The sequence below is a fragment of the Tasmannia lanceolata genome, unplaced genomic scaffold (assembly GCF_043159265.1).
Source record: "Tasmannia lanceolata isolate RefF3 unplaced genomic scaffold, GAP_Taslan_0.1 ptg000006l, whole genome shotgun sequence".
NCBI classification, from domain to species: domain Eukaryota; kingdom Viridiplantae; phylum Streptophyta; class Magnoliopsida; order Canellales; family Winteraceae; genus Tasmannia; species Tasmannia lanceolata.
The window spans coordinates 17,893,844-17,964,960 of record NW_027518683.1 but is presented as its reverse complement, the minus strand read 5'-3'; the positions used below and the strand labels follow the sequence as shown (position 1 = coordinate 17,964,960).

At 39.8% G+C, this 71,117-nt stretch overlaps 5 protein-coding genes and 2 non-coding genes across 16 annotated transcripts in view; 2 read left to right on the top strand and 5 right to left on the bottom strand.

Moving 5' to 3' along the window:
• Positions 1-2,116, top strand: part of HCEF1 (high cyclic electron flow 1) — a 5,554-nt gene extending 3,438 nt beyond the window's left edge. Inside the window, exons 3-5 of one of the 2 annotated variants that reach the window (XR_013251467.1) lie at positions 293-799; positions 1,422-1,564; positions 1,899-2,116. Coding sequence is in view for 1 of the 2 variants with exons in the window: in XM_077382722.1 (XP_077238837.1) it covers positions 293-799; positions 1,899-1,970 (579 nt within the window). In the remaining variant the exon portion in view is untranslated. The remainder of the gene's footprint in view (positions 1-292; positions 800-1,421; positions 1,565-1,898) is intronic. The other variant, XM_077382722.1, reaches the window with a different exon arrangement.
• A 2,337-nt stretch (positions 2,117-4,453) lies between these two features.
• On the bottom strand, positions 4,454-8,151 carry LOC143878451 (myosin-M heavy protein). Its single transcript, XM_077380741.1, has 7 exons — positions 7,837-8,151; positions 7,468-7,720; positions 5,897-6,094; positions 5,112-5,796; positions 4,879-4,988; positions 4,704-4,763; positions 4,454-4,596 (listed from the first exon to the last, which is right to left on the bottom strand). The coding sequence occupies exons 1-7, from the start codon at positions 8,011-8,013 to the stop codon at positions 4,541-4,543; spliced, it is 1,539 nt and encodes a 512-aa protein (XP_077236856.1). The 5' UTR covers positions 8,014-8,151; the 3' UTR covers positions 4,454-4,540.
• A 2,289-nt stretch (positions 8,152-10,440) lies between these two features.
• Positions 10,441-11,801, top strand: LOC143878450 (L-type lectin-domain containing receptor kinase VIII.2-like). The gene has a single exon (XM_077380740.1). The coding sequence runs from the start codon at positions 10,580-10,582 to the stop codon at positions 11,633-11,635; it is 1,056 nt and encodes a 351-aa protein (XP_077236855.1). The 5' UTR covers positions 10,441-10,579; the 3' UTR covers positions 11,636-11,801.
• A 13,750-nt stretch (positions 11,802-25,551) lies between these two features.
• LOC143879981 (tubulin beta-2 chain-like) lies at positions 25,552-27,429 on the bottom strand. Its single transcript, XM_077382721.1, has 3 exons — positions 26,872-27,429; positions 26,512-26,781; positions 25,552-26,416 (listed from the first exon to the last, which is right to left on the bottom strand). Exons 1-3 carry the CDS (start codon positions 27,263-27,265, stop codon positions 25,734-25,736), a joined length of 1,347 nt encoding a protein of 448 aa, XP_077238836.1. The 5' UTR covers positions 27,266-27,429; the 3' UTR covers positions 25,552-25,733.
• Positions 27,430-30,882: 3,453 nt separating this feature from the next.
• Positions 30,883-66,604, bottom strand: LOC143879979 (uncharacterized). Of its 9 annotated transcripts, none has more exons than XR_013251463.1 (8): positions 66,476-66,604; positions 64,253-64,537; positions 63,946-64,161; positions 58,949-63,844; positions 58,638-58,837; positions 58,311-58,496; positions 49,154-49,214; positions 30,883-42,555 (listed from the first exon to the last, which is right to left on the bottom strand). XR_013251463.1 is itself a non-coding variant. In XM_077382719.1 (7 exons), exons 2-7 carry the CDS (start codon positions 64,457-64,459, stop codon positions 58,415-58,417), a joined length of 5,511 nt encoding a protein of 1,836 aa, XP_077238834.1. In that variant the 5' UTR covers positions 64,460-64,537; positions 66,476-66,604; the 3' UTR covers positions 58,138-58,414. The 9 variants fall into 9 exon arrangements, 3 of the variants coding, with proteins under 3 accessions (XP_077238834.1, XP_077238832.1, XP_077238833.1); XR_013251465.1 differs by lacking the exon at positions 30,883-42,555 and adding an exon at positions 46,873-47,521 and having other exon boundaries at positions 49,154-49,334; XR_013251464.1 differs by lacking the exon at positions 30,883-42,555 and adding an exon at positions 46,873-47,521 and having other exon boundaries at positions 49,117-49,214.
• LOC143880537 (small nucleolar RNA snoR27) lies at positions 35,878-35,967 on the bottom strand. The gene has a single exon (XR_013251757.1). It is a non-coding gene; the product is annotated as a small nucleolar RNA snoR27 (small nucleolar RNA).
• LOC143880536 (small nucleolar RNA snoR26) lies at positions 36,042-36,133 on the bottom strand. Its single transcript, XR_013251756.1, has one exon. It is a non-coding gene; the product is annotated as a small nucleolar RNA snoR26 (small nucleolar RNA).
• Positions 66,605-71,117: the final 4,513 nt, after the last annotated feature.

The window sequence follows — 71,117 nt, the reverse complement described above, 5'->3', positions numbered from 1 at the left end:
GTCGAAGTGGTTATCCGGGACCAAGTCCTGACCCCCTTCATCTGTGATTGTAGGTATCAAGCGGGGATTCTCTATCGACCGCACAATCACAGATCTGGATTTTGGCATCATCACTATCCAAGTATAAAATAAACCCCAGCATGCTATCAGCATGGAGAACATTCATCTTAGAAACAAAGACAAACATTTTCTGAATTTTTCTAACATTTGCCTCCCCAAACTATTACCAAATCCGAAATTTGTAACTATTGATGCAAATAATGTAACCCATTTTACACGTGGCGTAATGCAGCTCGACCAAATGAAACAGAAGTGCGTAGTCAGCGTATGCCAACCTGGCAGCAATCTATTGGCTGCGGGCTACTGCATGTACTCCAGCTCAGTAATCTTTGTTCTCTCCATAGGGAAAGGGGTCTTCTCTTTTACACTGGACCCCATGTATGGGGAGTTCGTTTTAACCCAAGAGAACATACAGATACCCAAATCAGGAAAGATCTACTCTTTTAACGAAGGTAATTACCAAATGTGGGACGAGAAGCTAAGGAAATACATGGACGACCTCAAGGACCCGGGGCCCACCGGAAAGCCCTATTCGGCCCGATATATCGGTAGCTTGGTGGGCGATTTTCATCGGACTTTATTATATGGTGGCATTTACGGGTACCCCAGAGATAAAAAGAGCAAAAATGGGAAGCTAAGACTCTTGTATGAGTGTGCACCAATGAGCTATTTGGTTGAGCAAGCTGGTGGAAAAGGGTCCGATGGGCTCGGGAGAATACTCGATATCCAGCCCGAAGAGGTAAGAAAATCATTAATATGTGCCAGTATTGTGTATGGAAAGTGATATATTCGTGCCCTTTTCTTCCCCGAGCCACCCTCTTCTACTGTATTTTTTACTACTTTTTCCACTAAAGGGGGTGGTCGGGGGAAGAGAAGGGAGCAAATATATCATCTTCAATTTTGTACATAGACATCAAGTAACTCCCCAAATCAACTCACCAGAATACACTCTCTTTTAGCCTGACTAAGTTCTCACATAGTTAGCAAATCTCTTTTACAACGAATAAAACTCCCTTTTTTTTAAGCAAACGTTTTAACACGTTTTTTTGGCCAAATTTCCAATTTTAGCCTGCCATATTTTGTAAATGACAAAATTCTAGACTCATTTTCTTGTGTTTACTATGTTTTTTTGAACCAGTACCGTATTTTTGCCGAATCACGTTTTGCTAACTATGAGTTCTCGTGAGTATGAGTTTTGTTCTGCTAATCCAATCGGAAACTCTTTTGGCATACTGGGGTTAACAAAAAGTTGTCTGCATCAATCATTGACTCATCTGAGTCAACTCATTCTTTACTTTGGCCGAGCTCTCCTCTGATATCAGCAGTCTTCTATCTTGATATTAACACTTCTCATTGGCTAGTGCAATCTCTAAATAGCTATGAACAGCTGAGAAGAGTAAGTTTAAAATAAGGAGACCAGTGTTGATATCAGAACAAGGGAGTGCAGATATCATCTCCCCAGAGAATTTATGTCATGCACCTGCGGCACATGATGGAGTGGAGGGTAATATTTATCTACATTGCTTTTGCATATCATATAATTTTTCACATGGGAAATGATGCCCGCACTCCCTTATTTCAGTAATTGTACTATTCTCTTCATTTCAAACTGTCTAAGTCAAATCTTAAGAGGCAATTACAATTCTCAAAAAGCTCTTCAGCAGCCCATCAAAAAAGTGTTTAATAAAGTGAAGTATCATTATCATTTCCGTTCTACCTTGCTAATTAGGAAAGGGAGATCATCAAACTCTTAACTTTCTTTTTAAACTTGTAAACCAGTGTAGAAATAATATACCTTTGCTCCATAAATACACATTTTTCCTGTTTTTCTTTTGCAGATTCATCAACGCGTTCCTCTCTTCATTGGAAGCTTGGAAGAAGTGGAGAAATTAGAGAAGTATTTGGCATGATATTTCCAAAATCCAAGAGATTTAATTGGGTTCATTAAGATATATTTGTAATAGCATTCCTTTGGAAATATTTTGCAATTTGAGTTCATACATAGCTTGGGATTGGATTATTTACCACTACCCCAAATAAGGATTGGATTTAACCATTGGTGATTTTTTTTCAAAATTTTGTTAACCTTATTTCAAGAGGATTTATATGGTGCCCAAAAGTGGGAACCCCAATTTAGTGATTCAAATCTTTAATCTGTTAAGCACTATGTGAGATCTCAATGTTGGATTGGATTGAGATCACACCGTTCAATCATCTTGATAGTAGGCTATGCAAATAGGTTAGATAAGGTTACCTAGATAGATTAGGAAACTAGGTTGAATTACGATAGTTTTCTTTCATAATTATCTAGATTTCATTCACGCCAAGTGCTCTATATAAGCACACTTTGGGGTTGATTGTAATCAACTAAGATTAGTAAAAAATCTTTTCTTGTCATGGTATCAGAGCTGGTCGATCCGGCCAGTCAGCTCTGACAGTCTGACCACAACCCTAGAAGCTTCACTCTCCAGCCGATTTAGCCTTCTGCCCAGCCACCATCTATCCCATTATCTAGGGGTGCCCGACCCGCATCGACCCGACCCGAAAATAGCATGGGTCGGGTTTAGAAATCATGGGTCTTGGGTAGGGTCGGGTTTTAGTTTAAAAACCCGGCTCAATCTTGGGTAGGGTCGGGTTTAAAGAAAAAAAACCCGAAACCCGACCCAACTTATGCGGGTGTACTATGACATTTTTAATTATCTCTTGAATTACATAGCAAATTATTTTTCAATATAATGATATAATTGTTTTCATTGAGGTGATCATGTTTGTAATGTGGAAATATAGTTTCCTGCTCAAATTTATACACTTGATTAAATAAATTTAGAGATTTTTGGTGTGAAGATTTGTTTTTTTTGTCTGCAACGCGTCAATGTGAAAAAATCCAACCCGACTCAACCCGACCCGAGAATTATCATGGGTAGGGCCGGGTTTAGGAATCGTGGGTTTTCCAGAAAAAAACCCGACCCGAGATATTTCTCAGGTAGGGTAGGGTTCTTCAAAACCCAACCCGCCCAACCCGAGTTGCACCCCTACCATTATCCATTGTTGCTACAAAAAAGAATCACCCGGCCACCATTGCTACCCACCACAGCAAACCTCCAAAAAGACCCTCCTAACATCCAACAACAGCTGAACCTATTGCCACGCAAAATCCACTGCCTGATCAACCCCGTCGAACTTATCAACATGAGGATGAACTGTCTCTGGATTTTGAAGTGAAGTAGGCAGGTGAGAAGTTTGGTAGAAGCACCAATTGGATTGCAAGACTTGGGGGGGCATTTGGTAATGGTTTGTGGTTTTATGACACGCCTTGCCTACTTATAAAACTATTCAAGTGTCATCTGGTACTTTTCAACCAAAAAATTGCTTGTTTTTTTATTAATTTGATGTCCATGTAGCTCTTAGTGGCACCTAAAAAACATGCGGTCCTAAATGATAAGGAATGCAGCATTGGAAATTGCAGTAATCATCAACCTCCAAGCTGAACAAAAGAGTAACTATTAAGGAAATTCAATGATCTTAACTTCTGCCACAGCCATCTTTAGCTTTCATGAATAATTGATACAAAATATGTTATATCATCTCTTGAACATAGGCATTACAATTGTCCAATAACTAAGAATCAAGAATTCAAAGCTCAACTAGAACCAGCTGAGGGACAAGGCAATTGGGAAAACTCAGTCAAGTACTCAAGTTTTTCAAGTTCAAAAGCCACATCATAGCCCCCAACATGTAGTTTTGAGGTCTGGGGTTCAACCTTCATTCTTATCTGGAAATAAACACTCAATAATGAGGCCTAATTTTATCAAATTTTGGCACCTGATCAAGATTTCTAGTTTTCCAAGAATTTGGTTGAATTCTTCTGTTATTCTGAAGTAACCAAGTTACCCAACTGAAGCAGCCTTTCAGAATAATTGGTTTAATTTTGAATGCTATCAATCATCCATTTTTTGCAGAATTATTTACTTTTGTAACAGATCTAGGATTTTTCACCGTGCAACAATGAAAGAATAAGTCAACTAACAAATCTAGGATCTTTCATTGTGAAGCAGTCTTATTTTTTAACTCGTTTTAATATTATCCCGTTAGTCAACTAACAAATCTAGGATCTTTCATTGTGAAGCAGTCTTATTTTTTAACTCGTTTTAATATTATCCCGTTAGTTGCGTTCACTAGTTTGCAAGACTATCTACCTCAATTGAACCCAAGCATCTGCAAGATTTTGTAGGTTCTAGAACTTAAAAAAGAAACCAAGGTTCCAAACAATCATTGTGAAACAGTTTGCTGGCATTAGATAAAACTGTATATCTGAAAAGGTTACAAAAAAATTAAGACAATAGGAAAACTAGAACTAACAAAGGTTTCCAAGGGTAAAGCAATTTGATTAGAATTATGAACAGATAGGTAACATCTCCTGTTGTTAAGTAATTGCAGATGAACAAGGTCAGCCTGAGAAGTAATATCGATTGACAAGTAGCTAGTCTCTTGCATATGAATTCTCTTGTTCCAGTGAACAGCTCCTTAGATTTTTAACTGTTATCATATCAAATCCAAAACACATTTCAGTGACTCAAGAATATCAGAAGAATCATGAGCCGAACAAGGGTAAGGGAAAGAGAAAATCAAGATATTAGAATTACCAGGGCTAACAATTTGTATGCATTTTGTTATCGATTTCACTGACATCAGAGAATCTGTTCCTGTTAATGAACAGTCAAACAAAAAGTTTAGATTTACAAATTAAAGAATTTGTTACAAAATATAAATGTGCCCTTATAAATGGAAAACACTAAACAAATAAATGAGGTTTGTTACCTTGTCTATTCATGTCCTTCTCAGAAAGAATTGTTGTTAAAGTTGAGTGAGGAGGCTCAAACAAAGCTTGATTTGCCTCCAATATTCCAATTCCTGATTCATGTCCAAGCCTGTGGTTGATTCATGATAAAAGGTATTACAAAATGATGAAAACAAAAGTGGGTTGCAAAGAGATTAGTATAGGAGAAAGAAAATTCCAGAATGGCCAATACAAAATCAAAGGGAACTCATACCCATTGATAATGTCAGCAGGAGGATCCATGTTATGTAGAGATTGGGAACTTAGTCCTTCATTCTCGAGATCAAAATCAACTAATAGTTCAGATAATGAGAAGTCTGCACCGAAAATATCAAAATTAGGAATATCGATGTCGAACATGTCTCCTATTTCGGTAACATCTCCAGAGGTAGAATTATCAGAAGCAACTGGTTTTTCCGAGCTAATCAGCGCATTAGAATCATCAAAGTCTAATCTTCCTTTTATATGATCCCTTTTACTCAACCTTCTTGGATTTGATTTTAAGGGAGATGTAGAAACGCAATGGCTCCTCTCCACAGAATAGCAACCCTTATGTTTGAGAGGGCTTATAACAACTGTCTCCGAAGAAATTACATGACAGTTGGTCGGAGTTATATCCATAAAGTTGTTACTATTAGTAGAATTAACAAGAGATGAATCCCCCATTGGAGAGACTGATTTATCAGCTTGAGAAGGGAATGGCTGAGGAGGTGTCTTGGGACCAGAAGAGTCAGTTTGTGACTGAGGGGACTGTTTGAATAGGCTCTTTGAAACAGACGATCCTTGAACTGAAGACCCATTTGGAGGATAATTACAACTTGTTGATTGAACAACAGAAAACTGCATTACAGTTTTGCAAGCACCATTTATGTTAGTTGCTGGTAAGGGCGTCTTAGTACCTGCAAGGAATAACAATGGCACAAAAAAAATATTAGAATTCAGATGAGCAAGAAATATGCTTATACTGAATATGTAGCAGAAAATATAATGATTGCTTACCTCCATTGATTGGTTGGTTGGTGGGTAATTGAGTGTGCGATTTCTTAACCGATGGCAACACATCAGGAACAAGCTTGGAGCCTTTTCTCTTCTTAGACGGAACGTTAGTGATTGGAGTCAAGAAATTGGAAGGCTCAGAAACAGCCAAAGGGTGCATAGGCATAGAATTTGCAATAGGTGTGTTGTACATGGGATAAACTGCCAATGCAACATTGCAAACCAAACACATTTAGCCCTAAGGAAATTGGACATTTGGAACTGATTTTGGACTGTTTAAAAATTGTATAACATGTGCAAGCAAGACATTGTTTATAAAACCCTGAAGCTGTTTGTGGATAAATTGTTTATAAAACCCTGAAATTACTCATTCAAAAAGACTCAAAGAACCACAATGTGGTTTGTCACATGTGTGTTGTACATGGGATAGACTGCCAAAGCAACATAGGAAACCATTCAGGCCTAAGAAAATTGGACATTTGGATCTGATTTTGGACTGTCTACAATTTCTATAACATGTGCAAACAGAATCTTGTTTATAAAACCCTGAAATTGTTTGTGGATAAATTGTTTATAAATTACCCATTCAAAAATAATTAAAGAACCATAACGTGGTGTCTGTGGCCTTGATATACCTTCACTTAATATGAATCTGTTTACGCACCATTATTTGTTTTTCTACATTTTAAGCTAAGCTCAATCTTGGGTTTCGAATTATCTCTTTGCATAATCAAAATCATTTAACAGTTTACAAAAGTTACAGGGGAAAAACTTCCAGATCGCACCTTTCAATGATGAAAACCAAACAAGAACAAAAAAAAAAATTACAATAATAATAAAAGTAAGGTTGCAACTTGGGTTGGGTTAAACCCAACCCAAAAATAACCAGTCAGGTTCAGAAATCATGGGTCTTAGGTTGGGTTGGGTTGGGTCGTAGGTTAAAAAAAAACCTGACCCAATCTTGGGTAGGGTTGGGTTTAAAGGGGGGAAAAAATGCAAATCCAAAACGCAACCCGACTCTTATAGGTGTACTATAACTTTCTTAAATATCTCTTGAATAACATGGCAAATTATTTTCCAATATATTGATATAATTGTTTTAAATGAGGTGATCAGGTTTGCGATGAGAAAAAATAATTTCCTTCCTTAATTTATGCACTTGATCACATAAAATTAGAGATTTTTGGTGTCAAGATTTGTTGTTTGTTACAATATTTGAAATTAGTCACTATCTTAAGCTAAACAACAAAAACCCAACTTGACCCAACCTGAGAAAGGGTAGGGTCAGGCTTATGAATCTCAGGTTTTCCCCAAAATAACTAGACCAAGGTAAATTACTAGCGCAGCGTAGGGTAGGGTTCCTGAAAAACCCGACCCGCCCAACACAAATTGCAACCCTAAATAAAAGCAACCAATTTCTTGATTGTGGGTGAACCACAAAATCATGTTTCCAGTAACGAATCACATCTCAAAATTTCTCTCAATATGAAAGAAATCACTGTATAATCTTTCAGCACACAATTAGAGTCACAAATGCACAAAAACACAAAAACAAGTCATCTAGAATAGTATACCTGCTGGAGGCCCCTTTCTCATATCAATCTGAGAAATTGGAGTTTGCAATGCTGGAACAGTACAAGGTGGTGATCCATCCATTTTGGGCATCTGAGAAACATTTCCAGCCAAATTATAAGCTTCCATCACATTCTGCATACCTTGCAAAAGCACTTCCACCCTATACTTCTCTTGATCCACCATCAGCTTTTGCTCTTTCAACCTTATGTACTCTTCCAAAATAGCCCCCAAACTCAACAAATTTTTGGGCGCCTGTATGTTGAAAACCAGAAAACTAATTAGACAGAAAAATGGGAAAAACCCCACACAAAAAAAAAAAAAAAAAAAAAAAAAAAAAAAAACATAAGAGAGAGAATCACAAGACATACCTCTTTCCCCTTTGTTTTAGAGATGAGGGTTGAGGCTTCAGTTCTGAAAACAGAAAGGGTTTTTGTGTAATTGTTTTCGGATAGATATCGGTCGACTATGAAGGCTATCTGAATGGGTGTGACCTTTCCCGCCGAGAAATCCTCTGGTTTTGTGGGTTTGTTGTATTGTCTCCCCATTTTTGCAGAGAATGGGAGGGAAAGGGAGAGATGAATGTAGAATGTAGATCCAGAGAAAGAAAAAAGAAGAGGGTTAAAAAGAAGGTGAAGAGAGGAGAGAAAGCGGGAGTTTTTGAAATTTCAGGGGGAGAAAACGTGGAGGAAGGCGCGGGTTAAAATGGCAAGATTTGGAGAAGTTTTGACTACTCCCTCGTGCTTTTTTAACTTTCCCTCCTTTGAAAGGTGAAGTTGATGGGTGTAAATGGAGCCAGGCTGTCCGATGGATCTCAAGGATCCGAACATTAATAGATAGGAATCATGGGATTTGGGTAGGCAAATGTATGAAAATGGGGATTTGCTGCGGACCATCGGCCAGCAGATGAATTAAATCAATACGACAAGATGTGTGGAGAAGTGTGCTTATGTGGCTGCTCTCTCATTCAATAGTGGGCCTGCTGAATGGCTTCTACGATGGTCCCTAGCAAATCCCTTTATTTAGGCCTATTTATGAGGGGTGTTTTTTAAATATTAAAAAATCCTTTCTATCTCTCTCTCCCCCCTTAACTCAAAGCACTAATTATGTAGAACTTAAGTAGACATAGGAATATACGATACACGGATGGATAGTTCGATTCGAAATAAACCATGAACTAGACTTAAAAAGTAGGGATTTGCGAGCGTAAATCACAAGGCATTTCGCGGATGGTCTGTTGCATGTCAGAGCAGTCACTTCGTTAGCGAGGACAAAATCTATGAAAAGTGAGCCTATGTGGCTACTCTGACATGCAACAAACCATTTGTGAAATGCCTCCTTTTGCGATGGACGCTAGCAAATCTCTACAGAGTTTGATCCGAAAAGCACTTCGAAAAGGATCTTATCGACAAGGGGTCCAAACCGATAGTTACTAAGACATAGGTGGATTTGGTCTGAAGTGAACCTGAAGACATCTCGAGTGAAGTTGACTGGGTTTGGACATTGGAACCCCTGCACAAAGCACTAAAACACACAATTAGCAGGGGGTGTGGCAAAATCAATTCCATGGTCTTATATTTCCACAGCCCCTGTTTGATATTTCCACACCCCCTGTTTTCTATTGATATTAGTGATTTGCAGAGGAACCTCCTGCGCAACGTTGCGGAGCCAAGTTTTGTTCCAGACATTGTTGAGTTTTCTTTCTTCCATGTTCAAATTTATAACAATCCACGACCAAAGGGTTCATCGTAACTATCATCCTAAAGACCAACAATGGGTTCCACATAGAATATATATGTGTAGTCTAGATGGTTGATGGCTATTTGTAGGGCAATCCATGTGGTCCTATTCTCACGTCTAATGAGCATCATATCTATAAGATTAGAGCAACAAAAATCAATGGTTTAGCTTCACTGGGGCATCCCAACCTGAAGCTACAAAAAATCGATGCTTTAACTTTTCTTGATAATCAGAGCAGTTTATGTGGCAATCAGAGCCGTTGAATCCTTCTCACGCGAAGCGCATCAGCTCCTCTGCAGTCATAGATACACTGAAGCTGGCTGTCCCAAGTTAAAAAAGGGGGAAACCTATACCAATTCTAATCAATAAGATATACGAGAATATAAATTTATGGAGCATTAATTAGTAATTAGTAGAACCTAATTGTATTCGAAAAAATCCTTCCACACAAGAAAAGTATTCCAATGCATGACCCAACTGTATTTTGATGGGTAAGAGCTTTTTGAGAATTGAAATAATCTTCTAACAGCCCTTTAAATACTAAACGATAAGATGCTTCGCTCCTCTTATCAAACCATGGTAGTGCTGAAATCATGTCCCTAAACTTTATAGTGTTTGGAAAACTTATTTTCCATATAAATTTTTTCCCAAATCAAACTTTTTTCTTGTTTTCATGAAAAGCTGGAAACTATTTTTACTCTGCAATTTTATTTTTCATTAAATATTTCTACCACGAAAAAAATAGGGCGGTGATAAATCGACTCCCCAAATGGATAAATTAACTCCCCATGTTTCAATCTCTCTACTCTTTCTCTCTCTAACCTAGAGGAGAGAGAAAGACACACGGGGAGTCGATTTTTCACTCCCCAAAAAATATTAATTTCCATAATTTTCTTTTCCCTAGATCTCTCCAAATATGTTTGATAGATCAAGAGAATTGGTCATTACATGATCAACGGCCTATTCACGTCCACGTGGCATATGTGGTCCGCAAGAGTGGGGAAAAGCCTAACACAGCCACTTTTTTTTTTAGCAGTTTCCAAGAAAAAACACAAAGCATGCGCATCTTACTTTTACCGAAGTGTTACTTTCTATATTGCGCACAGAGCGCAACAAAGAACCTTGCTAGATTGCGCAACAAAGAACCAGGCACAAAGGACAAGAGACAGTGGGGTGCGTTTGTCGCACCATGCGCAAGTTAGGCTCCCTCTTGCCTCTTTTTCTTCCATCAAATGCCCCTTTATATAATCAACCTTCTATCCAGACAGAGATTGCGAACTTGCAGAAGAAACACTAGTTAAAGCACTCAGAAAACCCTAGCCCTAACCCTAGCACTAATCTACAAACCAGATCGAGCACTCTCCCCGTTCGGAAATGGCGATATTCTCACTCTCCAGATACTCCTTTTCCTTCATCTTTCTCGTTTTCTACTTCCTCATCCCCTTAACTGCAAAACACATATCCTCATTCTCGTTTACAAAGTTCGAGAAAAACCCTAACTTTGATTCTAAGCTCGCTCTCTTCGGTGACGCCGAGATTTCTGGTCAAGATTCATCTGTTAAAATCACTCGACCTTCGAGTTCAAGCTCAGGGCGGATCATGTACAGAAACCCTATCAAAATTTTCGATTCAAACCCTAGAAAGCTGGTATCTTTTTCGACATACTTCTCGTTCTCTATCTCGCCTGGAAATGGCGATGGCCTTGCTTTCATCATTCTTCCTGGTAATTTTCATTCGGAATTACTCAAGGGGCGCTCGTTTGGGCTTTCGCCTGGACTAGGGTTTTTCGCAGTTGAGTTTGATACGTTGATGGATGTGAAATTCGAGGACCCAAATGGAAATCATGTCGGTATTGATATTGGTAGCTTTGTTTCTGCTAAGACTAGAGATGTTTCCACTGTCAATTTGATGTTAAACAGTGGAGAGAAATTGCATTCTTGGATTGATTATAATGCGAATTTGAAAGCGTTGGAAGTTCGGTTGAGTAAGTCTGGTGTTGTTAGGCCGTTTGATCCGTTGGTTAGTTATCGGATCGATTTATCAAAACTGTTGAAGGATGAGGTGTTTGTGGGTATAAGCTCTTCGAGCACGAATTCTACTCATACTAGTAACTTGTATTCATGGAGTTTTCTGTTAAAAGATTATCTTAATGTGATGCATTCGGAGCCATTAGATCCTCGGGCATTTTTAGAGCACAAAAAGCCTCAGTCAGGTCATTGGAGAAGTGATGCTTTCTTGAGAATTCTCGGCGCTATACTATTTGGCTCTGGATGTGGGGCCATGGTTGCGGTTCTTGTGTTGTTCATATGGTCGGTCTTTGTTGACAGGCGCCCACTGGTACCAACAGAATGTCCTGTGCATCCTGTGGATTTTGGGTATGAAAAGATCATAGCCATTGGAGAGAAAGGCACGCAAGTCGGTAAGAAGTAGCGGGCGTTGGGCATGCTTTCACTGTTGTAAATTTGTGTTCTTCGAAACTACGTTTTGTAATTTATAGCATTGTTGTAATTTGACGAGTAATGTTGTTATCAATGCATATTCTCTAAAATGGCAGTAAAATTGTGAATACAAATTTGCTGCTTTTGCATTTCCTTCTCATTTATTTATTCGAAGCTAAGAAGTGGGGAGGACATAGATGGTAGTGTTCTTTGTTGGACCGAACTTCAAAATTTATACGAAATCAAGTTAGAAACGACTCGTTATACTACTTTGGCATTCGATGTAAATGTTATCTTGCATGTTCCTTTCTAGATGCAGGTATAATTGCCTTTTTAATTTACCATTTGACCCTGCCTATCATTCTTTTGCTCCTTTCTAGCTGCAGGTGTAATTGCCTTCTAATTTACCATATGATGCTCCCCATCATTCTTTGATTTTGTATTGATGTACATCAACACCAAAATCATTCTTTGATTTGGTAAGAAACAAGACACAATTCTTCGCCACCATTGTCATTTCCTACCCATCCAGAATGGAAATACTTGTTTTCAATGTTTTTGAATAATAACAGAGGGCATTCTTATGGTGGATAAAGAGGTACTAGTTGGTTTTTCTACTCATTTGGGGTAAAAGATGTGGCTGAAGCTGAAGATCTTGCTCTTCTCCAACGTGTTATGGCTTATGAAGATCATTTTGATATCCCCATGTGATTGAAGGAGAGGCAGTTAGTATAATTAGATGGATGAAGAATGAGGGATTCGTAACAACTTTAGGATTCAATGTTCCGAACTGATCAAGCGAAGAATTGAGAACACTACGCTACAAAATAAATAGTTGTAGACCGATACTAAAGATAAGAAATAGATAATCAACAATAAAATAATAGGAAATAAAAATTAATTAGCTCAAGTGAAGATGAACGAGATTAGCATCTTTGGACCAGCCTGTGCGTGATTGCCTAACAAGAGTGATCGAAGGATTCACTCACTCTAATTAGATGGATGAAGAATGGGGCAATCTTTTTGTGATGACATGCAGACACTGTCAGAAGTGATTATTTAGAAGTGCAAAGTTATTCATGTTTCATTCAGTCATGACCACAATGAAGGAACTCGGAGGCAGATTGCTTAGGCCGGAGAGAGGGGGGCACTGTGGAAGGAGCTCGTTGTTTGTTTTCTTTTTTCTGTTACCTTATGTATCTGTTCATTTGGGGATTTGCAGTGTTGGCCTATTATTCTTGTTGTCTCTCTCTTCAATAAAGCTCGACATGGTTAAAACAAGAAACTATGGAAGAGTTAATTGACTTTAAAACAAGCAAGAATTAGGTCTTTGTTTGTAACTATGCAACATCTCCTTGAGGGTGTGATCGAGATGAGAATGTCCAACTGAAATTTTCATGCAGAGTTTATTCATTTCTACTTCGTTGGGAAGGTCATTACCCCTAATTTATTAATTCAGAGGGGAAAGAGTAAGGACAAGCAAATCTTGATTTTTTTTTAAAAAAAAAGAGAGAACCACAGCTTGAATATTCACTGTCTACAGTTACTATCTACTAAAAAGGCTCATCTGATACAAAGTACATTCATTTTCATATAAAGGCTTTATTTGTTAATTTCTTTGGGAGACTGTTATCCTGTAAATTCCTTAGAACAGTTCTTTAAACTATAAGGAAAGAATGAGGACAAGCCAGGCCACATATTGCATTATTACTTTCTCCAGTTCTGATCTACTTCAAAAGCTAATCTTGTATCTAATGTATTCATTCTGCCTGCTGTTCCGATCCAACTTGAAAAACACATTGTGCATGAAATAGTCATAGCTGCATTCTAGTGGTTGTTTCTCTTTATTGGATGGAAAAACAATGAAGAGAAGTGATCCTTGTTCATAACAGATACGGCATTAGGTCGGAGTTACCCGATGCATGTGGTTTAAGGGTGATTGTGTGCATCCATAGGGATTAGTCCCGCCTTAAAATGGGGTGAGGATACCGTATGTTGTAAAAAAAACAGATACGGCATTAGGTGATTAAGATAATATTATTGGAGTGGCATTCATAGAGCTAGCCAGCTAGGTATTCACATTCATAGTGATGACCCTATTTCTGGGATGGGGAAACAACAAAGCATAGCCATTTACAAGCATATGAGATAAGTGTCTGAGGATCAGAGAATCAGCCCATCCTCAACAACAAAAAGCATACGAGGAACTGAAATCGGCTAGTAGGATACGATAATGATGAAGAATGGAGAGATTGTGGCATGTGCCAGGGAATGTGTGATGAAGTCTTCTCATTTTTAGCATGATTCAGATACCATATGGTTCTCAGGAGGCGTAGTGCCTGTGTGCATTAGCCATATATGGTTTCTTTCTTTTTTTTGGGTAGGTAAGCTAGGATTGAACCTCCAACCTCTAGGTGGAAGAACAAAGCCTTGACCATTGAGCTAGGGGCTCAATCCCCTAGCTGTTAGCCGTATGGTTTCTATTGAGACTGTGTCGTACATTCAAGACAGGTGGGTTTTAATCTATAAAATGAACCCAGATTGCACAGGGGAGGCGAAGATGGGAAGGAGTTACTTGCTCCCTCGAAAATAGAATGTGAAAGTACGACTGACAGAGGACTGCAACAGTCACAACAGGCTCTCTCTCTGTCTGTCTGTGTGTGCCCCAATTGAATTCCACTCACTGGAAAAAGGAAGTGCCTCTTACAGGAAAAACTCAATCTTCTGTGTGTGTGTGTGTGTGTGTGTGTGTGTGTATGTGTGTGTGTGTGTTACTGTGTTTGTTACTGTGTGTGTGTGTGTGTGTGTGTGTGAAAGCTCAAGCTTCTGTATGCGTGTGAAAGAACCCCAATTGAAGCCCGCACATCGCTTGAAAAGGAAGCTGTGCTTACTGTGAAAGCTTAAACTTTTGTATGTGTGTGAAAGAAACCTAATTGAAGCCCGGCCCGCACATCACCAGAAAAGGATGTGGTTCTTACTATGAAAGGTCAAGCTTCTCTCTCCCTCATCAAGGAGAAATCCTCTCTCCATCAAACACCCTCACACACTCTATATGTATGTGTGTGTGTGTATATATTGATGTCTTGAATTGAACAACTATTACTGATTTATTTTTTCTGATCCTTTTTTTTTTCCAGTGATTCTAGCATAGAACCATAACAAGAGCAAGAACCAGTACTTTGAAAATCAGCTTCAACACGTGGTTTTGTGTTTCTTAAAGAGTGGTATCTACTCTCTATTTCAGAGTATTATAGTGCTTGTCACTTCATCTCTACTTTTCCATATTTTATTCTAGTTGAAAATCTTGAGTCTTTCACCTTTATTTTAATAGCTAATGTTTTTTTTTTGTTCCTTTTAGTGTGCGATATATTGTGATTTCAATCTTTGATGCTTCCTCTTTCCTCTGGTACTAGTATTATTCTTTCTGTGCTTAATAGGTAAATCTCTCTTTTCATATAGCTAGTGATCATTGATACCACTGAACTATTTTAGAAGTTTATATATATATATATATATATATATATATATATATATATATATATATATATATATATATATATATTGTCATAGGTAAGTTGGTGTGAACCCATAACCTCGTGGTTCAACACTGCACCTTCCAACTGAGATATGGGCTCAAGTCCTTTTGTGGAAGTTTCTTGAGCTCCTACTTTTGTTGTACGCAAAACCCTATTTTTGTCTTCTCGTATTTCTTTGTGGTATTAGCACACATTCGGCCGTACTTCCTGTTTAATTTCACTCTTGAGGTTTGTCAATATCCACAGCATAGTTCCAAACTGTTCACAACTTCTAGTTGATGCAATGGAATTTGATGTGTGAAATGTGTAGTCTTCCGTCTTGAGTTAAAACCGCCATTTTAAAGTTGACTTGGGAATATCTAGCAGAATTTATAGATTTTAGAATATCTATTAGCTGTTCCACATGTTCTGTTTCAGCGCTCAATGGTGTTAGAAATGATCTAGAAATTTTAAATCATTTTAATTGGTTTTATTTTTTCCTTAACTTTACTTATTTTTAGAAAGTGGTAGTGTGAAATTTTTTGACTAGCGAGAGATTTATTAGGTGATATTGAAGACGTGTTAGAGAGATTTTAGGTAGTGGGAGACGTTTCCAAACTTTAACCCCTACTTTCTCTATTCTTATTCCTCTTATAAAAACAAAAACTAAAAACGTCTTCTACTCACTGTCTTCCCCCAAACAACTTTTCTTCTTCACTGTAAAAACCCCTACATCAATTTTTGTTTTTGATTTACACATTTTATCATTCTTTATATTTTATTGTGTTTGCAATACGGGCGATAAGGGTTCGTGGGTAGCGTTTCACTACACAGAAACAACCCTGGAGGATTGTTGAATCCTGGGAGATAACCTGGCCAAAGAAAGATGATGGAGATTGTTGAATCTTGGGAGATGAACGCTGGCAAACCCTGTGCAGATGGGGGCGCATCGTCTCTAAAAAGAGAGCTATTTCCGGCGTGCCTCAATCCCAAAATACAGGCTATTTCTAAACCTTTCTATTGAATTACTTTTATTAGTTTGAGTTATTTTAATTGATTATATAATAATTAATATTGACAGAATTTCCTTATAGATTTTTGACAAAATCTCTCCAACAATTTTAGAGACGATACCCTTGGAAAATTTTGTTGATATTAATTTCTAAAAAATAAAAAAGCAATTCTAGGGTTACGCATGCAAGAGTTATGTTTTGATATGTTGGAATTTCCTACGAAATTTAGTTGATTTGTTTTGCTGGATTTATATATTTGTGGTTGAATTCTATGCTGAGTTCCCAAGTTGAAGTAGCAATTTTTTGTTCTCTCTTTGTGGGATTCTATCTGCATTTACTGTTCTTGAAGAACCCAATTAAAAGTCATAAGTATTACTCTCATTCCGTAAATTTTTTCTTTGTTTTAACTCAAGGGCTTATCACTTCATCTCTACTTTTCCATCTTATGTTGTAGTTGACAATCTTGAGTCTTTCACCTTTATTTTAGTATCTAATGCTACTTTATAATTTACAATATGTTGTGATTTCAATCTTTGATGCTTCTCTTTCCTCTGATACTACTATTCTTCGTTCTCTGCTTAATAGGCAAATCTCTATTTTCTTCAAATAGCTAGTGATTATTGATACCACTGAACTATTCTAGAAGTTTGTGTGTGTGTGTGTGTGTGTGTGTGTATTTGTTGTTGTACGTAGGCTATTGTGAACCCATAACCTTGGGGTTTCAACACTGCACCATGTAACTGGGATACGAGCTAAAGCCACTTTTCTAGAAGTTCCTTGAGATCCTACTTTTGTTGGTCGCAAAACCCTATTTTTGCCTTCTCGTATTTATTTGTGGTCTTAGCACACAACGCATGTCACTAGCTGTTCTATATTGTTAAACCATTATGGATGGCTATATTACTTATGTGATAGTTTAGAAGTGTGTGTATTTATGTTTATTCTATCATTTCCTGCAGTTTCATCTTAAAATTCTATCATTTGCATATGTTTCCATATATTTCCACGATTTTACATGATTTCTATTGAAAATTTCAACCAAAACTGAAATGTTTTTGTTTCCGTGTTGAAAAAAATCGAAACCGAAACCGACATGTAAAACCTTGATTAGGAGCATGAGTGATGAATAACAATTTATTTGCAAAGTGGTTATGAAGGTTTGATTTTGAGCTTGACTCCTTATGGAGGGAGGTTGTTGCCATGAATTATGGTATGGGGATTGCGGGGGTTGGTTCCCTGGTCCCATCATTGGGTACCTGGGCTGGAGTGCATGGAGGGAGATATACTGGTTGTTTGAGGAGTCTCTGTAAGGGTCTGTTCAAGTCTAGTTTAAATCCATCCAGGGACAGGCAAAGTTCAGGGAAGGGAAAGGAATTGGGAATCCCCAGGGCTTAACCGGGGTTTCCTCTGTTTGGTTATGAGTAAAAGTGGAATGCAGAGAATAAAAAAACTTAAAAGACAAAAAGGGTTAAATTAAGTTTGAAAATGACATTCTCGTGTCCCTTCCCCTTTGTTTTATGATTTGCTACAGTAAGCCTTTTGTCTTCTTCCTGGGTTGGTGGAGGGGGCGGGGTCAACAGGGGAAGGGGTGGTGGGAGTGGGTAAAACGAGGCGGGGGAGTGGGCGGCGGGGAGGTCTGGGTGGCAGGATGCTGGCTGGGGGCTGGGTTGATTTGCAGCGATTTTGCGGAGAGAGAGAGAGAGAGAGAGAGAGAGAGAGAGAGAGAGAGAGAGAGAGAGGTCTCCAAGGCAAATTCTCCAATATTTGGAGAACTCTTCCGGGAGTTGCATGGGCTGCCACCTCAGCCGGCAGGGAGCCGACACCCTCGGGACACACCACCGCCCGGGTTTTCATATTTGCGTCCAAACGAATCATTTGCTGATGTGGAAGCCTCAAAACCTATGGATATCCCTTAGCTTACCGGGATCGTGGCATACAGACAGAGCCTAATGTTTCCACATATTGTAGACATTTATTTTCTTCCTGCCTAATGTAACACTAGCCACCCCTATGATCTTGTATTCTGATGATGATCGGTATTGTTTTGAGTGCATCTCTTGAATGGAGTTACGGTCAAAAGGATCAACACTTTAAAAAATCATTGCCATTGAAAATTTCTATTGAAAAGAAGACACTTTAAAAGATCATCCCTTTTCCGTGAATTTCGAAAATATCCCTAGAGGAGCAAACTAAATGTTCTTTTAATTGTCCCATATATCAAACATAAGTCATACATAATTTCGAAGTACCCTTGAAACCCTTTCAAATGATGTAATTTCCCTTTGGTTTCATATATTTTCAAGAAAACCGCTAAATAAAGCCAAGATTAAACCAACACTGCCAATTGGTAGTAATATCCTGCCAAATCAGCCATAAAATAGGTCTATCGCACTGTAAAACAGGCCAATTCGAGCGTCGATCAGCACTGGCAGTTTGTCTACAGAAATTGAGTTTGAAAACTTTCCAATCTGGTTCCAAACTGATTTGTTTAAATCAAGTCTTTAAAAACGTTAAAAAGAGTGAAAGACAAATGTCTCAAGCTTTAATCCCAAACTTTAGTCCCAAGGTCCTGACACAAATTTGGATTGTCCTAGAGGCTATTATAGTAAACATCTCAAGCTTTAATTTCAAGGTTCTGACACGAATTTGGATTGTCCTAGAGGTTATTAAAGTCTTTTCTTGGCCATTCAAACTCGCACAACTCTTTATAAAAATATCCCAGATGCCTCCTAGATGAATTCCTACCCAAATTTCCCACATTGCCTCCTAAATGTTTTCCCCAACCCCTACAGTCTTTAAAAAAGAGGCTTTAATACACTTCGAAGGACGAACATTCTCCAAGAAAGAGAGCATAAGAACTCCAAGAAGAATCAAATGGTTCCAGTTGAGATCTAAAAGTCCCCCAAGCAAGAGAGGCTCGAGGAATGCACAACCTCATTCCCTTCCTTTTTTTCTCAGTATTTTCAGTTTTTGTAGTTTAGGTTTCCTTGTAGTTTGCATGCTTTAATTTTCTTAGTTTGGCTGAATTAGTGCAAGATGCAAGGTCTAGTGTCTCTCTATTTTTTTTAAAGCAATTATTTTTCCTAGATTTGAATGTTGTAGTTAATATTGTTTAGTCTTTAATCTTAAATCAATTATTTACAACATAATTGCTTTCACAAAAACTAATTTGATTTTGAAGCCTTTCTTGTTTAAGATCAACTTCGTTTTATGTTTCAAAGTTCTTCCTGCCTTCTCTCCATCAAACCAAATGTCAATCCAGTAAGTCTATTTTGTGAACGATCAACTGATCGACAGTTTGACCAGCCAATCAGTCGTATTCGAGCTGATTAGCTGGAATTTGGCCAATTGGATTGAAGGTGCGGAAAAGTTTCCAACAGTTTGGCTTTGTCCCTTCTGTTTTTCAACAGATTCTTGTTGGCTTTCCTTGTTTCCATTTAGATGCATACTAGTATGCTTTTGGCTAACTATTTCATATCATGTTAAAATAGTTGTTAGCATCAGTTATATGTTCTTGTTAACTTGTTTCTTACCTTTTCTTTAGAAGTCACATGCGTGTTCGATCAAATTTATATCAGCTTATTATTTTAGTCTCTGTTACGTCATGTATATTGGCAAGCAAGTTAAATTATGATAGAAACCTTGCAGGTATTAGAGACCGATTTCGGCTTGGCAGGGTTGCTGCCTAGCAGTGATTGCATGATGATGAACTTCAGCTACAGGAAATTTTGTGTGAGATGTTGCCCCCATTTGAACCTCTCAAATCAAACTCCTCCAAAGGTTGAGAACGAGTGGTGATATTCAGAAAGGAAAAGGCTGGACTGGAAATGTAGCAGATGCTATAATACTCACTGTTGGCCGATAAGGCTTCACGGCTCGACCACTTTCCTCTGCATTAACTCCTTTCCTCAATGCTGCCCTCGCTGGAGGCTTCAAGTGGTCTAGTGCCAATAGAGCACACAGCTCCTCTTCCTGCAGTCGAGGATGTTGCAGCTAAGGCGAGAGTATCCAATTCTGCAGAACAGCATAATAGGTTAGGTGACAGATGGTTATTCACATACTGAAACAAAGTCGGGAAATCTACGGGTTGGTTGACATGAAGAGAGTGGAGGAGGATTTTTTTCATCTTGTAGTGTTTAGATTTGTGGAGGAGGTGGAGGAGCTCTGAAACTCTACGAAAGGGAAGCTTTAATGGACTTCTGGGGTTTAATGAAGTGGAAACCAGAGCTGCATTTTGTTTCTCTGAAAGTCTGGATCAGGTTCTTCAAGATCCCTCCTCTCTGTGCTTGGGGATAGGAAACTTTCAGGAGGCTTGGGAATTGCTTGGTTTAAGTATTGAAGGTCGAACCGTTGAACCTAGCTCTATTAAGGCGGAGTCCATGGAATATGCCGGAGTTCACATTGTGGAGAAGACAGGGTGGCCATAACGCCTCACCTGTGGATCGAGCTGGAAAACTGCAGGTCTCAAGTGGCAGTGGAACCTGAGGAAGTCCCTGTTTCAAACCAGCAAGAAAGGGAACATAAAAGGTTTAGTGATCTAATTTCCATGACTGAAACATATGGGGGTTTGGGAACTAGCTCTAAGGTTAAATCAGTCAAGAATTTAAGGGTTTCAAAAAGGGTGGTGTCTCCTTGTCTGCAAAGAGACAAAGAAGAGATCTTTTCTGGCTTGATCAGTGCTAGCTCTATGGGGGAATTTTTGTTTTGAAAATTGACATATTTCATTAATATTAAGATAGCAATCGGGACCAGTAGTCATATCCTGCATTACAAAATATTAAGGTGGATTGGACCGACATGCTGGCACCAGTCCAAAATAAACAAAACATTGACGTTGGTTTATATTCATCCATGTACTACACAAAAGACTGTAATCTTTACATCATCTTTCAACCACAAAATATGTACCACCTAAGCGTGATTAGGCCACCACTCACTCCTGGCCAACAACCTAGAACCTTAAAAACTTCATCTTGCGAGACTGGGGAAACAGATAATAATGCCCCCTTTGAACTCAACACTTCCAAACTCCCTCTCCCCCAGGAAGGACCTAGCTAGAATGAGCGGACAAAGCAAAGCGAAAGAACGAATCTCTCAAGCTACTGCAATAGAAAGTGAATTCTGGTTATGTAACAATCGGCAGGCTACTAGTCCGCAAATCCTGGGGAAGATCATTCTTCAAATTCTGAAGTCTGAAAGTTGAACCTTTGGCTAGCATAGCCTCTCCACAAACCATTGAATTCAACCTAAACTAACCTCAAATCAGTCCTTTAGACTTACTGAACTAAAAACATATTACCCCTATTTCTCTTCTCCTAACTTCCCTTATCATTTTCCTGCTCTCCATTCCTCTTTTCACTTTTTCCTACTGCTTTTTCTCTAATCCTTCCCTTATTTCTCTTCTTTTTTCTTTTTCCTCTTCTTTTTTCCTTCTTTTTTTTTTCTTCCTCGGGGCCTTCAGGGTTATTGCCCTCGGCCCCCTTTTTCTCCTTCTCCTTACCAGGTTCTCTGTGCTCCTTCGAAGTCCTAATAGCCATAGCACGAAACAGGTTTTTTGTTGCTTCCAAATTGTCATCAAAACCAATTCCAAAAACATCTATTGCCAAGAGCTCGTCCATTTCCTCACGAGGGACAACAGCATCCTCTTCCGATTCCAATAAGTCTATTAGACTAGAATCCATCTCCTGCCTATTCTCTACCTCACCTATCCGCTTGCGAATCTCAAGCTAACTTCCCTATTAAGGGAGTCTCGAGACACCTGGGAGACTTCATTTGAGGGAGTCTCGAGCTCTATGGGGGAATTTCGATTTCATCTTTCTTCCATCATTAAAGTAAGAGGAAGAATGATTATCATTTGGGACATTGATATTTTGGTTATGAAAGAAAGTAGGGTGCACAGGTTCTTTCTCTCTATCAGCTATAGAATTATGCAGGATGGGGAGTGGGAGGATCATTTTTCAGAATCTGTTTCAGGAGGCATATCGCGTGGCTTCAAGCCACTTCAAGTTGTAAAGGCCATGGATGAGGTGGCGAAAAATAGGCAAATTGAAGAAGCTCTCTTAACTAGTCTTGTTAATTTGTGTGCCGAGTGTGGCGTGGGATAAGGCTTATTTGGGAATAAGTAAGTTGAGACAATGGTCCAAAGCCTTGTGGTGCAAAGGAAATAGAAATACCTCTTTTTTCATAAGATGGCTTTGGCTAGACATCAGTGGAATTTGGGGAAACAACCAATTGGTTGAGGATGAGAATAGAATAGAGAAGCTATTTACAAGTTTCTATAAAAGGTTGTATCATAGTGACCGTGGATAGTGCACCAAATTAGATGGTCTCCCTTTTAGAAACTTTTTTTTAGGAGCGAATTGGCCTTAAAAAGAGTGATGACAACGAAGATGGAAGAGTGGTGTTCTCTATGGATAGAAACAAGGCACCAGACCGGAACGTTTTTACAATGGCTTTCTTTTAGGATTTGTGGGATCTCATTAAGGATGACATAATGGTGATGGGTTAGTCTCATTGTAGGGATAAGCTCAATAAATGTCTAAAAACTACTTCTCCTTGCTAAGATAGATGGGGCTAAGGAGGTGAAAGACTTCTGATCTTGTTAATAGTATCTATAAAATCAAAGACAAAACTTAGGAAATCACCCAAGGGGACAGGTTTGATTGTTTCACCTTTGTTGAAGGTAGATAGATTCTTGATTGTGTGCTCATTGCCAATGAATGGTTGGAATAACGGAACAGGTAAAGAAATTCTGGTGTAGTGGGCAAATTTGACGTGGAGAATGCTTTGTAGTGGCATTTTGTGGACTCATTGCTTGGGAAGATGGATTTTGGGGAACAGTGGAGAAGTTGGATGAAGGAATATTTGTCCAATCCCTGTTTTTCCGTGATGATTAACAGGGGCCCTAAGGATTTCTTTCAAATCTCTAGGGCCTTGGGCACGGATATCCCCTTTCTCCTTTCCTTTTCCACCTTGGTGGGTGAAACTTTTGGTCAACTATTGTCTAGCAATGATAGAGGTTGGGATTCTTTGAGGGTGTTCCACTCATGGTGACCTGGTGAAATTGGGAAAAGCAGTAGGTGACAGAGGGATCGTACCATTCGAGCCTTTATTTTCATGCTTTTCCTGGAGGTTTGGAGAAAGCATGAACAGCAATCACCTCGTTGTATCCTCCTTTGAGGTGTGAACAGCAATCACCTCTTCGTATCTTCCTTCAAAGATCGTTGCCCCATCCAATTTATTCATGGTTTGCGACTCTTTTCCCCTTAACCCCTTAAGGGCCTGTTTGGTTGCCACATGCTTGGCATCCTCAAGGATGTCCCAAGTAGAAAAATGCTTTTTTGGCAACTTTTATGTTGTTTGGTAGTCAATTTAGTACCACAATCCTTAGTGTTTACTAGACAAGATTCAAAGATAATTAATGCTTGTTTGGTGACATGGCACCCATGTTCCGTACTTATACCTTCCATGCCATCCTCCACAAAAAAAGAAAAAAATCTTGAAGTAAAATTTTGCTCTCTCTCTCTCTCTCTCTCTCTCTCTCTCTCTCTCTCTCTATATATATATATATATATATATATATATATATATATATATATATATATATATATATATATATTGGGAATGACACCCCCTTCCATTACTCTTACAAGATTGGCAACCAAACACTACTTATCACTAGTCTCCTCCCTAATGACTACTTATACCGCCAATCTACAAGTTAACTATCTGCATCCAAACGGGGCCTTAGGGGGAGAGACTCCAAACGATTGAGAGTGCAAAACTGATTATTGGACTAAAAAACAGGAATATATTTCTAATCACTATTTTTCTATGATGATTAACATGAGACCTAAAGGTTTATTTCAAATCTATAGGGTCTCCCACACTGATTCACAAACCCTGTTTCTAATCCCTGTTTTTTTTTTTTTTTGGTCGTGAGTAACATGAGACCTAAAGGTTTCTTTCAAATCCCCTTTCTCTTTTCCTTTTCACCTTGGCGGGTGAAGCTCGTAAACCTTTAGGTCTCCCCCCGTTACTCACAAGCAAAAAACAGGGTTTGTGACCTAGTTCATTCACGGTTTGTGACTCTTTTCTTATCAGCCTATCCTCCCCCCCCCCCCCCCGTGAGTAACATGATACCTAAAGGTTTCTTTCAAATCCCCTTTCTCTTTTCCTTTTCACCTTGGCGGGTGAAGCTCGTAAACCTTTAGGTCTCCCCCCGTTACTCACAAGCAAAAAACAGGGTTTGTGACCTAGTTCATTCACGGTTTGTGACTCTTTTCTTATCAGCCTATCCTCCCCCCCCCCCCGTGAGTAACATGATACCTAAAGGTTTCTTTCAAATCCCCTTTCTCTTTTCCTTTTCACCTTGGCGGGTGAAGCTCGTAAACCTTTAGGTCTCCCCCGTTAGTCACAAGCAAAAAACAGGGTTTGTGACCTAGTTCATTCACGGTTTGTGACTCTTTTCTTATCAGCCTATCCTTCCCCCCCCCCCCCCCCCCCCCCCCCCCCCTCCCTCCTTTTGACCTTTTTTTGGGCTCGGTGGAGAAAGAGAGTTTGAAGAAAACCGTCTGTCCCAACCACAGTAGATTTTTCCATATCTATGTGCATGTCTACTCAAGACAAGTTGGCATCTACATCTTTCAAAATCTCATATGACTAGTGTGTTTGTGAGGTTTTGGGCAAGCATTTTCCCTCTTCAGAGTTTCTATTTTATTGACTAGTGTTTGGGGGCAGGGTTTTCCTTTTCAGAGTTTCTATTTTATTGACTAGTGTTTGTGAGGTTTGGGCATCATCAGTATTTTTCAAATCTCATATGTAAAACTGAGAGGAAAGCTAGGTCTCCTCGTTTAAAATTATACTTTTGATTATACTGGACTCGTTTAAAATGGATTACTGGACTCGTTTAGAATTAAACTTTTGATGACAACATAGTGTGGTGTTCAAGATTTCAGGTGAAGAATAGACTTAAAATTTGCATGACACACTTCTGCAATTTTGCATGATTATACTGGACTCGTTTAAAATGGATTACTGGACTCGTTTAGAATTAAACTTTTGATGACAACATAGTGTGGTGTTCAAGATTTCAGGTGAAGAATAGACTTAAAATTTGCATGACACACTTCTGCAATTTTGCATGATTCAGTACTACAACTGAGTGATAACTGGAAAATATAGTCAGCTAATGCGTAAACCTGAATTCTAGGGATGATTGCATAGGGTCCAGACGTAGAGGCTCGGGTCTTGGTTTGATGACATAGTGTGTTCTAACCATGCCACTTCAAAATTCAAATCATGTAATAAAAAAAAACATCCAATTGATGCGACACGCATCTGATGTTCACTTATTTAGAGAGAGAGAGAGTCTTGATGACTTGCCAAATTCCTGCTACGAAGAAGATATCCTATTAAATAGTTCAAGAACTACAGCTACCATTACAAGAACTACTACTAATTGCTAAAACCACCAGAAAAAAAAAATGCAGAGGACAGTAAGTTTTCTCTATCACAGAAGCTGGCAACCGGAAGTTGCAGCGTACACCAGTCTTATAATTCATCACATCTCCCTCATGTCTTCCTCCTCCTCCTCCTCCTCATAATCCCCTTCCTCATCAGCAGTCGCATCTTGGTACTGCTGATACTCCGAAACAAGATCATTCATGTTACTCTCCGCCTCAGTAAATTCCATCTCGTCCATCCCTTCCCCAGTATACCAATGCAAGAAAGCCTTTCTCCTAAACATAGCAGTGAATTGCTCGCTCACCCTTCGGAACATCTCCTGTATCGACGTTGAATTCCCAATAAACGTCGACGCCATCTTTAAACCCGTCGGAGGGATATCACAGACAGTGGACTTCACATTGTTGGGAATCCATTCCACAAAGTAGGAAGAGTTTTTGTTCTGCACATTGATCATTTGCTCGTCAACTTCTTTCGTGCTCATTTTACCACGGAACATGGCTGAGGCTGTTAGGTAACGACCGTGTCGTGGGTCCGCGGCACACATCATGTTCTTGGAATCCCACATTTGTTGGGTGAGTTCTGGTACTGTTAGTGCTCTGTATTGCTGAGAACCTCTAGATGTTAGAGGAGCAAAACCCACCATGAAAAAGTGGAGACGAGGGAAGGGGATGAGATTGACTGCGAGCTTTCGAAGGTCGGAGTTTAGCTGTCCTGGGAACCTCAGGCAGCAAGTAACTCCAGACATTGTTGCAGAAATCAGATGGTTAAGATCCCCAACTGTAATTATACAAGAGATAAAATAGATCAGTATAGAAAGAAACCCAAAATCATCAGAAAAAAAAATACTAGGAGAGAAGGTTCAGAGGATTTACAGCTGGGTGTGGTAAGTTTCAGAGTTCTAAAGCAAATGTCGTAGAGAGCTTCGTTGTCTAGGACCATGCATTCATCTGCATTCTCGACCAGCTGATGCACAGATAGGGTTGCATTGTAAGGCTCCACGACTGTATCAGAGACCTTAGGAGAGGGGAAAACAGAGAAGGTAAGCATCATTCTATCTGGGTATTCTTCCCTGATCTTTGATATCAAAAGCGTCCCCATGCCAGACCCAGTTCCTCCTCCCAATGAATGACAAACTTGAAAACCTGCAAATCAAATAAAGAAACCCAAAACTATAAGACCCTAAAAACGAAAAGACAGCAGGAAAAAAAAACACCAACTAGAGAGTGACATACCCTGCAAGCAGTCACAGTTTTCAGCCTCTTTTCGGACGACATCAAGTACAGAATCAATCAACTCTGCGCCTTCGGTGTAATGGCCTTTAGCCCAGTTATTACCGGCGCCCGACTGACCAAAAACAAAGTTATCGGGTCGGAAGATCTGTCCATACTGACCAGATCTAACGCTGTCCATGGTACCAGGCTCGAGATCCATGAGAACGGCTCGAGGAACAAATCTCCCACAACTTGCCTCGTTGTAGTACACATTTATCCTTTCAAGCTGAAGCTCTGAATCTCCTTGATATCTCCCAGTTGCATCTATGCCGTGTTCGGCACAGACCACTTCCCAGAACTTGGCTCCGATTTGGTTGCCACATTGGCCTCCTTGGATGTGAAGAATCTCACGCATTTTCACTTGAGTTTTGGAAGAAAAAGAGGGAGTGAAAATGAGAAAGAATGTAAAAAGAGAGAAAAAGGAAAACCAGAGAGAGAGAGGACTCAGAGAGTGAGGAAATGAGGAGGAGGAGGAGGAAATGTGGGGTACTTGTAAAGGAAAACCTAACGGCTACTTTTTTGGAAAGTGAGCTGGATTTATTTGTTTAAGATTTGGTGGGGAGTGGACGGTTGAGATGAGTTTTGATCTCAAACGGATATAAGCTAACGGTCTAGAGATAAGTCATTTTGAATTTCAAATTTTTAACACAGCTGGCGATGAGGTTTGAACGGCAGAGAGAAACATCTATAGGGACAATGACCAAAATACCCTTTACACTTTCAATTTAATAATCGGATGCGCGTACTCCAAAACTACTTAGAATTTGTTCAGTTCCGAATTTTTAGGCTTTTTAGCCCCTCAAATTCAAATTGTCAGGAAAAGACGAATTTAGACTTGCGTTTGAGACCCTTTTGCCTTTTGAAATTCTCCTGTTAGGCTCTTTCCTGACAGTCACTTTGATTTGAATCTAAGATGGTTGACCGATGATCGGATGGTCCAAATGACTTGATATTTCTGAGCCTTGACCCAAGGCCTTTTTGTAAGATGGGACCTTCTAAAAAGACGTTGCTATCATCCTAACCCTCTATTGTTAGGATTCAAGATTGTTGATCTGGTGGGCCATCATGAGGTGACCCATATGGTAGTATGGTAGTAGTAGATGCCAAATTGACATCCTATCCATAAGCATAGCCCTTAAAAAATCAGTGATTGGTCACATGGTAATCAACTGGTTAATATGATCTAATCAAGGTGGAACCAACGGTAATGTGATGGACATGTGGTGACTCACCAAATCAACGGACCTGATCACATAGCACCTGAGGTGTGATTGCTACGAAAAAAGATTCTAAAACAACAAGAATTAGGGCTGCAACAGGGTCGGGTTTTTCAAAACCCTAGCCCAACCCTAGATCCCATTATCTCGGCCCTGACCCTGAGTCAGGGCCGAAAAACCTCAACCCATTGCCCGCCCTACACGGCTCAGTACTGGCCCTGGCCCGCCCTGATTGGCCTTGATTGGGCAGGACCGGCCCTAATTGACCCTAGTGCAAATACCTGTTAAGAGTGCCAAAAATAAAGCAACCACTTATCATATAGAACAAAATGATCAATAAACAGAGAAAGGGAACAAAATAAGACAATATGAATTCAACAACATGACAGGCAACAGAGACAATTAATAATAATAATCTAAAGAAACATCAATCAAAGATAATAGAAAACATTAGCAAAAGAAACATGCACAGATGGTTCAATTCTATAATAGAAAACTTAGGGTCGGACCGACTCAGGGTACCCGAGGCATTAACCCAGAACCCGACTCGACCCGAGTTAGGGTCAAAAAATGAACCCCGACTCGCCCTCAGGGTTGGAAAATCCAGCCCTGACCCTGTTCGGGCTCAGGGCTGACAGGGCCAAACTTGCACCCCTAACAAGAATGATATGAGGAGGGCACATCCATGTCAGGGTCAACCAAACAACCTGCCTATGCCCAAGTCACAAGCAATCACTTCTAATGCAAGGACACCCTTGCATAAAGAACAAGATAAGGGCCCTTGATTGGATACCGTAATTAAGTGCAACCAAATATACTTTCCCAGCTGATTTTAAATGCTTACAAAAAATACACTTCTAATGCAAGGACACTCGTCCAGCTCTTTATGCAAGGACGCCCTTCCATCTATCATTCGTCTCCCACCCTTGTTGCCCCTCTCCCACCACTGGATAAGCCAATACTTAGTGGAAAAAAGATTTCATGGCTGTCAAACATGGGCGTAGTTTCAATTTTCTGAAACAGTCACCCCTTAACATACCTGAACATTAGATTTCTTAGAACTCTAATGTACTATAAATCCCCACTTAACATGCTTAATTGGGTATTAGTAGCTGTTTAAAATAGGGGTGGCAATTGGGCTCTTAAGGGGCTTGATATGTACCTTATATTTAGACGGATTCAGGCTCACTCGAAAAAATTACAGACCAAATTCTTGCATGGCTATGCCTGGCAACAATGAAAGTTTTTCTATCAAGTGGTGGGAGAGGGAGAGGATCAACAGGCCATGGATGAGGGGAGGGTGAGAGGTAGAGGAAAAAAATCAGGGAAAAGAAAAAATTACACTCAAAATAGAGATTTTATTTTCCTTATTTTCCAACCACGCCAGGCCACACTATCTCCTATCTCATTCCATCTCAATCATCTCCCTCTCCCACTCTCTCCACCACTCTCAAAACGTGGTAAGCTAATATTCCATGGAAAAAGAAAGTTTCGTGGTTGCCAAACATTGGGGTAAGATAGAGACTTGAGGTGTGGTGACTGAGATTTAAGGGATGATGAGTTATGAGACCATGGGAAGGGGCTGGAAAACAGGCCAAAAGAAATATCCAAGTTACAAAGAGATTTTTTTCTCTCTCTATTTTCCAGCCCTATTTCATGCTTTCCTAACAGACTGCCCTCTCTCCACTCGCACTGGTTTAATAGGGATTTCAAGAATTTTCTTTTTCATGGTTGCCAAAGAAGCCATTTCTCAATGTACACCTTCTTTACCTCTGAAAAATGAGATTTTTTAGCTTTCGAAAATTCTCATTATCCCGCTTTTACCTATCTAATCCCGAGGGAATGAGAGAGATTGCTTAACACGCCCTACATCTCTCTTAAACTCTTGATCCTCCTCCTCCCGAATCCGGAGCCCTTGCAAGTCATCTACATCTACACACGGTTACCATCAGCTGTGCAATGACCTTTGTTGCCACATAGAACAACCTGCATTTTCGGAAGCGCCTTTGGCTTCTAGTTTGGAAGTAAGATAGATTAAATAGGGACTGATCTATGGCTTACTCGAACCCAAATTGGTTACTCTAACCCTAAATTGGTGCAATCGAACCCAAAACTTGTGTACTGTTGAAAATTGCAGAATTGAAATGAAACTGCGAAAAATAGATTGCACTTGTCATTTTTAACAAAAACCCTATACGAAAATCAGATTGATGACGATTGAAGATGGTAGGCTGAGTCGTCCCACATGGTCAATCTCCTTAAGAATCGTATCTTAACATTTGCTGAGCCTTAATCTCCATAGGATGATCCAAAACCTCCAAACGTTGAGGTTGGTTTCCAATGTGCCGTTCATTATAGAGAAGATTTCCTGGACAAAGCCTATTTACATCAAACGAATAAATGGTTTGGATGACCCAAATAGTGGACTATTTTACACAGCTGACAGAAAAATGCCACTAGATTGTCACAACCTGACATTCCCAAACTCCATTTACAGCAGTGATGCTTGGAAATAGAAACCCCAACACCTAAAGGAGCCACATATGGCACTAAACTTTGATGGATATTTCTTTTTTCTTTTTTGAATGGAAACTTTGATGGAGATTTCTAGAACAAGAACACCAATTTGTGGGTGATTTGAAGTTGGGCAAACATATTAAAATGCAAGTGGGTTAAGATATTAAGCATTTTTTAACTTTCTTAGTTACTTCTCTTGTTAAACAATTCCTATTTAGTGCCCAAAAAAACATTGTCCTGTAGAAAGCTAATTTCGTATTATCCGAAAGTGAGTGTAAGTACAGATTCAAACTAAAATATTTACAAAAGGGAAAAAACACCAAATTCAAACATGACATTCAATCAAAGAAAAAAGCTTTCTCGGCACCCCTAGCAGCAAGAAAAGGCACGTAAAGAGAAGAACACCACCCAAGAAGGAAAACCTGAAAACACATTGCTAACATATACCAATACACTTTGAGAAGTTGTTAGCTCTGCATATTATCATAATCATACAGCATCAACGATTAAAGTTTTATCAGAGTTTCAAGCAATCAAATAACTTCAGGGTTCTTTCATATATGCTATTTCTGAAGGGAAGAGAAACAAAATATTCAGGTATGTGGCAGAAGAGACTCAACGAGTTGTACGCATGTTTCTAGTCACGAGTTTGTGTATTCTGTATTATTTGTCTTCTTTAACTTTCAGTGCAACTTGTCCTGTGTAGTCCACAAAGGCACATTAGAAATATAACTCCTTGATTTCAAAAGCATGACCACTTCAGTTATCCATTCTCGTCCGAAATGCCGATCATTTCGCTGACGTATATAATTCTTGGGTGTCAGCTAGAATTGTTGAATTTATGTTTAATTCTTGGGTTTCAGCTTCGATTGTTTAAAGTCATTGGGGTAGCACAAACCCAAAAATACACCTATTACCGGTGCAAAAGCTGTTTCGAAAAGCAGTCTATAACTCCCCAACTAAATCATAGACATACGAATCGACTTCGCTTTACGCCATCTGAGATCAAGTTTTTCCCTACCAAAACAATAAAAGTCTTCAAAACTCCCCAACTAAATCATACTCAGATGAGTCGAGTAGTCGACCTCATATGAAACAGTGTTTTTCCCTACCAAAACAATCAAAACTCTATGAATTGCCAGAGTTGAAGAATTGACCACATCGATCATTGACTCGCGAGTCGAACTACTTTTGGCCAAGTTATCGACAAGTCCGAATCCAAGTTTTTGAACAATAGTGAAATGAAACACCAAATAATTCTTACACAACATGAACAAGAACATGAAGATAGGCGAAAATGAATCATCCATTGTAAGACAATAAAAAAAAAGTAACAAGAGAAGAACTAAGGGACAGTTATAAACACAACAAAAGATTGCCACAGTTGTAATAACGAACCAGTGGAGCTGCGCTCTTGATTACAATGAAGGGGCACTCTTTATTTTGCAATTACTCTCAGGTTAAGCAAAGTCTGGAAAGGTCCTGTAACCAAATTCCTAATTGGAATGTTGATCATTCAAGAAATTTACCTTCACTGCCCTAGTGCAACTCAATATCACGACTCCAAGATCTCGGCAAAGTGGCCTAATACTCAACAGAAATCCAATAGACAACAGACATTACTAGTTCACTCACCCCCAGAACCTAGTCATAACCACAAATTACATGCCAATTACTAATTACCTCATGGAAACATGTCTCCAATCTAAAGGATGTTTGAAATTATCATCTATTCATCGCAATACCCAACTAATGTCTAGACCAAATACTAGGCATGCTCATACCATGCTCTCCAACTAATCGTAACTATACCATTCTCACGAAGAAAACAATGCGAAGTCCACATGCCTAAACAAGTTCTCTAATACTGGGTTTTACAGGGAGCGAGAAGACTAAATAAGAAGTGCTGAACAATGGCTTTAAGCATGCACAACTCCTTAAAAATGGAGAAATTTGGAATATAATAATTCTTATACTTTTTTAGAAGTAAAAACTTCTTCGTAATTATCAAACATGATGATGAGCAACATAAAAAATTTCATACTTTTTTTCGCAATAAAAAACTTAGTAACTATCAAACATGATGATGAGCAATACGAAAATTTTAATACTTTTTTCGCAATAAAAAACTTCTCAGAAATTATCAAACACGATGACAGCAATACAAACAGTATCACAACATAATTGAGGATTTTTGTTTTGTTTTAGTATCCCCAGACCCTTAAAGCTAACTGGCAGGTAAGACAGAAATACCCTGAACTACATGAGCTATATGTTTGAGAAACATAGAGAACAAATAGTGAATGCCATGTGCCATGCCCTCCCAGGCCTGCATCATTTAGATGACCTTAGAGGGATGAGGATAAATGACCGCTACAAGAAAAAGGGGAGAGGGTGGCACAAGGAGTTGTTTGGGAGAAACCTTAAGCTAGATGAACTACAATGTCCTCCCTCGTCAGGTTTATTGACAATGGCAGTGTATCTTTTTTTATTAATAGCTAGTCGTATATCTTCTTTTGAATCCGAAAAGAAAAATTGGATTCGTACACCACAATATAGTGGTATTTTGTTGGACAACAGCAGCGACAAAACTAAAAACACGTCAAATACCTTTAAATAGAACATGTCCAAAGCTCGGATCTTCTTGTCATAGTCCCGTTATTACGATAAGGCATGTCCAAATTGATGATACCAAATTGATGATTATAGAACTCTCATACCAAATTGATGCAAATCTTGAATCTAGTATCAAATTGTTGTCTCCATCAGAGCCAAGGGAAAGAATAGATAATTGAGATCAAGAACAAGAAAGATTAAGATCAAGATCAAGAGAGAGAAGTGATGGGAGTAGAAAATGAAAGCAGTAAATGCACCCAACCGGGGAGGGCGAAGGAAAGAAAAAAAAGAAGGGAAAAGATAAAACGGGACTAGAAAGTAAGAGATATGAGAAGAAGCGGGGGAGAGGTGGAAGGGATGTAAGAAGGGAGAAGGATAAGGGGGGGTGTCGGCTTGTAATCCCAACCGAGATGGGATGAGATGGAGAGGAGAGGAGAGAATAAAAAAAAAAGATAAGAGTTTAGGGGTAGCAATTGGCCTCTGATATAACGCATCGCACCTCAGAAGAGGCTGATATCCACACGAGACTAAACCAAACTTCAAATCTTTTTTTTATTTCATCCTGAAAGAACATCCAAGAAAAGTGCCTTGAGGCTATTTTTTTCGTTGAATGGCCGAAAATTTCATTAAAAAATAAAGACCGAGATGGTCAAATACAAGCAAGGAAGAGAAGAAAGAATATACAAAGGAAAACGGAAGGAGATAAAACCGCAAAGAAACAAATCTATCTAAAGGCGGAAGAAAGTCAAACTGTTCAAAAGCTTCCATCCGAACCCCTGTCCCTAGCAAGCTTATCCGCCACCCCATTTGCAGATCTCCTTATATGGCGGGAAGAGATACTCAAATTGCCGACAATGTCCTTAATCTCATTAAAATACTACACAAATCTCCAAGGGAAAACAAGACAGTCAGACAACCAACAAATCACGTTGAAGGAGTCCCCCTTGACCACAACTTTATTTAAATCCCCTCAATCTAGAACCTTGATACCTTGGTAAACCGCACACACCTCCGCCTCACTAGAACCGGCCACACCAATAGGGCCGGCATAGGCCCACTTCACCAGACCCCTTTCGTCCCCAAGGACTCCCCCAATACCTCCCGGCCCCGGATTTCAAAAGCTAGAACCGTCAAAGTTGAGCATTAGGTAACCAAGAACAGGAGGCTCCCACACTTGAAAAAATCAAAGGCACACCTCCCTCCACCCATTCCATAAGTCAAGGCAGATACAAATTTGAAGCTTGGGAGGGACTTGGTCCAAAGAATAGATAAAGCCATCACCTTGGTGGATAAATAAGAGGCGCTCCATGCGAGACTCTTAAAAATTCTAGCATTCCTCTCCATCCACAAAACCCAAATAACTGCGAGGAATGATATATTCCACAAGTCCTCTATTTCGCCATGGGACCATTTGCCAACAGTCCAAAACATCTATGAGACGCTTTGAAAACACCCAATATAATCTGAATCTGCCCAAAATGCCACTCCATATCTCCCAAGCCACATTACAGTGGATGAATAAATGATTCACTGATTCCCAATCTTACGAAAATGCCCTGAGGTTCCACCAATTCACACACAAAGAGAACTTGAGTAAAATACCTTCTAATGAAGATTCTCTGCCTTTTTGTAATACATGTGAGGCCTATTTAAAACACTCATGACTCAAAGAACTAACATGATTTTGATGGGAAAATAGTATGTTGCCTCCTGATGACTTAAAAAGACTTAAATAATACTTTAAAAACTAAACAAAAATTTTTTAATGTTAATGATGGGCCCCATCATCTTAACTCCTTGATTCTGCATCTTGGCACGCCCCTCGTCAAAGTTTGAAATACTTTTTATTCACTATAAAGTGGTGATTGGTGAACAGAATTTGATTCTAAAGACTTATGTTTAGGCATAGAACATGTGATAACAAAATCAGTTATGTATATTTCTGGATTGGTCTTGCGGCAATAAATGGCAAATATTTCTGAAAGCAACTCCATAAGCAGTGGTGTGGAAGATTTAGGTCGAAATAAATGAGAATCTTTGGATAGGGTTGAAATAAATAAGAGAATCTTTACTGAGGAAACAGCAAATTGAACAATAATTATGGAGATAAAAAGCATCTACTATCAGACGGGCTTACATGACAGAGTTTAAGGATCTGTCAACAGGGAATATATTTCGAAATTGGAGAACAATGTGAAAGAAAGTGTGTAGAATGGGACCTAGATGGGAGCTCCACCTTCCAATAACATTAGGCTATATTTTATTGGAAGCTGATATGGTAACTCAAGCCAGCCTGAGACTCTAATCCAATAGGAGTGATAGATTGGAAGTAAAAGAGCTCCTTGCCGAGTTGTGTAATTTAAAGAAGAGATTCCTGAAAGTAGTTTGTTGGCGGAAGGTGACTCAGAGAATGTGATCTTATTGTTAGGGGCAGCTCAGCCTGTTTTCCCCTGTTCTGTAACATTTTTCTTTTTTAATAGTCATTTTAGCTAACACTCAAAATAAAAATAAGGAATATCATAAAAGACTCTAGTTTTAGATTCATGGAGGTGGAGCTTGCAATTAAAAGAAACACCAAAGAAAAATAAGAAGAAAAGGAAACAATAAAATTATCATAACTGGATCTCAGTAGTTAAATTCATCTTCAATCTTTTTCAAGGAATTACAGAAAGATAACGCAGATTCGAAGTAACATCATTGATCCAGAAAAAAAAAATGTACTTTTTGAATGGAAACATCATTGATCCAGAAAAAAAGTAAGCTTGTTCAAACAATAAAAAGAAGCATCTCAGTCTATGATTTCCCCATAAATTTCTTCACTGGCAATCAAAGTGCAAGGATAACAATAGGAAGTTACACATCATAGATGCTGCATAAAAGATGAACAAAACATGTATAATGAAAACAAAAGAAACAATACTATGAGTGTTGAAAAGCCACAAAATGTCTAAGGGACATGGAAATTGATGGAAGATATACAAGGAGAAGCCCCAAACCTTGTTTGATATAAGTATGCTTGAGAAACATGAGTTGAAACCATTGAACAATACGACAACTATTTTGGTAAACAGGGAAGCTCAAGGCACGGCAAGATGAGGCAAGATATTGACTTATAGCCACAAGACAAGTTAGCCACATGTTGATCAGCAAGAAAAAAATGACCTTGAACACAACAAAAAAATATACATAAATTGCCTCAGAAAATAACGGATTGATGAAGTGGTTTTATCTGCAAAACAATGTGATGGTGTTGTCTGCAAAACAATGTACGTGCAGAAATCAACTCTACAGAACAGAGCTTACAAGAACGAGGTCTTCTCAATCTCGCAAGAGTTGGAATATTCTTAAAGAGAACAGAGAACAACTTGATTCCATTTTAGCATGATTTGGCGAATATATGAAGTACCCATCACAAGGAAAAAAATCTGATATACAATAATGGTCACTTATTTTATTTAACTTAGCATGTTTTATATTCACTGGACAGGAAGTTAAGAGAAAGCAGAACTTATACAGGATTTGTGTATCAGCTGTCGTCGGCAACATCTGGTTTTTAATGCATGCTCGCATAGTAACTTGTTTCTACTCTTGTTTCCTGAACAACTAAGGTGTGTGTGTGTGTGTGTGAGAGAGAGAGAGAGAGAGAGAGAGAGAGAGACAGAGAGAGACAGAGAGTCCCACAAGAGATGGTGTGCCTAGCACAACAAGCAAGCCCATTAATCCCCCTTTTTTTGAATGGTAGCAAGTCCACTTATCCTATAACCCATTTATATTGTAAATAGGCAGAATCTTTGCACTTGAGTGGTTTCGCTGTGTGTGTGTGTGTGTGTGTGTGTGTGTGTGTGTGTGTGAGAGAGAGAGAGAGAGAGAGAGAGAGAGAGAGAGAGAGATTTTGGGTTGGGGGACTCGGGGTTTTCCATTCTAAAGCCCATGACATAACACCGTCATAGATTATAATGTCTTCTTTTTTCTTGTATATCACCATATATTGATGATGGCAGTTGAGGAAAAAAAAGTCCAGATGCCCACCTAAGTTATTAAAGGAAACCATATGTTCATTCAATAAAGTCCCAAAATTAAGGGCATAAGCAAAACCAGAAGGGAAATAATATTTCCACCCACTTTCCCAGCATTTCCAACCCCCTTTGTCTTTTCCTAAAACGGCTACATTTTCACTCCCGTTTGTTTGTCGTTTCTGAAAATGAAGGAAAAGTCAAACAAAAGGGTGGAAATATCTTTTACCAAAAATAAATTACTGAAAAGAACAGTAGTAAAACTGAGTGAGACAAAACTAGGAAAAACTCGGTTTTAAAGCTATCCATGCCATCTATTGTAAAAACAACTGCACCAGTTAGACCCTCACCATGTGAGACCAGACCATGGATCATTGCTGAAAAGTCAATTCCATCATATGTTTTCACATTAGAAATGTCATCTTCTAAACAAATTGCTCCTATTGGGGACAGATGCATGCCGAACTTCCCTCTTGAAAAAATGGCATCAGAATACATGATCTGCGGGTGCTAACCTATGCGCTTGTTTTCAGTTTTTCTGGTAACATAAGTTACAGCTCTGTTACAAGAAACCTAAAGTTTAACATGAAATAAGGTTACCATCTATCATTGCTGAAAAGTCAATTCCATCATATGTTCACATTAGAAATGTCATCTTCTAAACAAATTACTCCTGTTGGGGACAGATGCATGCCGAACTTCCCTCTTGAAAAAATGGCATCAGAATACTTGATCTGAGGGTGCTAACCTATGAGCTGGTTTTCAGATTTTCTGGTAACGTAAGTTACAGCTCTGTTACATGAAACCTAAAGTTTAACATGAAATAACGGTTACCATCTATATGATGATTTAAAACCGTGTAGTGCCTGTAAAATCTGTGCAATTATGTAACATATCACATAGCCATACCAAAAAAAAAAAACCAAATACATATTGCATACAAATGAGAGAAGGGAGGCAAGTCATGGGAGAGAGTGTAAATCTATTCGCATTAATATCTAACTGTATTTTATAATATCATGTATATATCTATGCATAGTTTTCGTATGGCGTTCTGAGATAGCTTTTCTAAGATAAAGTAAGAACAGGCATACCTGCTTTGCAAATATAATATCAGGTTGCGTATGGGTAAGATATTGGTCCAACCATACTTTGATAGGTAAGAGAATATTTGACTTTGCTGCCTTCTCTTACCATTGCCTTCATGTTGTAGTGTTCTAGGGTGCTTTCCGTTTTACAAATCATCATCTAAAAGTTGACGAGGAGATCAGTAATATACTTTTACATTAGAACCATGCCTTGGTTCTTTTATCCACACCTAGGAAACAGTATAGTGCTCCAAGAACATTCATATCACTCTACTTCTTATCTTTCGAAAAACAATATCACTACTTCTTAATGCTGTATGAGATTAAGCAGTTTTTCACCATAAGACAAATCCCCATCACCTATTTTACATGAATTCTTCTGAATGAGTGAAGAATCCGTGTCAGACACGCCTCGGATTCCAATACTTTAGGATTCACAGAGACACTTCTAGGTCTCTTTTTAATTTTTTTCTTCTAAATACTGTTACCACAACCTTACAATTACTGCATATTTAACATGAATTCTTCTGAAAGAGCGAAGAATCTGTCAGACACGCCTTGGATTCCAACACTTTAGGATTCACAGAGACACTTCTAGGTCACATTTTAATATTTTTTTTCTAAATACTGCAACCACAACCTTACAATTACTGCATATTTAAAGTTTTATCCATCATAATAGTAGGTTTTTTATATTTTTTATACGAAAATAAAGCATTATACTTACTCGAACTACTAAAAATTTTAATATATTATTTATTATAATTAAAATTTAAGAATTAATTAAAATATTTTGGTGAATCCAAGAATCTTTTTTTTTTTTTGAGGTTTGCCAAATCCGACAATCGATACCCGTGTCGGGCTCTGACACTTGTATCCGTGATGCAACATAGCTATCACATGTCTCCTCTTATTTGGGTGACCAGCCCAGTCAGCATCAAAATATCCTTCTACCTTTGATCCGGTATTTTTACTGGCTCCATAGACCTATCCATAATAAAAAGTTCCCTTTAAGTAACACATGATCCACTTTGCAAGTTGTGGATGTTCATTCCTATGAACATGTAAGAATTGGCATACCTGCTTTCTAAATGCAATATCAGGCAGCACATGGATGAGATAATGTAGTACTCCATCCATACTTTGATAGGTAAGAGGACCTTTGACTTTGCTGCCTTCTCTTACCACTCGGTGTCATGTTGTAGTGTGCTAGGCTGCTCACCAAGTTACAATTCATCATCTTGAATATGTTGAGGAGAACAGTGACATACTTCTTTTGCATTAGAACCATTCTTTGGTTCTTTTTATACCGTACACCTTAGAAAACAGTATAGTTATCCATGATCTTTCATATCAAAGTTTTCTTTTAGACCATCTTTAAGCATCTAGATGCCATGCCTATCATTTCTAGTGACTAATATCATCAGCGTACACTCATACCAGATGATGTGACTCAGATGAAAGGTCAGTTATATGACACTTCTTTTGCAGCCCCTTGTCGTATGAAGTAAATTAGTTCTACCAAACCATACCCATGGGACCTATTTTACCCCTATGATTTAGCCGACGGTTTGAATTTTTTGCTAACACACATGTCGACACTCCTTTGGACACTTTTAAATGTATAGCTTTGAGTGTTAGAGTTAATGTGGGTGTGTGGACGTATATTTGTGTAATGATCAATAATTTTATGTGTGTATGTGTCACCAGTTCTAGATTTTTCGATGCTGCCATGTCAAAATTCATATCCATGTCGAAACTAAAACATGAATACACATCGACAAATTATGATTATATACTTTCTATTTTAATCGTGTCCCTAATTCTAAATTTTGGGGGTTTGCCGTGTCCGACACAGTGTCGACACGCAACACTCGTGTCTGTGTCCACAAATCATAGTTTTACCCATAAATAGCTCTCTTGAGTCTACAGACAATCATTTGTACAATTCAAAAAAGAAAAAGAAAAAGAAAAACAGACAATCATTTGTGTTATCCATTTGAATATATACTTCTCTTAGACTACCAAGTAGAAAAGCATTTTTGCATCCATTCGATGAGGTTTCCATCCAAAGGCATTGGTTAAAGCTATGATGATTGATGACTCATGCCTATGTTGCTCTAACTACTGGATTGAAGGTCCCCTTATAGTCCAGTCCATGTAGTTGGTTATACCCCTTTGCTACAAATATGACTATATGTGTCCATTGTCTTATCAGGCTCGTGTTTCAACCTATACACCCACTTGCATCCTACTACATCTTTGTATATACGTCTGGTGACAATCTCCCACATATCATTCTTACAAAGAGCATTCAACTCTTCTCCCATGACTGCAACCTAGTCAACACTAACTGCTCCAGTAAAAATAGATGGCTCAATTATCCCTATCGCTTGGGAAAGTCGTGCTTGCTTATCTTTGACTCGTCGAATGTAGTAGTACCTCACATATGGCTGCATGGCACTGCTAGTGTTGGCATCACTACTGGATGATGAGTCAATGGTGGCCAGGAAAAGTGTTGAAATACGGATTTGGGGGTCTGGGAGAGATTGAAGGGTTGGTTTGGATTTTCGGGTTTTCAAAGAATCGAGATGTTGAAGATAGGTTTGGGTAACTTCGAATGGGAGGTAGGGAGTTGACGTATTTGAGAAGTGGAAGAATGGATTTAACTTTTCGAATAAAAGGCTTTGGCTTTGAATATACTCGAAGGATTTAAATAAGTGTTTCAAAACCCAGATGCATGTCAAAACATGGTCCAAGAAAATCCTACTCGACTCAGCACGATGTGGTCAAGTACTCGGTTGGCGCGGTCATAACTCTAGAGAGTCAAAGGAGTTTTTCTTAACTCTGCAGGGCAAAACATGGAACGAGGCCGAGGGAATAGGAAGTGGACTCCAGGGAGTCCACGATGACACGGGGGAAGTTTTAAAACTATTATTTAAATTGGGTTTTGAGGCCTTTGAATGGAGGAATAGGATTTTGAGGCCTTTGAATGGAAGGAGTAGGATTTTGAGGTATTCAAAAGGGAGGGATGGGCATTTTATGTATTCGAAAGGTACAATTTTGAAATATAAATATATATACATGTATAATTTCAAATGGAGTGAAAGAATGAAGCAAGAAGATCTAGGATTTGAAAAGAGGAAAAGGGGGATCTAGGGCTTTCCAGAGGGGGGGGGGGGGGGACAAAGAAGAAATAGATCGAGGTTCTGAACGAGAGAAGAAAATGAGATGAATTGAAGTACCTTTTGATGGCTCAAGTGTTATGCTTTGACGTGGATCTTGCTAGGTCTGATACCATGTAAAATCTAGTTCAGTCATGTATTTTATCACATTTTTAGTTTAAGGTGAGAACAGAGAAGATAATAGAGAGTGGAGACAAGTTGTGAGAGAGAAAGTGTAATTTTGTACTTATTAACATCAAACTATAGTTGAAATTATCTTTATATACATTCCAACAGAAGACTGAAATGCCCTTAACTAAGGGTAGCCAAATAGTTCTTGTATGATGTACATGGATCTATTTTTAGCAGTAACCCTACAACATTATAACAAACCCTAGGATTGCCCTTAAGAAATTCATGAACATCAGTTTTTGAGGGACTCGGGAAAGAGGATAGGACTAGTACTGAAAATTCATTCGTTGCATTGCCCCAAATGATCAGCTTTGAAGCCCCCAAAAAAAATCCACTTCCTATTTGTATGTTATTTCCCAGTTTGAAGAATATACGATGGCTAAGCAAGTCCAATTTCAAAACCGTTCTGTTAATTACAGAGTGATCCAATTTGTTGTCTGAATGTCACTACACTTGAGCTCCTCATTGTCATGACCAACATAGTAAAAAATTGACCATATATATGTGACTTCCTAAGACAGATTTGATGTTCAGATATTCTACAGCAGAAGCAATGAATGTTTCCATGGCACACCCAAATCAATCAAGAAAACAATTTCTGATCCATGCATAAACAATGTCAAAATTTAGAAACAAATACCACTAAATTCAATCTATTGACCATTTGAACGGAGGCCCAATAAATTCAGGATTTGCAACTGACCGTTGAGCTACTCACAATGACTGCATAATTAAGGAAAATTAGGGGATCCGAAAAAAAATTAACGACCATGTCCTTGAACACGCAGATAAGGCTGTAGCTAGCGGTGAAGATGCCCCAAGGTGCCTCAAAAGTTGCCTGAAAAAATAAATTCCTCAACTGATTGTTCCCAAATATACAGAAGCCCGGACGATCAGCCATTTTCTCACAATGGGAACGAAAACTAATTGAAAACTTTAAGAGGAAAGATAGTTAGGAAAATATCAACCAACCCAGAAAGAAATCACAGGAGGAAATAAAAACACGTGACAAATTAATGTTGAAGAAGAAACAATTAAACAAACATACGATGTCTTAACATTTGAAGGACAATGAGCATTTGGAGAGACATAGATTTATTATAAAAGATGAATTCCATAAATAGGAACCACACAAACAAATTCCAGATGAACTTGTTCTTATGATTCTATGATCCAACAAAGCGCTATAAGACATTCAACCTCAAAGATGGACACCACAAGAACATGCTCTCGCAAACACCCACATGAATAAGACAAGGAGCAGATTAAGGAAACATCAGCACTAAGGCACGACTAAGCATTAGTGAAGCCTAATAAGACATACACCATGGGGTAACAAATAATAATACCAAACCTATAACAACATCAACCAGATGAGCTACGTAACAAAATTAATAGGCAAGTGTAATCAGCCTCATAATTTTTCAGTTTTAGAATGCATATAAGAAATATGACATGCCATATCAACTACCATATGTATGGAAAAGTCAAATTTACGATCTCTACCCAATTTTACGCTCTGTATGTAAGGCCATCCTCTGTGTGAAAATTTTCTAAATCTCATTCAAAAGGCTTCCTCTTTTAAGAAGTGAAGCACAACATATGTAAGTTAGAAAATACAGTTCGGACTCTAATATTGCTGGTGGCAGCATTTTATATAAGGTATTAGATAGTAATAGTTAGCAGATGTGTAAAAATAAAAATAAAAATAGAACAAATTTATCAAATAGGTGTTGTCTCCTCCACCCCCCCCCCCCCCCCAAGCCACATGCCACTTCCTTCGTCCAAGTCTGTCCTTGCCCTCTCTAAGTTTCAGGTGCACATGCCACTTCCTTCGTCCAAGTCTGTCCTTGCCCTCTCTAAGTTTCAGGTGCACGTGATTTTAATACTGTCGGTATTGCAAGAAGAAAATCCGAGGAACTACTATCACTGACAAGTGGGAGTTTTCCTCCCCGAATCTGCCATTGGTGCTGCAGCCAGGCCAGAGCCCATGGTTGTTGTGACCATGGTTTTAAATTTCGACCGAAATCCGAAATTTCGGATTTCAGTGAAGACCGAAACCGAAATTTCCCGAAATTCCATTTTTCGCCATTTCAATTAAATGCCATTATTTATTTTAGAAAAAAGTGTTACAAAATTTCGGTCCAGAATTTCGAACCAAATTACGAAATTTCGGATTTCGCCGAAATTTCAGTTGGGTCCGAAACGGTTACCGAAACCGAAATTGTAAACCATGGTTGTGACTATCACAACGGTTTCCACTGAAGAACGTTTCAATTGTTCCCACATATAGTATGTACTTGCATAAAGTATGTACTTTGAACAACATTAATGTCCAACTATATGTACTGTGAAGAATATTCCTCAAGGTACTATCTTTTTCTTAGAAGGTATTATATCACTGGATTTCTGCATTAAGTATTTTGAATAACATAATGTCCAATGATATGTACTGCGAAGAATGTTTCTTAAAAAGGTACTCTCTTATAACTTGTTTATTGAATTTTTGTATTAAAGTACTAAAAATAAGAGTATGAAGTAAAAACATAGGAACCGTACTGGTTCCTAGTTTGAGAAATATGATATATGAGATTATAAATTAATGCAAAACATGAGGTTCGTGAATGAGTCCCGGAGAACTTTTGTAGCTTCACATAAAATAGTACAAATCAGTCCCTAAACACACCAATTCCGAAAATCTTTTGGAGCTTAGAGTGTTCGATGGGTACGTCAACCGTGTTGGGATAGTCACTTTAAGCTAACCACAGTGATAATTCAACAACACTCAACTCAACTAAGCCTTTGTCCCAAACTAGTTGGGGTCGGCTAATGAATCCTTTAGAAAATTTTCATTAAGAAGGTGAAAGAATCTACCTGACTCAGATTGACTAAGTCTAATCCTGACACTAGTTGGGTTCATCTACACGGATTATTTTCTTCCATTCTCTCCTATCCAAGGTTCTATGTTATGTTCCTAACCATCAAGTCTTTCCTCACTGTTTCTACCCAAGTTGTTTTCGGTCTGCCCCTACCTCTTTTTACTCCATCAACTTGGCACGAGTCACTTCTTCTCACTAGAGCATCCAAAGGCCTACGTTGGATATGCCCAAACCATTTTAAGCGGTGCTCTCTCATCTTCTCCTCAATTGGTGCTACCCCCACCTTTTTACGGATGCCTTCATTTTTAATTCTTTCTAAGATTGTGTGGCTGCACATCCATCTAAGCATTCGCATCTCCGCTACACTCATGTTATGCACATGACGCTTCTTGGTGGCCTGCTTCTTGGTGGCCCAACATTCTGAGCCGTACAGCATGGCTGGCCTCACAGCTGTCTTATAAAACTTTCCCTTCAACTTGGTAGGTATTTTACGCTCGCACAGAACTCATGAAGCATGCTTCCACTTCAACCAACCTGCTCTTTTTATGTGGTTAACATCCTCTTCAATCTCTCCTTCCTTATGCGGGATTGAACCAAGATAGCGAAAGATATCCCTCTTAGGTACCTGATGTCCAGTCATATTTACTACATTCTCGCCCCGCCTCCTTACATTACTAAAGTTGCACTCCATATACTCTGTCTTAGTCCTACTCAGTCTAAAACCTTCAGATTCCAAAGTAGTTCTCCATAAATCTTAACTTAACATTAACTCCTGCTTTGGTTTCATCAATTAATACTATGTCATCTGCAAATAACATACACCATGGCACCTCATACTGGATACCTTCCGTGGGATAATTCAACAACGAGATTAAAAATTTGCACAAACATGCATTGCAAATAAAAGAACCACAAATCAAAAGAGAATTTATAAATATGGCAGAAAAAGTACAATGTCTGGCCACAATCTAAAATTAAGAAAAGAAGGGAAAATCTGAGACCCAAACACTCACAAAACTAAGGTAAAAGTCTTAATGCACATGGGTACAAGGTCTAGAGGGTCAAAAGATACATGGAGAAACCAAATGAATGGACAATATGACTGAAAAGTTTTTTTAAAAAAAGGAATTGGCCTCACAGGAATGTATGCGCCTTGGCCTCAAATCTCACATGAAGTGGCACAAGAGACATGGTGGACTGGCCGGGAAGTCGATAGGTCCAAATAGGATATAGTCGTCACCATTTAAGAAGGTCCAAGAGGGGAGCTATGATATTGATATGCACATGCAACCCCCGAAGAACAAGAAATGAAATAGGATCCAGAGAATGAAGAGCAAAGACAAGAACTGGGATAGGGAAACTGTTTATGGTGAATAGTCCCTGAATTGATTGTAAACAGCCCTTTTGGTATCAAATCACAGGGGAAAGAGGAGCAAAAGGACGGGGAGGATAAAGGCAAAAGGGACTCTTGCAGCAGTGGACTACAATAGTTGCACAGTTCAGGATAGAAGAAAACCGTGGGAAAGGCGAGAGTAAGAAAGAAATGGAAAGAAGAAGGGAGAAAAGGAGGGAAAAAGAATAGAAAAGGAAGAGGAAGCTTTGTTTATTTCTTTTTTTGAGGATCATTGAATCAGAGCATAAAAGAGGAAGGAGAAGATGAAGAAGAATGAATGAATGAAGTGGGGTAGGAGAGAGAGAGAGAGAGAGAGAGAGAGAGAGGCCCTAGGGTCTCTTACCTCTTGCATCAATTGCAAGGGAGAGGGAAAATTGCACGTCCAAACTTGTTGAGAAATTCCTCCCTCCTCGTGAGCCATTTATAAAGGCTTTTAAATGACACATTGGTGGGTCCTCCATTTAGACCACTGAGGTCTCTTATGACTTAAGTTATACAAAGGACATAATTACCCTCACACTTGAAGAAGAATAACATTGCAATAAAAATTCCATCATAAACATATATTACCCTCATAAATGGTCCATAACTTCCTCAAATCACGTAAGAATTGCGTGATCTTGGGCTCGTTAGATAGGTAATTGAAAAACCTTTCAAATGGCGTCAATATCAAGACAAATGGACAAGAATTGATACCTTATAAGTAGGCTAAAGGTCAAAATGAAAATCATGGTCAAGGCAAAGTAAGGGGCAGTGGTAAGGTGGTGGCGGGCACTAAGTAATGTGGACAACCCCCACATCTAGCCTCCATAATAACAATATAATGAAATATAAAGTCCTAGATAAATAAACAAAATAAATAAATGGAAAGACTCAAAAGATAGAAGGCAAGGCCAGATCACATCATAAATTTATGGAGCATTAATTATTTTAAACCCCAACTGTAGTACCGAAAAGGGTTCACTCACCAACAATTTACAATGAAACTCATTCTACAGGGATTTGATTATCACATTGTAAAGATCTATCTGATCAGAGAAAAGCTAATATTTAGCAATTAATATATACAAACAATTAGCTGCTGCCCCAGTGATTAATCGACTTCACTGCTAGTCCCACCAGCTGCTCATGGATTAAATGCTAATCGGGTGCAAATCTTCAAGTTTAATCAATTAGCATAGAGGTAGCACTCAATAGAATCCAATTATCCACATGCTTACAACAAATATTGTCACAATCAAAGTCACTCTCCAACAACCTATCCTCATCCCAAGGTAACATCAGAAGCCTCAGTAGCGCGGAGCAGGTAGCTCGAGTGCGGAGCAGATAAAACATTGGCAATCTTCAATAAAGCCAGTAAAATTCTTGCTAAAGAGATTTTCTATCTTGTTGGGAATTGGGGTAACCTCGAATCAATTTGGATATTCAAGAGAAACATCTATCAACTGGTACTAAGCAACATCCACTCTCCAACTCCCCTTCTTACCGCCCATGGCTACACTTTTCTTAGAATAGCGACGCACCGGTTAACTCTGTATGACCAAACAAACATCAAACTAGGATGTACATGTACACATTTCCAATTTGTGAAAATTTAACTAAAAATATGTCAGGCAACCAACTGAATCACCAGCAAATAAGAAGTACTTGATTCCTGGTACATAACTAAAGTATTTGTATCTAGTGTGGGAAGAGATTGGGTCCGAGGATACCCTAAAATCCAAAATCTTAGAATAAAGGTACGAAAAGAAATAAATCAAAGTAGTTTAAATTATATTTGTTTCTAATTATGTTTTTTTTTTACAATGGCGATGGTGTTTGACTTAGCCACAAGTGAGGTTGAAGTGCAATTGCCAATGTTTACTTAGTTATCGGCTCATTAGTTAAAAGTCAATAGGTCAGTAGCAGAACATAATTTACATAATGTTTACTTAGTTATCTGCTCATTGTTTAAGTAAGAATGTAGTATCTGAGTTTTCAAAAGGAGGAAAGAGTTTATGAGTATCTGAGGCATATCTCCTATCTTTTTTTTTATCAAGGTAGCCAAATTTCATTGAAAAAGCATATCTCCTATCTTTATCCGATACTCAGATTCTCCAGGCTTTTGAAGGATTCAAGTATCATAAACACTCGCACTAACACATTTATTTGTCAAAATGTCCAACTATAAGAACCGGTCATGACCACCATCATAATAATCTCCCACTGCATATAGAAAATGCAAAAGGCCAATGCTTATGCATTTCAGTACTTCTAATACTAAATGGAACACTCGCACTAACACATTTCCCAACTGATTAAAGCCCTTTTTTTATTAATTCAGATTAAAATAAACTTGAATCATGTGAGGAGAACGGCCAACTCGGTGGCAGATAACCTAGCTAGAGAGGGTGTATCCAAAGAAGGGCTAGCCTTATTCAATACCCTTCCCCCTTGATTTTTCAGGGGAGAGTAAACTTTTCCTTTCTTCTTTTGTATTTTGTACATCGACCATCTCTGTCTCATCATTTTTACTAATTCTTGGCTATCATTCAAAAAAAAAACAGTGATTCCATGGTAGAGTACTTAACTGTTGTAAGAGTGTGAGGAGACCAGCCAACTCGGTGGCAGATAACCTAGCTAGGGAGGGTGTATCCAAAAAGAAGGGCTAGCGTTATTCAATGCCCTTCCCCCTTGATTTTTCAGGGGATAGTAAACTTTTTCTTTCTTCTTTTGTATTTTGTACATCGACCATCTCTGTCTCATCGTTTTTAATAAATTCTTGGCTATCATAAAATAAAATAAAAACAGTGATTCCATGGTAGAGTACTTAACTGTTGTAAGAGTGTTAAAAGGTTAAAAAAAGTCATATTGTAAGCAAGTTCTGGAAATTCATGCAGCTGTTTTTTATCCCACCAGTGAGTAACCCATCCAACCAAGTAGGTAAAAATTACCACCTCGATCTCAGAAGCAATCTCAATTAGACCACCACAAATCTAGTAAATTACGCAATATTTTCAAAATAAATGTCAAAGATGCAAAAAATGTAAGGTTACATTAAAATAAACTTTAAACATGGATTCAAAGGTTCAAAATTTCAGAGAACATGCTGTTCCAACTTGGTCAACATAAATATGCAAATATTTACCTCAAACATGCACCGAGATAAATATGCAAATATTTACCTCAAACATGCACCGAGTCACACCGTGATAGATCAAAATGCCTTTGCTACATGCTCCGAGTCTATGGGCAGGGTCATTTCAGATTATAGTCAGCTTGAGTCTAAGTGGCCAACTTGATCCAGTTTTAATAGCACTTTAATGAACATTTGCATGTAGCCATTGAATTACTATTTACTAGTCGCTGTATACAATGCAAAGCAAAGTGAATAAAAAATGTAATGTCGGATCTATATCGTGACATCATGAAAAAAGACTTGCACTGTATAATAAACTTCGATCAATTTGCACAAAAATTTCGGATTGGGGGCCTTCTCTTAGGCCATGTCAACACCTTGCCAAGTGAGAGACTAAGATACCCATACAAGACATTTTTAAAAAATGTGACAATTTATTAAAGAAAAACAATAGATTACAAGAGGGGCATAATGATGAAGGAAAGGGTAAGGAAAGATCATTATAAACGTCACTCTGATACCGAGTTGGTTTAGGGCCTATGATTTGTGGACACGGACACGAGTATCGCGTGTCGACACGGACACAGATTATCGGACCAGGGAACCTCCCAAAGTTTAGAAACGGGGACACGGCAAAAACTGAGTATATCTATCTACGATTAGTGGACACAATAGGATACACAGACACGAGTATCGTGTGTTGACACGGACACGGATTGTCGGACAAGGCAAAAACTGAGTATATCTATCTATGATTAGTGGACACAATAGGATACAATGAATCAAATGTTGGAATAATAGTTTGTTTAGGGTTTTACATTTTGGGGAGGGAATATAATAACAAATATTTGTTAAAGAATAGCTAAAAGAAGAGTTTATAATAAAAAAAGAGTTAATAATTTTTGAAAATAAAAGAAGAGTTAATAAGATAAGAGGTAAACACAAAATTCAATAATAAAACGGAATACCACACTTGACACGGTATAAAAAACATGTCAGACGTGCCCATATTAAATATGACACTTCCGGGCAGTACATTACAAGTTCCGAAAGGAGTGTCTACATGCGTGTCAATGTCGACATGACACAACACGTGTTGCCGAAATAAAATAAGGGAGATGATATTTTCACCCCCTCGGAAGTACGCATCCGCCCCCCTTATAACGTGAACAGTGGGTAACTTCAATGCTTTTTCACGTCAAATCACATCAAAAGTTGGGGTGAATGCATACTTCAGAGGGGGTGAAAATATCATCGCCCTAACATAACAGCGTCGTCTAAATCATAGTTCATGACGATCTATAGAAGGAACGTTAAGGGTGAAAATTAGGTTTTTGGATCATAAAATATGTGATTGGGTTGGAAAAATATTTTTATTAGGTTTACAGTAGGTTTTGAAGGGTGCAGACTTATGCCGAGAATGTGTAGACATGCCGGGAAGGTTCAGGCAAGGGCTTTTCACGAGCCTAAGAGAAGCAGATGTCAAAGAATAATATGTAAAGATCAAGAACTGAAAATAAAAATGATTAAAGCAAGAAATTAAAGACAAAACACGAAGAAAATAAATAAAGAGAGGGTGTGCACCACCTTTGAGGGTTTTCTCCTTGAAAAGGTTTCATCCAAGCTTTGGAGCAAATCTTCAATCTTCTATCATGTAATGTGTTCTCAAAAGTGACCAAAGGTCTTTCGTTTATAGACAAATAAAACTTGGACTTCAAGACTTGTCCACTAATTATAATTGAATTCGAATACCAACTCGAAACAATTTAGAATTCGTAACACAACTAGAACTTCCTACATCTACATCTCCTACCACTAATAGACTAATACACTTCGTTAAGTAGCAAGGGTGGGCCCTTAGGATCACTTAAACTTAAGTGATTAATTACAAATGGCTTAATTAACTTTATCACTTAAAATTTTCGTTATACACTTATGAGCCCCATTTTAAATACCTATAACTACTAAGTGATAATGGTGAGAAAAGACCGTGTTACCCCAACTATATCTCAAAGTACCTAAAAAACACCCAAACGGCACCTAGGGCGTGTTGGGAAAGGCTTCTCATTCGCTTCCAAAAGCCGGACGGAAACAAAAAGATGAGAATCTCAGACGCCTCCAAGTTGCTCTGAATAATCTCATTATTTAGTCAAAAAAAAAAGAGAAAATAAGGAAACGGGCTCCGCGGGTCAGGGTTGCCGAACTTGATTCTCCAAAGTTCTGGCTTTTCATGTTTCCCAACCTAAAAAGTGGAGAAGGGCCTCTTAATACGCCTTGCTGAACACGCCCTTGGAATTAAAATATGGGGCCTAGGATGGCCCCCATCTCTCCCACTTGAAAAGATTTGACCTCGTCGAATATAATTGTTAGTACAGCGGACGGCAGTTTGTCAGCTTTGAGCAGAGCTCGTCTCGGAAGAGTTAGAAGTAAAGTTGTTACCATTCCTTTTGATGTTTTCGCAAATGAAAGACATTTGAGCAAAACAATCGATATCTTGAGTACAAAGAGATTTGGGACAATTTTACCATGGGAGTGTCATATATGAGCAAGAAAAGGAGTGTGTTAGTGATATACACAGTATTTTAGGAAGCGTAAAGGTTGTTTCAGTCTCAAAATGGCGATTTTTCATTAGCATCCAACAAATTTCAGAACGAGTTGCTTTTTGGAGCAGAGATATTGTGCCAAAGTATGTGCAGGGAACCTAGAATCCGTATTCCGTAGTGTTTCCCTCTAGGTTTAAGGTAAAACAAATGACAAATTTATGGTAATTTGTGATGGTTAATGAGATCTGAAAGATCTTCTTTTCCTAATGTCTCATAATTTATTTCTGAACATGATCGATTTACGGGACATTAAGAAGAAACAAAATCACAAAATAGGTGAAATCAAACCAGCATTTCTTGTTACTTCACTACCTAATGCAAAAGAACTATTTCTTTTGCTAAGCAAAGCAAAAGAAGATGAGGAACATATATGACATTTTGGAGCTTCAGTTCAAAACATTGTTTCTTCCCGACAAGCTCTATCTTCTTCATTTGATCACCTTATGGAAATGTTCAAGATCTGCCCTCGGAAAGGTCGTGAACATCTTGTGAATCTGGACATGCTTGCCAACGGGGAGGGGGGAGAGATGGATAAACGGCTTGGATCGCCCCAAACTAGTGTTGTTGGGTAGGAAACAAAAACAAACCAAAGATAGCAAAACAGCATATTGCCAAATGAGACATAAAAACGTGAGAATACAATGCCAACATGGGAATCGTTTGGCACGCAACCCAATTTCTACAAGACCATCAAATTGGAATAACGAAAATTCCATCTAGCAGAAAATCCCATAAGGTAATTAACATGCCAAAAAAGGAGTTTGGATTCACCACATGTAGGAGCTCTACTTTCCATATCTACACGGCCTAAAGCTAAAAGTCATCAAAAGACCAAATTAAAAATTGCTCGATGAATAACTAGTCCCCAGTACCAAAAAAATCATTGGAGACAACAGCTCCAACTCCACTGTCATGGCCAACACCTGGTGTTCGACTGTCAAATTCAAGGCAGCAATCGCAAAGACAAATCTGTGTTAAAAACCAGCATGGAGCAGTCCCCCTAGAAGATATGAGAAAATTGAAAAGGCTGAAAGGCTCAAGGCTCTATTCCTTTCAACACAGTGAGAATGAAATCATACCCTAAAGAGCGTCATCAAAACAAAAGGTTAAAAAAAGAATGAGGAAGGGAGAGAGGGGGAGAGAGGAAACAAGTACAGCTAGTTGGCGAAGGTGATGGACCTAGTTAAAGTCGACGATACTCGGATACTTGTGTAGGCATAATGTACTGTGTCCAACACACTATGATACTAATACTGATATTCAGATACTTCATGAACAATTATGTTAATCAAAATAACTATAGTATAATGTTTTATATATGTGTAAGTCTCTTTTTCAAACATGTGAGTCTTATAAATGTTATTTTAAATTACTATTAGTTCCCATTTTTAAAATAAACCTAGTTAAGTTTTATGATATTTTTTCCCTCTATCATAAAGTAGAAAATGCCGATTCATATTTCCTTTCCCATGTCCATGTCAGTATCCCTATCCATATTTGGGATCATAGGTTTATAAAGTCAGAAGTTCAACAGATTAAGACAAAGAGTGGGCGCCATCAGCCATCATCAGATGTTAGTGATGGGACTTCGTATTCATATACATTAGGATACTATGAATGTTTTAACAAATTTCAAGCCCACCAAAACAAAATAGAAACAACTAATCATAGAATGTTGAATGGGAGTGTTACAGATTCAGTAGAAAAACAAACATGATATAAAGCCTAGAGAGATTTCATTCGTCTAGTGGCAACAAAACAAAGGTTTTTGATGATGTTGCACCAAAAACCCAAGTAAAACCCTTGCAAAAGCAGGGCTTTGTGCAAACAGAAGCAAGCTTATGGAAGAAGCCTTCCACGCAAGCAAGATACCTCCCGCAGATCCCATGGAATTTAGTACAACAAATCCAAATTTTGTAGCACAACCGTTCCTCTAATGTGAGAACTCCTCAATCTTAGTTTTTTGTAAAAATAAGATTTCCGGTTTGTTCTTGAACACCTCCTTACATGGGCATTTTTAGTATTGAAGCCCAAACCGTGAATGTTCCAAACCAGGATCTTCATGAGGATCTTCGTAGGAAACAGGAATGAGATCCACTTCTCTCACCAGGCCCCCAAAGAGGCGGGGCCCAATACCCGACGACCTACGTGCGTAACCCCTCTCATAATTCACATTAAAATCTAGTCAAGCCATTTCCCTATCCTAATGAGAGGACGAGCCCCTCTCATCTTTCATTGAAGAATTCCATAGCATCCACATCCACATCCACCCCAAAAGAGACAATGTCAAAGCCTTGCTAACCTCCACCAAGTGATTTTCAACAAAATCTAATAGGTGTATAAACTATCCTCATCAGACCGCTTTGTGGGAACAGCGACAAGGAGAAGATCGACTTGACTCCAAAGAATGCACCACCTCAGACACATCAGGAACACCTTCTTTAGCACATATGACAGGAACATCCACATCAAACACGCAGGGGAGGCGGGAACGGATGGAACCAGTGAGAAGGGACCAGGGAATGTCAATCCCTCAGAAGGATTTCCGTAGCCCTTGTACTTTTAGTTGATGTCTGCAAACAGGAACTGATTGTTCTTTGCTATGAATGAGTGTAAGTCGTTGGATAGCCAGTCATGGCGATGCGCCCATCTACATGGCCAACATTGATATCTCAGACCATTGGGATCCTCAGCATCACCTGCCTCCACACTCGAGCTCGATTGCGACCACCACACCTCCCTGTCGACAACGGACACTCCCCATGCGTTTCTTCCATTCAACAGCAAGCGGGCGAAAGGATCAAAGGCCGGACACAATTTAGCAACCTTAGCTTCAGGCTCGTCTGCCCTTACCCACACCAAGAAGCACTAGCCGATTTTCTCATCCTTTGCCTCAACATGCACAAGTGTTGCCACTCATTTGTTAGGATCAACGTTCGGACTAGCCAATGTTCTCATCCTTTGCCTCAACATGCACGTGTTGCCACTCATTTGTTAGGATCAACATTCTGAGATGCACGAAGCTATTGATTTTGTTTCGTTTCGTCTGGAAAATCGGAATGGAACACCCCCATAATCCGTTCCGGCCGGCGGTTTGTCTGGTTTCGGTCCATTTCGAGCGAAACGAAACACCCCTTTTACTTTTTTTGTTTCTTCTCTTCTCCTTGCCTCTTCCTAGTTCTCTCCTCTTTTTCTTTCTCCTTCTTAGAATTGGGTTTACTAAAGATTTACATGTAATTAAGGGAATACCCCCATTTGGATTTATTTAAAATTGTTTCAAGAGCCAATTCTAAAAGGATAAAAGGTCAACTTCCCGGTTCTAATACAAAATTCGACCCTTCGGTCATTTCGGGCCGGGTCAAAATTTTAACTTCCAAACGATCTGTAGTGTCTGTGGCAATCGGGGGCATTGAATTCTTCTGACATAAGTACAACAGTGAACAGCCCCTCTTTAGTCATTGATACACTGGCAGGGGGTATTCCTGGTGATCAAAAGGGGCGCATATATCATTTCCCTTATAAAAATTCATAAATTCTATCAAGTCCAAGCATTAGATACCAAATGTCCAGTAAAAAAAATCTCATAATTTGGTCTCTAAAAATTTTACACCGACCCAGTCACTAGTCAACACAAGAATTTTAGCTGATAGTGATTTCCCATTACGAGATAAATGTTGTATCCATTCAACCTTGATGTTGTGATGGATTGGATTGCAAAGGTCTATTCCAATTTTTAGCAATTTTTTATGTTTTTGGATTTTTTTAAAAAACATTACTGTTAAAAAAATTTCAGACATAGTGTCCTTTGACCCTTTCCAAAACGAAACACCGAAACGTTCCATTCCACTGACTGAAACAAAACGGTGAACAAAACGGAATCGATAACTAAGGGGATGCAAGAGTCTACGACCTTCGATGGAGTTTAAGTCAATCACCATCACCTAAGCGAAAAATATACTCTTTGGCGAAAAATGTCTCAGGAAACCAAGCATGGAGCAAAACCCCTAACACTACAACGCAAACCGACTTTGCTCAATTCCAGCAAGCGGGAAACCAAGGGTATAGTCTGTCAAAGATCTCACCCATAGCGTCAACACCTATATGAGATATACAAGAGGCTATATTTTCATCAAGCAACCCAAACAAATATACTCCAGCCCCGATAAATTTTGTATTCAAGCCACGGTGATTCCTCATTTCCTTTTTGCCCACTCTTCAAAGATTTCCATCTCAAGCTTGTACCAAATAATTTGTCCAACTAAGCATCTTTTAAGCTACTTCCTTCTGCCCTCTACACAATACCGATTCATCATGATCGGCAGTTCAGAACACTTCATTATCACGTTAGGAATCCATCCATCGGTGTCCCTTCTCAACAGCCCAAGCCCGTTCTCCCTTCTCTACAGCCCAGGCCCACCCTAGTATCAGACATCTGTCTACTTCCAGTTTTGGTTCTCCAATATTTAAGCCATTTCCTTGGGAATCATTCTCTTATATGAAGCTTTAGGAACTAATCGTGTCTCCCCCATTTCCCTGCCTCTTCTAGACCAGAACTTTACGCACCTTTTTGCATTTTCTCCAAAAGGGGAAGTTGGGGCATTTGCATCTTGAGCATACCCATCCTGCTTTCCTCTCTTCAGCCCTCATCGTCATGATCTTTTTCTTTTCTTCCCAGGTTCTTAGGTTTAACTACCTCCCATTTATGCTCAATCTTCCACATCTTCACTTGAAGTAGGTAAGTATTTTATCGAATGGCTACTTGAAGCAGGCTAGTTTTCACGATGTGTTTGAAGAATCCTAGTTTATTTGTAGCAGAAGTAGTAGAGCCTATGCAATGGGAATTCTTAAGCCCTTTTTTTGGGAGAATGTTTGGGAATCCTTAAGTCTTTAGGAGTTGACTAAGTCATTTGGCATTTATCCTATTACTAATGGCAGAAAATAGGCATCCTTGAGGGTAAAAATTTTTGTTTTAAGGCAAGCTATGAAAAAATAGTCTTGCTGAAACTTTAAAGGAGTCCTATTATGTGTAGGATTTGGGGTTTACAACTTGGTTTGGGTGAGGCTTAAAAGTACTAATCCTTCCCTAAGCATGGATGTCATGGGGCTTGAAGTATCTATAAAATTGTAAAGGCATATGGCCTTAGCTAGGAATAAAATTGTGTTTATACTCCCAGGCTTGGTTGCCAACCATTACTCTTTAAGTGGGCATTAGTAATCCCTCCCCGTTTCCTTTCGTCTGCTCGCTTTCTCTTCCCACAACGTGATCTGGGAACCCGAGATTTGCATAACAAGATCTGTAGTGAAGGTAAAATATATGTTGTGAAGGATGTACAGTCTGATGTTTTACCACTGGGTGCAAGTTTCCCATGTCATATTTTTGCAATAAATAGTCTACATAAGCCAAATAAAAACATAAAAAGTCTCAATCTGCCGAAAAAGAAAAAGATGGGCAGCTAGAATGTAAATACTCCTCGTGATCAGAAGTGTAGTAAGAACTGCAGAGATACCATAAGATGGAAGTACCACCAAAAATTAAATAATAAAAGAAAAGATGCACAATGCTGCCTCATCCCAGCAGGACAGGAGGCAAGAAAAGAAAATATTAGAGGGAAAAAAGGACAGGAACAAAAGAACCAAAAAGTATAGAAGAAGAAGAAGAAGAAGAAGAAGAAGAAGAAAAGAATCATTAAAAGGAAAAGAAGAGATCATAACTAATGACAGAATGGGAAACATCAAAAGCTTGACTGGCATCCCAAATAAATATCCCTGTGCAATTTAACACAAAAGACTTATTCGTCCACAAAGCTGGTTCCACCCAAGATTCAAATGAGCAACGCAAACGGAGGCAGAAGAAATAAAAAAATTCTTAAAGGTACAGGAGTTTTTTTTTTTTTTTTTTTTTTGAAATGATAGCCAATTTTATTGATAGAAGCGACCGAGGTGGTCAAGATACAAAGCAAAATGCATCGAGAATAAAAACAAGAATCAAGAGAGAAAAAGAGAGCCAAGTGGGAAGAGAATAAAAAAGAGTTAGCGCTTCCTTTGAAAGCTATGGTACAGGAGTTTAACGAATGAGGACAAGATGATATATGATCGCTTGTGACACAAACAACAGGCAGTTGCCGTGGGTAATATTGTTTGTCTGACCAACATACATACCAGTGTAAGAGAGGTCAATCCCCTTCAAAAACTGTAAGCTGGTTCTGGTCATCAATAACCCAGTTAGACATCAATTTAGCTTGAATGAGTTTAACTCCCAAAGAGCAGAGCTATAAATTGATGTAAACAATTAAACAAAAGAACTGCCTTGAAGAATTTACCAGATAGCAAACTAATGTGTTCCAAGGCTTAAAAAATTATTAGGACTCAGTAGACCCATACAGCTCAATAGCATCATAATCAAAGGAAATAAAATGTGAAATAAAAATACCATGCCAAAAGCTAAAGAGTTCACAATTATCAAAAAGCAAACGTAACCTCCTACATAACCTTCAATTCCAATGAAACATCTTAACATACTACGGCAGCAAACTGAAAAAGAGAATCCAAAGTAAACCAACCAGAAAACTAAACGCAGTTATATAGTGCCAAGACACCTACACATGTATCTGATGAAATTCACTGAAGAAACTAAAATCCCAGCCGGTGGACTCAAGTTCTTTAGTAATAGCCGTCGCTCCATGTTGAAGTAGTCTACCACAAATCTAGTGCCTATTTCCACGGCTCTCAAAACCAGCCTTTCGTGACTTGCTTGAATCTTCAACCGAAATGTGTTCCTCAGAAGATCTACAAAATGATGCCAAACGAGGTGATGTCACTGCCAAAAAGAGGGCCTTCTCGTATACTTTCAAGGAAATTTCAAATCCAAAAGTGAATATTTGAACAAATTCAGTGTAAATAGGACAAAAATAAAGACACGTTACTGACAATTTCTGCTTCTTAGCATTGTCCTGCTTGATAGAGAGGACCAAATCCATGGCCATCTTTTGGTGCTCCCTTGTCTGTGAATGCAAATCCAGACCTTCAACAGTTTCACAGTCAATTTTGCATATGCGGCACCATCCCGTGCTCCCATGTTTCCTCTTCCTTGAATGATCAGAAGACTCCATGTCACTCTGAAGTGACCCCTAGACAAAAACATGAATGCATATTAACAAACACAAAATAAACAAAATATAATGCACCTGTAATCAACCAAAAAAAATCTAAGTACGAAAAAAGTCAAAAAAGATACTCACTTGACCATAAAATCCACCTTCATTTGGAAAACCTTGTTTAGGGAAACTGCCACCAAATCCTGGCTCACCAATACGCATGTGGCTGGGAAAATTGCCCCCAATTGACTCATTAATACGCAGATGTGAAGGGAGATTTCCTGGTCCCGGCGGCTCACCAATCCGCAAATGGCTACGGAAGCCACCAAAACCGGTTGCCTCACCCATACGCAACTGTCCCAGTCCCATCGGATCCCCAACCCGCAAATGACTTGGCAAGTTAGGCGGACCCAATGGTTCCCCGCCCCGGAAATGACTTGATAAGTTACCAGGTCCAAGAGGTTCACCACTTCGCAAGTGGCTAGGCAGAATATCTGGACCGGCCAAATCACCGCTCCTCAAATGAACAGGCAGCTTACCTGACCCGAGCTGCTCACCCATTCGTACATTTCCAGGACCATCACGCTCACCTCTGTGTAAGTGGTTTGGCAATGCACCTGACCCTGCACCAGGAGGGAACATTGGAAAACGACCTTCAGGGAATGCACTTCCACGAGTATCTGAAGGGAGGTTAAAAGATTTTGATCGCTCACCAAAAGCACGTGCTTCTCTGCCATCAAAATCGTCTAAGTTCGATTGGCTACCTAATCCAAGGCCGGTAGAACTGCTACCAAATCTATTTGAATGAAATCCAGGATATTCTCTACCAGGACTTCTAGGGGGAGGCAGATTATCCATTCGATGCCGACCAAATTCTGAAACGGGTCGAATAAATTCTTGATGAGCCCCAGCAGGATCCGTCTTTCTTCCCATGTTATCCTCGTGAATGCCAATAGGCCTCGATCTTTCACCATTGTCTGCTGGATTTATTGATGAACCCCCTCTGCTGACTGGAAAAGAACCACCAGACTGATAAGGGGGTAATAACATTGAAGGGGTGACATTGGCAGTTGCATCAGATTTGGGCCCAGCATCGTGACCATACCCATGTGGTGCCCTATCAAGAGGCCTTGGTGCAGAATCAAGACCGAATCCATGTGGACCCCTGTCGAGAGGCCTTGAAGAAAAATGACTTTCGAACTTAGGGACAAGTTCACCATCCAAATGAGCCGGCCGAGGAAAATGCCTCAAATCTTCTTCAAATTCTCTTCGACCAATAATGTGACGACCAGGATCCAGTGGGAAAGACTTAAACCGGTCCTCTGGCAATGTCTTGAACCCTTCTTCGTGGACGGGTTTATACCTCTCTTCTGGTAAAGGCCTGAACCTTTCCTCTGGTAAACCATGTGGAATTGCCCCATCCTGTATGGCACCACCCAAACCCTCCTTACCAGGAACACCATTCATTTTCATCATATTTGATTGAACCCCAGAAAGTTGACCAAATGGAACACGTTCAGTAGACACAGGTGGCTGCAGATCAGGTCGCCTACCATCGAACAAACCAGGCCTCTGATTAGCAAAAATTTCGGCTTCCATAGGATTAGGATGAATGGGCCGAACCATTTGACCTTCAGGGCCATGAGGAGGACCTCTTCCCATAATGCCCCCGGGTAAATCAAAAGCTCCAGTAGGTGGCCCACCGAAAGGAGGTCCTGGCAAAGGTTCGCCTGGGGGAAATCCATGGCCGCCGGCATGAGGTCGGGGCATATGACCTTGGTTATGAACTTGAGGTGGAGGACCCAAATTGCCTGGTGCCCTCGCAAATGGAGCAGACATGCCTGGGCCTAGGAGGCTGCCAGGTGGAGCTTCGGGATGAAAGGAACCATGAGGTGGTTTTGACATTGGTGGCTGGAAATGCTCTTGCGGAATTGAGGCTTGTCCGTGCTGGGGGAAACTTACAGGGGGGCCTTGAGGTCTCATGTGGATTGGAGGCTGCCCTTGCACTTGCACTTGCATTTGATGTGGTGGAGGATCCTGGAACCTCCTTTCTTGATTGAGCCCAGGATGAGGCAAAGGTGGGGGTAACATTCGGTCTGGTGGAGCAGGAGGCCGTTGCAATACCCGGTCCTGCATATGGCTGGGAGGCCCATAAGGCATAGGCAGTTGCATCTGACCAGGTGGCGCCAAGCCCTGGAATTCATCCAACCCTGGACCTTGACGAGAGAACTGGGGCAAATTCCTATCATGATAACCAGAATGAGGCAGCATCCTCTCATGATTTGCAAATACGCTTTGGCGAGGAGGCTGTTGTGAAGGATCTCTATCTAAACCGGCAACAGCTGGCAACTGCTGAGGAGAAGCATTCATGTTGTTTCTTTCACTCCGAGGAACCCATCCTTGGGGAATGGCATTTTGACTGGTCCTCTCAGGAACAGGGCCCAAAGTCTGTCTAGGTGCCTCCTTATCAGCCCCCGCAGTGCCACTAGTGTCCGACCACCTCTGAGGCATTTGCAAATCCACTGCGTCCTGCTGCAACCTCACCTCCTGCGCATCAAGAACCTCTGCCTGTTGCGATGGAACATTTTTTTGAATTGCACCATTCTGAATTTCCTTCACTTCATGCAGGGTATTCTCATCATCCTGTTTGTCCTCATTTAAATTCTCCACTAGCATGCCATTCGAAGGCTCAACTAACTTTTCAGTAGTCTCTTCCTTCACCATCTGCTTAATTACTGGCTCTTCTGGATTGCCATCCTGAGAAAGAGACTCTGCATCTTTCTTAAGCAGTGGCAAAGAATCGCTAATCTCATTGATAACATGATCAGCGGATCTATTATCTTTGGATTCCCCAACTGACTTCTCTAGGTCATCCGTGGGCTCCACGTCACTTTCTGACTTTGGAATCTTCAATTCAGCTATATCTGCTCCTTGAGTGTGTGCATTGTCTGAAATATTCCCATCGGTTCCTTCCATATTCTGAGAAGCCATTTCACCCTCCGACTCCGAAACATGACTACTTTTCTCTGGCACAGAATTTCCTTGCTTCTCAAACATTGTTGGCTGCAGAGTAGCTTGAGCAGGAGCGATCTGAGGAGCATTCATCTCGGATTGTGCAGCAGGGGAAGCAGGCAACAAGACAGTTTGGCTACCACTCCGCTGCATAGGAGTCTGTTGCATGTAGCCAGGCTGTTGATCAGAGGGAAATTGCGAACGAAGGTTGGGTCTCGGCATATAATTTTGAGTCGGTGATAGTTGATTTGGACTCGGTTGCAGTGGATTAACCGGTGCACGGACATCCTGCCCGTGGGTTGGTAATGGTTGGCGTGACATTACATGATTCAAATTCATAGGCCTTCCAGCAGGATTTTGAGATTGATGAGATGGCACGCCCTGTGGGGATGGGGTGTTCGGCTGCATCTGTGGATGAGCGTGAACATGTTGCTGCAGAGAGGGATGCGGGCCCGGAGGACGTACGGATTGCTGATGATGCATAGGTTGCTGGGACACAAAAGGGCCTTGCTGATGTGGCTGATTATGAACTAAACCAGGTGTCTGTCCAGGAAAAGGCTGGGTCCCATGAACCATCTGCTGATGGAAATGTGGCTGCTGTTGAGGCACTGGCTGCTGCTGAGTAGGTGGCATGCTAGGATGATGATGGATTGGTTGACTTGGTTGATGAAGGTGCTGATGTGGCAGTTGTTGCTGCTGCACAGGAGGAACATTCGGATGCTGGCCTTGCGGGGGAAGCATAGGAGGCTGTTGTGGGTGTTGCACGGGCATGTGAGGTGGGGGAGGAAGGTTGTGTGGACGCATCTGGGGTGGAAGCTGAGGAGGGAACTGATTCTGCGTTTGAACGGGATGCTGAGGGGGCAGGGGCATTGGGACTTGTTGCTGGGGATGCATTTGCATGGGATGCTGTTGAGGGGGACCTGGAGGCAGTTGTTGGTGCGGCTGAGGTTGGGGATAAGACAGGTGGCTTGTTACAGCATGGGATGGATGCGGAGGCTGAGGTGGCGCCATAGGGCGGGGATGGAGCTGGGGCTGGGTTTGAGGGTGAGGTTGAGGATGGCTCTGGGCTTGCTGCATATGGGGGTGATGCTGAAGCTGGGTCTGGGGTTGGGCATGTGGATGAGCCTGTAACTGGTGCTGGGGATGGGGTTGCTGAGGGTGTTGCATCTGGGGACGTGGCTGAGGGTGTTGTGGCATCTGTGGCAGTTGCTGCAGATGTGGCTGGGCTTGATGCTGCTGTGGATGCGGCTGTGGCTGTGGCTGTGGCTGGGCTTGATGCTGCTGTGGATGCGGCTGTGACTGAGGATGTGGGTGACTCAACTGTTGCATGGGCTGTAGATGAGTTTGGGGTTGCATTTGAGGATGAGGTTGTGAGGGCCCATGAAGTTGCTGTTGTGGGTTGAGTTGTGGCTGCAGTTGAGGTTGTCCCACCATCTGAGGTTGTAGATGGGGCTGGGGCTGGGGCTGGGGTTGGGGCTGAACCTGAGGATGGACCTGAGGCTGGGCCTGAGGGTGGGGTTGGGCTTGTGACTGGGCGGGCGGCTGAGGCTGCTGCTGGGGCTGGATTTGGGTCTGGGGCTGTTGTTGTGGCTGGGGCTGTTGCTGGGGCTGGGGCAGGGGCTGGACCGGGGGTTGAGGCTGAGGCTGAGGCTGCATGTATGGCTGGGGTTGAGGCTGCCCTTGAACGACTTGTTGTGGATAGGCCTGTAGATACTGCTGTGGGTACTGACCATACTGCTGAAATTGCTGTTGATAAGGGTTATATCCAGGATATTGCTGATAATATTGTTGGTATTGCTGGTATTGTTGCTGTTGCTGGTACCACTGCTCAGGAGTTGGGGCCTGGGCCACAGGTTGTGGTTGTGCATTCGGAGTTCCTTGAGTTTGACCTTGTCCAGACACTGGTACGGTGGCAGACTGAGAAGGTGGATCTTGGGTAGCAGACAACCCTGCCTGAGTAGCAGCAGCTTGATTCTGCTCAGTAGCAGCCGGAGTGCTATCCGCCTCTTGTGCTTGAGGCTGCACACCCTATGAAACAAACATGAACAGTAATTAGAAAAATGAGTTGTTAACTGAATTATATGATAAAAATAAAAATAAAAATAAAAGTGAAGCTTTCAAAAGCTTACAATACAGCTCAGTGCATGTTCCTGTACTTGACGATGAACAATTTGTGTTCCACACCGGTTACATACAACAGGCGAAGAGCCAAAGGAACACTCAGCACAATGTGTAGTACATTCTGACAAAGTACCCTGCCATGTGCATCCACTCCTGTGATAGAGACAGTGTACTTGTATTTGACCTATTGCATCGGCAACTTCTTTATTTGCTTCTATCAGAGGCTGCAAAGATTATAATAACACATCATTATATAGTTCACGAGGGTGAGTTGCAGCTAAACATGGAGTAGAAATCAAGATGAGACAACAGAACCTTCGCATCTGCTTCCGTCACCAGGTAGCCATCATAGGGACAGGCGTGGGTGGTGCTTACAGTATATGTTAAGCATGGTTTGCAGTATAGATGAGTGCATTGTGTTTGTATTGCTTCGTTTGGATAGACGAGCATCCGACAAACAGGACAAAAGTATTCACCAGCAAGAGATTGAATGTTCAAGATGCACTCGTTATCAAAACCCATGTTGGTCGAAAATATAGTTGGCTTCAGTTCCTACTATGCATCAGAGGAAACAATCCAAATGGATAGATCCTGGTAATCCTGCTTAAAAAAGAGGGTCAGTAAATACCATCACTTTCAACAGAGTCCAAGAAAAAATGGGAAGAAAGATATACAACAGAAAATAGATAACTGTAAAGAAAATATTTTGAACGAATCTGAACCAGTTTATGGAACAGTGTAATAAGAAATACAAACAAGAAATGTATGATCAGAAAAGAATGGCAGGAAACACCAAAGGACAGTGTGTGTGAGTGTAAGCATGTGAAACACTGAAAGTGGATTATTCAAGATGAATGAAATCCAATACGTGGCCACCTGCAAAACTAATCTATCAACGGTTTTGGGAAATAAAACAACTCGTCAGCAGGTTGATCTAAGCATTTAACAACTTATTCAGTTTTAAACCGAGCAATATTTACAATGGGTGAACAAAATAACTAACAGCGTGGAATTAATCAAACAGGATGTATCAGTGTGAAGAGAATATAAGCGACGGATTATGTTCCAAATGATTCAGAAAATTCCTCAAATGTGGCAGAAATTGTGATAAGCAAGTTATCTGATAAAAAATGCATGTGTTGGAATAGTTTGACTTCTGGTATTCCACATCCTATATAAGATGGATCACATATAGGCGCATTTAGGATTGAGATCACTTGATCGCCTCTAACGGGATTAGAGATTGGGTTCATTTGAAAAGGTTTGATCTCTCCCTACAGAATGACAGTTGCAAGTGCTGCCTGAGAGAGAGAGAGAGAGAGAGAGAGAGAGACGTAGACGACGAAAGGAAAATAAGGTGATGTATCTTGAGTCTTGAAAAAAAGGCAACCCAAATAGAATAGATGCATGAATACTTTAATAGAGTGTTTGTGTGGCTCAAATCTATGGCCATGCCCAACAGATACAATGTGTTGCTGGCTATTGAGATCAATGTATAATAAGGTGTAGCGCCGTATCAATAAATTGGCATTTTGGATTGATAAGTATTTCTTTTGGAGTCTTGGGTTCCCCATGAATTCCCTTTTTTTCGTTTTTGGTTTTAAAATTGCAAGTGAGGAAAATTAGAGCACAGGTTTCTCAAACGTTCTGATGAGAGCACTAGAGGTGACTAAGTCTTAATACCCGAACACCCACAAGCCATCTCTTTATTTTTTAACAATATCCACAATCCATTTCGAGTTTAGAATCTAAAAATAATTCCAAACTTCTACTTTGGACAAAAGTTTTAAGTGGGTTTTCTAAATAAGGGGATTTTACAAGCAAATGGGGTCAAGTCCTAGTCGAATGCCAAAGTACTCTGTGTTGCACACTTGTGATGTGAGTACAATCCAGCTATACCAATAAAGGGTTTTTTCAATCCATACATAATAATTACCCTAACAGCAAATCGGGTACGAAATAACAACAAATGCTACCTAATTTTTTTCATGACCTGATTTCTCTATGCTATGACTGAGGACATAGAGATTGACTGACACCAAAATACATAGGGATAAACGCATCAAGTAGTTGCAATAGTAGTGCAAATATTCTAACTAAAGTGGGTTTAATGGATTTTGTCTTATTTTTCCCCTGAAAGGGTGATTTTTTTTTTTTAGGGCAATAAGAACAGAACAAGGCTAAAATAAACAAAAGAAAGGTAAAATTCAAACAACATATAAGTTCGTCGACAGATTTATTTCCAACATTTGCGTTGCTACCACGCCATACTCGAAAAGACAAACAAACCCTAAAATACAAACGAGATACAAGAGAAAAAACAAAGGATTTCTACCATGCAAAGAAGATTAGCAAAGGGTTGTTTTTGTTCTCTTACAAATAGTTTAGGAGTAAACATTTTAATGGTATTCCAATCTAAAATAAAAAGAAGAAGAAAACAAAAAATGGTGAAGAAAAATGCCAAAAAAAAAAAAAAACACACACACACAAAGTTAAAGAGAGGAAGAAAGATAAGAGGGAGAGATGAGATGAACTTACAAGAGGCCGATGCATACAAAAAGAGAGGGGGTGAGAGTGGGAGAGAAGGGCGATAGAAAAAGAGATGAGAGAAAGAGAGGCCGAGAGAGAGCTGAAAAACCCTAACCCGGAAAATGCAATAGATTGCCACACACGCCACTCTATATGAGGTAATATAGCTATACACTGAATCTCCGCGTATAAACGATGGCCACTTAACCGGCTATGCGATATGTCGGTGTAAATTGAACTATTGAAGTATTAAAATGTTATATTTTCACCCCCTTTCGTTTGTCTTTTTCTCGGACGTCTAAAGAACGGGAATTGGGGCCCAAAAAATACAGTGGACCCCACATTGTTTGGGTGATCCAAACCATTCGTTTGTTGGGCCTTGACGTATATATGATCTGCCCAGAAAATCTTCTTCGTGGGATCATCCTAACCCTTTGATCCGTCCAAGTTTCTATAGATTGCCATTTGCCACACAAGCCACTCTATATGAAGTCATATAGCTATACACTGAACTCCATGTATAAACCATAAACCATGGCTATGCGATATGTTGGTGTAAATTGAAGTAGTAAAATGTTATATTTTCAAGCCCTTTCTTTTGTCTTTTTCTCGGACATCTAAAGAACGGAATTGGGGCCCAAAAAATACAGTGGGCCCAACATTGTTTGGGCGTATCACGTATATATGATCTGCCCAGAAAATCTTCTTCGTGGGATCATCCTAACCCTTCGATCCGTCGAAGTTTCTATACCGTGCCATCCATTTTAAACCTTAAACCTCTACAAAACGGAGGGTTAGGATCATCTTATGGAAGAGATTTTATGGGCACAGGTAGGGCCCAACAAATGAATGGTTTGGATCACCAAAATGAATGGTCAGGACCTTCTTTTTTTTTTCTTTTTTTTTTCCGGAGAACCCTTAACCGGCTTTAGTCGACCGTCATGGTCATATTGGGTAGTTTAACCTATCTTGTCCGCCCAATAGATTCCAACAGACGTTTGTGTGCCTTGTACTGTTCTCTAAATCAACTAATGGAGCGAGGGGAGAACCTAGGCCTTGGAACGGAATGACGAGTACAACCTTGCCTGCCTACTTACAACTAGCTAGTTAACTTCACTCGACTCTGTAAGATCTGAGAAGGCATTTATGGTAAGAGGATGGGTCCTCCGTGAGTTGGATGATCTCTAGGAATGAATCAAATGAGAGGAAGTTAAACGAAACCCTCAAAGGCATTAACTCTTTGATAAATTTGACACTTAAACCCATTTCCAATGACCTCAGTACCACGGTGTGTGACCGTTGATCCTAAGTCTTTCGCAAAGTGACCCAACTAAAAACATCTCTCTTTCTGTTTGGGGGAGGGAGGCACTAAAATTGAACTTCAATCAGATGAAGGTTTCCAATCCAGTAGATGTTGGCAGATGGCCGGGCAACTTTGATGTTGGAAGAACAGAGGTATGGAGAATTGCATTATGAACCACTGTGATCGAGCGTAAGCTTTGTTGACTGAACTCAAATGGTGCTGACTATAACAGCTACTGCCGTGGTAGCAGGAGATGCCAGGCCGTGACAAAAATGAGTTTATTATCGCCATGTCCAGTTGTCTCCTCATAAATTAGTTAGTTTAGGCAATATATGGCCACCAGGATTTTTTTTCATGAAAAATCGGTGCCTCAAAGTGGTTAGAGAGGAAAAGGGTAGGGCAATGGGAGAAGGAGACAGATTTGAGAGGGAACGAGTGAGATGAGGGTGAGAAGTGGCTGAAAATCAGGAAAAAGTGGATCATATTTTGAATAGAGTCTTTTTGTTAGCCACTTGACGCAATTGGATCCACAAGCGTTATTCGATGATCTCAAAGATCGGATAGATCTTAATTTTTTTTCTCTTTTTTTTCTATAGGATGATAGATCTCGATTTACGCCACGAGTGAGGGGACGCACGAACTCGATCAAGTGTGGAATCGTCAGATGCTTTGATCTGTGCCACGAGCGAGGAGATACACGAGCTCAGTCAATCATGAAATCAAAGTGATGATATTCTTGCATTCAACAAGAATTTGAGAAATAGAAGATAGGGAATAAAGATTTGAACACTAATCTCTAAATCCCATGATCCCAAAAGAAAAGGTGAAGGGTAGAGAGAAGAGCCAACGTTTATCTCAAATTTCTCTCCAAAGATAATCTTTCCAAAAATTTAAATTATAAAACTTCTAAAATGTCGAAAATACCCTTACTAATGCAAAAGACATAAAAGTCAATACATTTCACCTAGAAAATCACCAAACTAATCACTAACTAAGTAAACAAAGAGCCATGCATGGAGGGCTAATGTGTACGAGGGATGCTACTGCATCAAGCTCCCCCTCTTGAAAAGAGCTTGTCCTCAAGGCCTTTTCTCATACTAGGAAGTGAAATGTAATCAACGCTTTCTTGTTCGGAATTAAGCTAGCGTACTTGTTGCTCCTTCCCAGCTGGAATACAGTGTTACATGTGCAAATTTCTGCTCATGTGGTTGAACCAAAATTTCGGCGCTTTTGCTGCTCATTAGATAGAAAACTCGGCAAACTATGGAATTTTTGTTGCTCCAAACAAACAGACAGCATGCGCGCAATAATTTCTACATAATGATGAATTTTGGCACCCCCAAATACTATCGTTGAACACATCTGTTGCTGCACTAAACCTTGTACATATCTTTCAACCAAAAACTTCCACCATTTATTTTCATCAGAAACTACATAGGATGACAGAGGAGAGTGAGCCAAAACAACGAATATATCAGCTACAAAAGGTATAAACAACCGGAGCATCTCAACAAGAGCAAAGATCAGAAAACATATGTGGAGCAGTGAAGATCCACACTCTTCTGACATTTCCATAGACAAATCGGCGACAAATGTGTTGGAAAATTTGTTGAGGGTACTGTTGATGATAGAAAACAGAAACTTGTTGCTTCAAGGCGTGATATCACTTTCCTTAAGACAAGATTCGCCCCCACTAGTAGTGTGCAAAGGGGATCCGCGAATTGCCTCCAAGATACAATGAAGCCTAGTAGAGAAGCCCTACTAATGTTTGATGACGCGTAGCACTAGCGGAATCAAACCCGAAATGCCCTTCCGAAATTTCAAGCCTTAGAGAAATCTCTAGATTCTGTTTCTGCAGAAAAACAGTATCTAGAACAGTAAACAAAAGAAAAAACAGTATGTAGAAATACTTGGGGATTTTTGTAGGAGTGTAGAAGAGAGTGTAAAATCAGTCAGAATTGCCAATTCGATTTCTATCTGAAATGACTGAAGTTTGCACATTTTTTATAGACCATCTGGTGTCTTTTCAGTGTGAAAAACACCTCTACAGGGCACCTTTCCAGAATGTTTGAAGTCTGACCGTTAGATCGCACCCATTGATATTGAACGGTCCTGATCGATCCTAGATGTGACTGTTGGCTTGAGTAAAACCTCTCTCCAACCCAGTCATCGTTAGATCAATCATCTATGGTGTGGATCGCACCCCCTTGGCACATGACCGTTGGGGAAAGGGACACAACCCATTTGATCACACCCTTTGACCGTTGGAGTCATGGGCCCGTTGGGCCGACCGTTAGGCCCGAACCGAAACGGGCCCACCGTTAGGCCCGAACCGAAGCCCAACCCAACTGAACCATTCGGCTTGATGGCCCTGCGAACCATTTGACCCACCCATCCGACCGGTCCACCTTCATCTTGATCCAACGGTGCAGATCAAATCTGGAAAAATTAAAGGCTCCAATCGCTCCTCGCGACGTTGCGTACGTGCGAAGTGCAAAGTGCGCCTAAAAAAGCGCCACTATGCGCCCTATAGCCCATTGCCCACGCCGCGCGCGCGCGTGCGCGTGCGCGTGTGCGAACGGTGCGTTGCACCGTCCCGCGGGTCCAACCATGGGTTCAACCCAATGTGCAATCAACAAGAGTTAGAAAAGGTAGTGCTTTATAAGCCCTTCTCTTTCTTTTCTCTCATCCGATGTGGAACTATCTTTTCAACTACACTTCTACATCCTTTTGTAAAAGCAAATATTTCCAAGAAAACATTTTCTTTTTCCCAAACGCTTTTGATAAAACATTTTCCAAAACACTAAAACATGTAATATACATGATTTTGAAAATGCAAAATCACTAACAATCCCCCACCATTTTCAAAATCAAAGAAAATTTTTTTCATCAGGCTTGGAAATCTTATGCATAGATGAAGGTATCTCTCGATTTGAACCTTCACTTAGTGAGGACATATCAAAGTTAACCAGAATTGCATAGTAGACGTATCTTTGAACTAGCTATTCTATTTGGTTAACCGGATACGTCTCACACACAAGATTTCACCTCTTTGGGCAATTTCTAAAACCGACACATGTACTGGCCTTGTGTCTATATCTTGGTTTCATGAGCGCTCTAGAGACTAGCCAGGTCTCATAGGAAGCGGCACCACTTCCACACTCACATAGGTAGGCTTATCAAGAGTGCCCCTGTAACTAAAACACTCCAACACTATGTTATAAGCCTATTAAGAGTTTAAATACTCAGCCTTCTCCTTTTAAACATTACAGGTACCAAGCACTTTACCTTGGGATGGCAAATAATACAGATTATAGTGCTTGCAATCACTCCATATGATGTACTTGG

Coding starts and splice junctions, on each gene's coding strand:
- LOC143879981 (XM_077382721.1), bottom strand. CDS start 27,265: ATGCGTGAGATTCTTCACATCCAAGGAGGCCAATGTGGCAACCAAATC. Junction 26,782..26,871: donor AAACTGTGACTGCTTGCAGG/GTATGTCACTCT, acceptor TTTGATTTGCAG/GTTTTCAAGTTTGTCATTCA. Junction 26,417..26,511: donor GAAACTTACCACACCCAGCT/GTAAATCCTCTG, acceptor GTATAATTACAG/TTGGGGATCTTAACCATCTG.
- LOC143878451 (XM_077380741.1), bottom strand. CDS start 8,013: ATGGGGAGACAATACAACAAACCCACAAAACCAGAGGATTTCTCGGCG. Junction 6,095..7,467: donor GAGAAAGGGGCCTCCAGCAG/GTATACTATTCT, acceptor TTGCATTGGCAG/TTTATCCCATGTACAACACA. Junction 4,989..5,111: donor CCTGCTGACATTATCAATGG/GTATGAGTTCCC, acceptor AATCAACCACAG/GCTTGGACATGAATCAGGAA.
- LOC143879979 (XM_077382717.1), bottom strand. CDS start 64,459: ATGGGTTTTGATAACGAGTGCATCTTGAACATTCAATCTCTTGCTGGT. Junction 64,162..64,252: donor TGACGGAAGCAGATGCGAAG/GTTCTGTTGTCT, acceptor TAATCTTTGCAG/CCTCTGATAGAAGCAAATAA. Junction 63,845..63,945: donor AACATGCACTGAGCTGTATT/GTAAGCTTTTGA, acceptor TTTGTTTCATAG/GGTGTGCAGCCTCAAGCACA.
- LOC143878450 (XM_077380740.1), top strand. CDS start 10,580: ATGGCGATATTCTCACTCTCCAGATACTCCTTTTCCTTCATCTTTCTC.